At 46.4% G+C, this 66,566-nt stretch overlaps 11 protein-coding genes and 2 non-coding genes across 15 annotated transcripts in view; 5 read left to right on the top strand and 8 right to left on the bottom strand.

Moving 5' to 3' along the window:
- The window catches only part of LOC101785005, a 5,542-nt gene extending 1,719 nt beyond the window's left edge, over positions 1-3,823 (bottom strand). Inside the window, exons 1-6 of one of the 2 annotated variants that reach the window (XM_012845872.2) lie at positions 3,688-3,823; positions 3,187-3,611; positions 2,851-3,036; positions 2,399-2,506; positions 1,652-1,852; positions 1-1,571 (exon numbers count right to left, since the gene is read on the bottom strand). The exon at positions 1-1,571 is cut by the window's left edge and continues 522 nt beyond it. In XM_012845872.2, the coding sequence (XP_012701326.1) occupies positions 1-1,571; positions 1,652-1,852; positions 2,399-2,506; positions 2,851-3,036; positions 3,187-3,611; positions 3,688-3,763 (2,567 nt within the window). In that variant the 5' untranslated portion in view covers positions 3,764-3,823. Of the gene's footprint in view, positions 1,572-1,651; positions 1,853-2,398; positions 2,507-2,850; positions 3,037-3,186; positions 3,612-3,687 lie in introns of those variants that run through there. The other variant, XM_022826401.1, reaches the window with a different exon arrangement.
- Positions 3,824-14,719: 10,896 nt separating this feature from the next.
- Positions 14,720-15,766, bottom strand: LOC101767874. 2 transcript variants are annotated; one of them, XM_004967864.3, is made up of 2 exons: positions 15,339-15,766; positions 14,720-15,284 (listed from the first exon to the last, which is right to left on the bottom strand). In XM_004967864.3, exons 1-2 carry the CDS (start codon positions 15,693-15,695, stop codon positions 14,931-14,933), a joined length of 711 nt encoding a protein of 236 aa, XP_004967921.1. In that variant the 5' UTR covers positions 15,696-15,766; the 3' UTR covers positions 14,720-14,930. The 2 variants fall into 2 exon arrangements, with proteins under 2 accessions (XP_004967921.1, XP_022682185.1); XM_022826450.1 differs by having other exon boundaries at positions 14,720-15,380; positions 15,435-15,766.
- A 1,171-nt stretch (positions 15,767-16,937) lies between these two features.
- On the top strand, positions 16,938-18,646 carry LOC101784609 (probable 3-beta-hydroxysteroid-Delta(8),Delta(7)-isomerase). The gene is made up of 4 exons (XM_004971530.2): positions 16,938-17,491; positions 17,625-17,774; positions 17,853-17,961; positions 18,200-18,646. The coding sequence occupies exons 1-4, from the start codon at positions 17,350-17,352 to the stop codon at positions 18,453-18,455; spliced, it is 657 nt and encodes a 218-aa protein (XP_004971587.1). The 5' UTR covers positions 16,938-17,349; the 3' UTR covers positions 18,456-18,646.
- Positions 18,647-19,473: 827 nt separating this feature from the next.
- On the top strand, positions 19,474-22,055 carry LOC101767473 (probable 3-beta-hydroxysteroid-Delta(8),Delta(7)-isomerase). The gene is made up of 4 exons (XM_004967863.4): positions 19,474-19,755; positions 20,013-20,159; positions 20,257-20,365; positions 21,457-22,055. The coding sequence occupies exons 1-4, from the start codon at positions 19,623-19,625 to the stop codon at positions 21,710-21,712; spliced, it is 645 nt and encodes a 214-aa protein (XP_004967920.1). The 5' UTR covers positions 19,474-19,622; the 3' UTR covers positions 21,713-22,055.
- A 371-nt stretch (positions 22,056-22,426) lies between these two features.
- Positions 22,427-24,916, bottom strand: LOC101767066. The gene is made up of 4 exons (XM_004967862.4): positions 24,566-24,916; positions 23,704-23,910; positions 23,105-23,165; positions 22,427-23,014 (listed from the first exon to the last, which is right to left on the bottom strand). Exons 2-4 carry the CDS (start codon positions 23,889-23,891, stop codon positions 22,748-22,750), a joined length of 516 nt encoding a protein of 171 aa, XP_004967919.1. The 5' UTR covers positions 23,892-23,910; positions 24,566-24,916; the 3' UTR covers positions 22,427-22,747.
- Positions 24,917-26,432: 1,516 nt separating this feature from the next.
- Positions 26,433-26,514, bottom strand: TRNAS-AGA. The gene has a single exon. It is a non-coding gene; the product is annotated as a tRNA-Ser (tRNA).
- An 88-nt stretch (positions 26,515-26,602) lies between these two features.
- On the bottom strand, positions 26,603-26,683 carry TRNAL-AAG. Its single transcript has one exon. It is a non-coding gene; the product is annotated as a tRNA-Leu (tRNA).
- Positions 26,684-35,213: 8,530 nt separating this feature from the next.
- LOC101766247 (LRR receptor-like serine/threonine-protein kinase RPK2) lies at positions 35,214-39,153 on the top strand. The gene is made up of 2 exons (XM_004967860.3): positions 35,214-38,287; positions 38,764-39,153. The coding sequence occupies exon 1, from the start codon at positions 35,278-35,280 to the stop codon at positions 38,170-38,172; it is 2,895 nt and encodes a 964-aa protein (XP_004967917.1). The 5' UTR covers positions 35,214-35,277; the 3' UTR covers positions 38,173-38,287; positions 38,764-39,153.
- On the bottom strand, positions 38,426-41,317 carry LOC101766652 (protein NRT1/ PTR FAMILY 6.1). The gene has a single exon (XM_004967861.3). The coding sequence runs from the start codon at positions 41,219-41,221 to the stop codon at positions 39,251-39,253; it is 1,971 nt and encodes a 656-aa protein (XP_004967918.1). The 5' UTR covers positions 41,222-41,317; the 3' UTR covers positions 38,426-39,250.
- Positions 41,318-49,624: 8,307 nt separating this feature from the next.
- Positions 49,625-53,338, top strand: LOC101765827 (vacuolar protein sorting-associated protein 60.1). The gene is made up of 11 exons (XM_022826611.1): positions 49,625-49,781; positions 49,891-50,042; positions 50,242-50,335; positions 50,426-50,497; positions 50,960-51,071; positions 51,323-51,462; positions 51,737-51,782; positions 52,161-52,219; positions 52,380-52,633; positions 52,730-52,888; positions 52,983-53,338. Exons 1-11 carry the CDS (start codon positions 49,713-49,715, stop codon positions 53,080-53,082), a joined length of 1,257 nt encoding a protein of 418 aa, XP_022682346.1. The 5' UTR covers positions 49,625-49,712; the 3' UTR covers positions 53,083-53,338.
- A 1,890-nt stretch (positions 53,339-55,228) lies between these two features.
- LOC101764751 (DNA excision repair protein CSB) lies at positions 55,229-60,563 on the bottom strand. Its single transcript, XM_004967856.2, has 7 exons — positions 60,174-60,563; positions 59,916-60,076; positions 59,222-59,791; positions 58,734-59,136; positions 57,105-58,567; positions 56,359-56,793; positions 55,229-56,268 (listed from the first exon to the last, which is right to left on the bottom strand). The coding sequence occupies exons 2-7, from the start codon at positions 60,006-60,008 to the stop codon at positions 55,594-55,596; spliced, it is 3,639 nt and encodes a 1,212-aa protein (XP_004967913.1). The 5' UTR covers positions 60,009-60,076; positions 60,174-60,563; the 3' UTR covers positions 55,229-55,593.
- A 776-nt stretch (positions 60,564-61,339) lies between these two features.
- LOC101764347 (probable 3-beta-hydroxysteroid-Delta(8),Delta(7)-isomerase) lies at positions 61,340-63,460 on the top strand. The gene is made up of 4 exons (XM_004967855.4): positions 61,340-61,617; positions 62,086-62,232; positions 62,332-62,440; positions 63,019-63,460. The coding sequence occupies exons 1-4, from the start codon at positions 61,485-61,487 to the stop codon at positions 63,272-63,274; spliced, it is 645 nt and encodes a 214-aa protein (XP_004967912.1). The 5' UTR covers positions 61,340-61,484; the 3' UTR covers positions 63,275-63,460.
- A 1,107-nt stretch (positions 63,461-64,567) lies between these two features.
- The window catches only part of LOC101763938, a 2,530-nt gene continuing 531 nt past the window's right edge, over positions 64,568-66,566 (bottom strand). Inside the window, exons 1-4 of the mRNA XM_004967854.4 lie at positions 66,367-66,566; positions 65,425-65,665; positions 65,165-65,282; positions 64,568-65,073 (exon numbers count right to left, since the gene is read on the bottom strand). The exon at positions 66,367-66,566 is cut by the window's right edge and continues 531 nt beyond it. Coding sequence (XP_004967911.1) covers positions 64,982-65,073; positions 65,165-65,282; positions 65,425-65,665; positions 66,367-66,566 — 651 coding nt within the window. The 3' untranslated portion in view covers positions 64,568-64,981. The remainder of the gene's footprint in view (positions 65,074-65,164; positions 65,283-65,424; positions 65,666-66,366) is intronic.

Raw genomic sequence — 66,566 nt, 5'->3', positions numbered from 1 at the left:
AAAGCAAGTATTTGGCCTTGGATAATCTCTCCAGATACATTTAAATGATCTTCTCTTCCTTCATATGCAGAAGAATTTGCACTAAGAATACCAAGAATGTCAGTTAACATCTCAAGAAATGATGATCTGAGGCTAATGAACCATCTCTGGAAAAAGAATTCATAATCTGAGGCGGCATTTGATTCTAGAGCATCATTAGCTAAGCCTGTTCTGCCACAAATACCAGTGATTGTTGCTTGGTGACCATGCAACTCTTGAGATTCACTGAGAATACTGTCAAGATCTGTTTCAGCACAGTAAAGCTCCTCGCTAAGATCATTGTCTGTTTTTAGCTCACCAACTAACTTTATAGTTGCTGAGGGAAAAAGTAATAGCTTCATCTCAATTTCCCCAGCAGAAAAAAGTAGCAATGATTTGAACCAACAACTGAAAGAGCCTGGATTAAATACATCTGCCAGTTTCCTGAAGACAAAGGAAGCAGTGAACCAGAGACCTTTACGACAACAGTACATGGAAGACCTATAAGCTTCCCAGTATTTCTGTTTTTTTATAAGCATTTTGGTCATTCGAAGTGCACATAATTCCTGAGCTATCCAAACAGAAGGAGTTAAGAAAAAACTTGGCCCCTCTTTTGAATCACCTGGTTCCTGATTCCCATCTCTGATTTTACAAGTATCCCGGGCAATACAAGCACACATTATCAGATGGAAGGCTTCATATGTGCTCCAGTATTGAGAGTCATTCTGATGAACGCACTCAATTAGACCCTTAATGCTATCATGGAGATTGTATCTAGCACCAGATGTCTTACAAAGAACATCGTGACAAGCATTTCCAAACCTGAGCGTGCAAAGAGTAAGATCATGCATAATGGACCTTTTATTCTTGCGGTCAAATTTGGAGGAATCCAATTTTCCCTTACCAATGTCTGTTTCAATGGGAGAAGCTTCAATCCTTGTAGCTAAAAGTTCAACATTGCCATTTGAGGTGTTCAATTCCTCAAGAGCAATAATTGTCTGGAATGGTTCAACAGAGGTAACGGCAACTTCAGAGTAATCACGGCCATTAATTTGAGATAGTTCTTTTACCACACTGATTAGTTTACCAAGAGCAACAGTAGCCGCAGAAGGGTAGCATGTGACAAGCTTCACCATAAGTCTGAAAGGAGCTATATATTTCTTATCCCATTCAGATGGCATGCAGATGCTTCCGCTAGTGACTTTTTTCTTTTCACAGCTGATTACTTGATTGACCAGAGATATAATATAATTCACAATCATTGTTATGATATTATACAGAGGTCTGTCCATACCATTTTCTTCAGAAGTTAGTGATATGTTGTTGGTTGCTCCTTGGCACTCAGCATATGCAAATGGTAAACCCTTAAGAATGGTCATGTTCAAATCTGGCCTCACTTGCTTGAGAATGCAAAAGACTTCCACAAGTATTTCTAGAGCAGTGCCTTGCATCTCCAAGGAAGAAGAATGTAAATAACTTTCAGCAGCCAGAAGAAGCTTAGATAATTCAGAACCATCGAAATGATGAATGCCTGACGCTTTACCACAGAAATTCTGAAAAATGTATTATCCAATCAGATAATAAGAGGAAAATGAGGTATAAATCAGAAAGCACAGAGGCAATTTATCATCACCTTCTGCAGAATCCTTAACACATAGCTCTTACAGTCAAGTGAAAGATCCTCATCATCAATTAGTGGCAACAATCTGCCAAAAACAGTCCTAATAACTGAAAAATGGTAGGTATTTCTGTGAAACATAAAACACATGCATTTTAACACCATAGACTTCATAGGAGTGGAATCATGATTCAGAAACAGTAACAGTAAATCCACCTGCAATAGCATGGTGACCAAAGGAATAAGTTAGTTCAAAATCAATAAACAAGATGAGAACATTCATGTTTACGGATCATTGCTAGCTACCAGAATCTCTTATCCAGATGTTTTGATAAAAATATATCGTTTATGTTAACATAGAAATTTGCAATAGTACAAATGTTAGTGCTAACGAACAAGAGGTTTGTGGTAACATCCAAGTGTTATGAATGTTATGTATATTGTTGGTACATAATTCAAACCTTATTGTTGGATTAACTTTTGGAAGCAGAACGCATCTTTCAGTAAAGTGACAAAGGGTAACATATAGGAAAACTAATATTGTCTGAAAAAGGAAATGAATTTGCCAATTTGAAGTTCGGAACCATATATCGCAGAAATTGATTCTTGCCATTATTAGTTGAAGGTTGCAATTTGAAAACATCACTTCAAGGAGAACTTCATGAATATTTCAATATACACAAATATATGCTTGTTGCAACATGGACACAATGACATAGCAGGAAACACAGTTGCAGGGACAGTGGACATTGCTTGCACTACCTGGTCGCAGAACAAAATGATCGACTTGGATACCAATCTTGAGAGCGAATAGAGCATTTCATATTTGAATACATCTTCCAGTGTGCCTAGAACCATCTGCTTTCCAACCTGTGAGGTTAACCAAAAAAATTACTTCATAATGTTCAGTGAGGATAACAGCATGCAACATATGAAGAATGGCTCCTTTAGGAATGTGGAAGCAAAATGCAAGTATGCAACATTATCTTGTTATTATCTAATCCCTCCATCTTAGAACATCCCCCATATCAGTTATGGCCAATTTTAATCATTGACATCTATATCAGCTTGGCCATGAGTGCAACTTTAGTTCAATATGTGTGGGTATGAACAGCCATATCCACGTAAGCTTTGCACGGGTGGCAGATATTGGCCAAAACTAAAGTAAATGAATAAATTTCATCTTTAAGCAACAAACGTATATCCATAAACACCTCATGAACTCTATGGATAACAGCCAACGTACAATCAAGCTTTGAGAAAGCCTTAATTGCTGCCATGATAACTTGTGGTTCTGATGTCTGAGAACAAATCAATCTTCGGAACACTTCAAGAATTATCCATGAGAAGTCCTCAGACAGACGACAAATGCAACCAGCCGCAAAGATTGCTGACTTGACCTGCCAATTGACACATGCAAACCTTTAAAATTGGATACCCTCCTACTTTTGGAAAATGCAAACACTTGATAGCACTCGCATGCTATCCAGTCAAATAGGAAGTTTGTCTGGGGCATATGGTTCATTGCAATGTTAAAGAAAGGTACTGACCTCGAGAGCACTTGAGGCGCCCAAGCTGGAGAGAATCAAAGAGCGGACGTGCACGCTGTCCTTGGAGACCTCGGCGAGGCAGCCGAACACGCGCAGCGCGAGTGCCCTGTCCCGCGCGCTCCCCGTGTCGTACACCGCCTTGACCCTCCTGAGCAATTGGTCGGGCTCCGCCACGCAAGCCCCGGCCAGCGCGCCGCGTCCCCCCGCAGCGGCAAGGAGGGTCCTGACGATGCGGGCCCGCATGGCGCCGTCGGCGGTCCTGAACTCGGTGGCGAGGCGGAGGAGCATGGTCTCCGCGAAGACGCGCGCCTCCCCGGGCAGGACGCCGTACGAGGATGCGACGGGCGCGGGGGCGGGGGAGGTGGCGCAAGCGCAGAGCTGGCGGAGGCGCGGGCTGGCGGCGTCGAGGGCGCGGATGCGCGTGGCTGCGGCCGAACGGGAGCGGAGGTGAATGAGGGGGAATAGAGGAACGAGAAGGGGAGGAGGTGCTGTTGAGCTTACCCTGGTGGCGGGAGCGGAGTCCCCTGTCGAGGTCGATACTCCAGTCCATGGCGGATGCCGCCGGGATCCTCTCCATCGCCGCCGCCGGTCGCCGGAGGGTTTTGGTTTTCTAATTTTTTCGACGGGATGCGTTTTGTTTGCCGCACCGCCGCACGGAGGGTACGCACGTAGGAAAGACGTTCGATCTTGATCCTACGGTTTTCATCTCCGTAAGCCCTTTCTACCTCTATTTTCCTCTCACATTCCTACCGGTTTTGGGTTTCAAAGGACTATGGTCTGCCCGGCGACAGCCAGGCCTGTTTGAGCGGCCGGTTTTGAGTTTCTCTGAATTGTTGTTGGCTTCTTCTTTTGAAAAGCTAATACTAACTTTATAAGCACATGTAAAATATTGGACTGGATCAAAAAATTTCAATCATATAATCAATCACTCATGACATAATAGACCAAGGTATATCTTAACATTTTTTAAGCGAAAAGGCATATCTTAATTAATCTCTCGTTTTTCGTATTGGACGTCACGTCAGCGTCGTGCGTCCAGATCAACCCCTAAGCAAAATCCGTGTGTGAGACGTATTTGGAGAAAAATAAAGATTAGTCATACTATCAGATCTTGAACTGCTTAGGTCCACCCTTAAAGCATCCTCCAGCAATCTTCAGTAATCCTTTCCCAATAATTAGGGCGTGTTTGGATCCTCAGGTTAAAGTTTAGCCCTTGTCATATCGAATGTCGGATGTTAATTAGAAGAATTAAATATGAGCTAATTATAAAACTAATTGTAGAAGCCCTAGACTAATTTGCTAGATGAATCTATTAAGCCTAATTAATCCATCATTAGCAAATGGTTACTGTAGCACCACATTGTCAAATCATGGACTAATTGGGCTTAATAGATTCGTCTCGCGAATCAGCCTCCATTTGTGCAATTAGTTTTGTAATTAGCTTATATTTAATACTCTTAATTAGTATCAAACATCCGATATAACATGAGCTAAAGTTTAGCCCCTAGTATCCAAACAGAGCCTTAGTATTGGGAGATGTCCCAATATTAGTTTTAAAATTATTAGGAGAGTTGTTTTTACAGTCCACAATAACCAATTCCCTTCATTTCTCTACGTTCACGTGGATGAAAACTATTTATACTTAATTTTGATATCCAAATAATTTAAAACATTATGTAACACCCCACGTAAGTCATAAATATTTCAAATTCTAATCTAAATTGAAATTTTCCAATTGCATCAAATATTCCAAATAAAATAAGGATAAAGTAAAACATAGAACATCACACACTCCCATTTCCACTCCCACTCCCAACCATCCTTGATAGAATTTGCGCACGCATTGATTCCAGATATGCTCTCTGTGTCTGATTAAGCCTACTAGTATCCATGAACATGATCTTGTATTCTTGCTCCATCTTCTTCGCATGTGCGGTTGTGCCTCTTCTCCAAGTACTCTCAATTTTTCCTCTTCAATTGCCAACTTGCGCTCCTCCATTACCTTAACCTCCATCCACCTTGATTCCTTAGACTTCTTGTTAGCCTCCATCTCCTTCCTTGTTGTGATCATTTCTTGAACTGCGGATTGGAACACAACACCATATCCTCCTTTCTTTACTCTTTCCTTCTCTTGCTTCCTCCCCGAAGGTCTCTTTTTGTTGTTCACCACCAATCTTGGAGTTCCACTCTCCTCCTCATCGTCCTCATTGTCATCAGTGAAATTATCCATAATTAAGATGGATACGAAAGTGTAACGGCCTAGGATAAAAATCCTTCACGTCAATCTTAATCCGAGTCCCTTATCACCTGTCTCAGTTTTCCAAGCCTAAGTGCTCAACCTCCAGATCTCCCAACCCCTTCGATCCGACCCCTTGCCGTGTTTTCCCCAGTTCCGACCCCGCCGACCCCCAACCCACCGTCGGATCTTCCTAAGTCATCCCACAACGTCACCCTTCATTTTGAGCCGTGGACCACCGAGACTGACCGGTGGGCCCATGAGATCTTTCTCCCAGATCTCCCGCGACAGGCGCACTCAAGTTGCATGCCCGCTTCAGAGTTCCCCAGCCGCGTGGCTCAACTCCTCCGACGCCCGCCACTCCGCCTCGTCGCCGGCCACGACCGGATGGATTCTCGCGCCCCCTTCCCCAATCGCGGCGGAAGCTCCTCTGCTACCTTTTCTGCAGCACCTCGCCGCCCGCGACCATCATCACATCGCCAGATCCCAGCTGCAGAGCCGATGCCGCCCGTCTTTTCCGTCACCTCTCCACAGTCGCGCCGCCCCGGTCCTCGCTACGCGACGATTCCTCCTCCGCCAACCCAGACCGCGGCAGCGACAGCTCCTTTTCCGCCTTGTCAAAAGCTCCGCCGCGACAATGTGTTGCTCCGCGCTCGCCCGCGCGACCGCAGCCGCCTGTCTTCTCACCTGTGCGCCCTCGTTTCTAGCGTCGTTTCCCGGGTCACTTCCATCAGATCCACCGCACGACGACGCCCACCTCCGCCAAATCTCAACCACCGGCAAACCCGCGTCTGCGCCGCCCTGACGTCAGTACCCAATGACCGTCGGTGTCATCCCCGAAGTCCTGCTCCACCGCCCTCGTCGCTCAATCGCCGCCCCGGCAGAGCACTCCATCGCTTCTTCCCCGGCCTTCGCGTCGCTCCCCTTCTCGCTTCCGCGCAGCTATAAAATGGGATGACGAAGCCCCGCCGGAGTTCCCCTTTGCCATCGCTGCCCTCTCGCTTACTCCCTGTTTGCGCTCACAGCGCCACCACCTAAGTCTGAGGAACTCTCCTCTCTACTCAAACACCACATTTCCCCAATCCACCAGCCACTGCTCCCCGTGCTGCACAAGAGTTTGCTTGTGAATCCACAAGAAGCACCGCCGCCGCCGACATACCACCGGACATCCTCGCCGCTATCCCAAGCCTGTTCTTTCCTGACCCCAAGCCTCACCTGTAAGACGAAGGTAAGCTACCGACCCTTGTTCGCCTCGTCCGACCCCTCCTATCCGCCCGACCCCGGTTCTGTCTCGCCTGACCCTGTCTGTTCCGCCGACCTTTCTCCGTCTCGCCCGAGGGCTCGGCTGTATCTTTTTCCTTGAACCGAGGGTGTATGTATAAAACTTGGGGATTTTTCAGCGTTACGTCTGAGGACCCCTAGCACATCTTTTCCTCTAGATTAACGGTCAGATCATAAGTTCCTCCCCGTCCGACCCTTATATCTTGATCTCCATCAACTCAATTGAACCTCCCCCACCCTCCTGTTGTTGGGATACGAGGTAGGCTACACTAGCGCAAATCAAAATTTCTACCGTGTAAAACCAGGAAGAGCTGCCGTATAAGGATCACGGGATTACCACTCGACGCACTACTGGTGCGGAAGATGTAGATATGCGCCGATGCAGTGAAGACGATCACGTTGTCGTACGTAGTCGATCAACATAGTCGTACGTAGTCGATCACGTCAACGTCCAGGAGCTCCTCAGCAGCTCGTCCACGTGCAGCAAGATCGCCCTCGTGCCGCGGCTTGTCGTCGGCTCGTCGTGGCTCGTCGGCGGCTCGTCCAAGTGCTGCAGGCGCAACACCTCCAAGGTATCCACACGTGCAGGGAGGAAGCGTCGCAAGCCGGACTGCTAGATCCGTGAGTTGCAACAGGCGAGGGCGTGGGAGGCGCAGCAGATGTGTTTCGCCAAAAGGTGTAAACCCTAGGGCGCCCCCACCCCTCTATTTATAGAGGTTCCTGACGGGCCTCTGGGTCCGAGGTCCATTAGTACTTCTAAACCTAATCCAACTCGGATAAGATCCGAATTGGGCTTCCAGCCCCTTAAGTGTGTGACTCTATGGGTTCGGATACGTATAGACATGGTCCGAGTACTCCTACTCGGCCCAATAGTCGGTAGCGGCCTCTAGCAAGACGTGCCAACTCATATACGCACACGAAGATCATATCAGACGAACCATCATAACATAATATACATGCTATTCCCTTTGCCTCACGATATTTGGTCTAGCTTCAAGCCGACTGCTCTTTCTCGATCCTGTGATTCGGAATCCCTTTGTAGGTTAACTCTTAACCGTACGTAGCATGGCCATGCATTTTCGGATCCGATCACTCGAGGGGCCCAGAGATATCTCTCTCAATCAGAGAGGGGCAAATCCCATTTTGATTGACCATGTCTTATAGCATGCTTCTTGACAAACCCGAAAGCTACCTTTATAACTACCCTGTTACGGCGTAGCGTTTGATAGCCCCTAAGTAGGTCGATCCACATCTAGAATACATGCGACAATCTCAGGTCTAAGGACAAAGCGTATATGTTGTTTAAAGAGAGAACTACTTCTCGTGTTGGGTCAGTCCTAGCACATGTCTCCACATGTGTCCACACTATTAGTTCAACATCTCCATGTCCATGACTTGTGAAACATAGTCATCAACTAATACATATGCTAGTCTAATATTCATGTGTGTCCTCGCATGAACTCCGACTAGGGACAACTTTAGAATAACCATACAAGTAAAGAGTTTCACATACAATTCACATAATTGCAAATCAATTCAAGTAGCCTTTAATGGATATTCAATGAACACAATATACAAATCATGGATACAAATGGAATATCATCATCTCTATGATTGCCTCTAGGGCATACCTCCAACACCTGTAACTTGCCGCAAGTTTCTGGGCTCAAACTTGCAAGTGTTGCTGTTGAAATAACCGTCTAAATGCTAACCAATGCATTGCATTCGTGTAGAGCTGCGTCTCGCCGACGGCTTCTACGAGCTGCACCCGGCGCCAGAAGACGAAGGTGTGGCCGAGCCCCTGCCTCCAGAAGCCGAAGCCGCCCAAGCAGACGAGAAGTTTCCCTCCTCCTTGCTCGAAGGCAAGCCCCGGATGCATGAATCCCCTATGTTTTACCAAACTTGTGCATGCCTTCTTTAACATGCTTGTGCATTTACGTATAGGAATTGTTTGGAACCATAGATGCATAACTTAGCTCCCTTGATCTGAACACTAGCTGTTGGACCGGGTAGATGCTTTGCTTAAATAGGAAACGGTAAAAGCCGAGTGATTTCCTGTCACTCGCGAGTTGTAGGAGTTGGTTGTTTTCTCTTCTGTTACAACTATAAGGACGATGGATGGGGCAGGGTTTTGGGTAACTCTTTGGTGGTCGGTTGATCACCGCGTCTGTCTATAAAACTTTCTAAGGCCCGACAGTGGTGGTGTTCGTGATCAAGTGTTTGAAAGTACTAATCTCATACCTAGTATGGGATAGGGAAGCCTAATACCTGATTGAACTAGGGCGTGGCTTATACCCCTGCTGTCCCTGGAACGAGGTTCCCATGGTGCATCATGTGGATGCAAGTGCGGTCACAGTACGGTAGAGACCGGGATTGTGGAGCATTGCATGCCAAGGGAAGTTTGGACCTGACACGCGCCTGGGAATTGATGGGGACGGCCAACACAGGAAGCAACCCTTGTGGTGCGCGGATGTCGTGAGATTAGGTTCGCCATGCATGGTTAAGAAACTCGAATCGATTCGTCTGCCTCTCACAGTTTGAGATTGCTTGATCGCTATGTCACCCTGAGTAAATAAGGAACATGATAATGGTATGGTCTGGATGATGATGTATCTACCTTTGGTTGATTCTATGTATGTTTAGAGTAGATTGCAAACCTAGACCAGATAATGAACTTAGAACAGGAGCTAAAACTTGAAAGTAGGGATACGCCTAGCGCTTTTGGCAAACAAACCCCTCAGCCAAAAAGCCTTGCATGTCTAGAAGTGGTGGAGTAGCGTACTCCTGTCGGTTAAGTCTTGTTGAGCTTAGTAGCTCAGCCTTGTTGTGGCTCTTCTTTTTCAGGTGAAGTTGCTGCCTCTGAGCCTCCCTCTGCTGGCACTTGGCCGCCCCAACTCCCTCCGGGTTGGACGGTTGGGTGGGATCCCTCCTCGGACGGCGAGGAGAGGGATCACTGATGTCCCGGTTGGCCTCACCAGGGATGTCCGACTCCGGCGAGTTAGCTTCCGCTAGTTGTGTTACCTATGTTGTTTTTTTCTCCTGAATTTGTAAACTCTGATGTTGGTTTATGGTCAAACTAAATGGTTAATTTGTTAACTCGGTGGACTTGTTGTATTCTCTGGAACCGCTCACCTTCGTGTGGGTTTGCTATTCGGTCCTGTTCAAGTGGTTAAATCGGTTGAAATCCGACGGCACTTCGTGTTTACTTGGTTTAGGCGTGAGTGTCGCGTATCATGCGGCTTAATCATGTTTAACCAAGCAAATCCGAAGTGGATCCGCCACAGCTGGTACCAGAGCCGGTTTAGCAAGATAGAGAACACAACAGGCCCTAACACACTTCTTTTAAAGATAAAAGTTGCAAGAAACTCTTTGAAAAATCTCGTACGATCGTTAAGGATGACTTTAGTACGAGAGGCCCTAGGGGATTTTGGGGTTGTTTTTAGGTGGCTAATATCTAATTGGTTATTGTTGACACCGGATTTTGACCAATCCTATAAATTCGGAGTACAAGATAATTGGAGTCACGTACAACAATAAGAAGCTAGCATGCGTGTATATGGGCACGGAGTCCAAATCGGCTTCATTGGATTGATCGGCAAGGAGAGGCAAGGATGATATAAAGGAAAGGCCAGCACGTATGGATAAAAATGATTAGAATATACAACATGGATTCTGGTGCACTTTGCATGCCATGCGTGGGAGGCTTCCAGAATAATTATGCATGCAGCCGATCGGTGCATGTACGGGAGGTTGTTTCATAGAATAAAATATTTTAGAGATAGAGTTGGGTTAGTTAGAGATAGAGTTTTTTATTAGAAAAGATTGTGTACGTGACTTGCCTTGTGCGTGGTTAGATGTCAATTATGTAACGTCCGTCCTATAAATATAAAGGGACGTGGCCATTGTAAATTATCATCACACGATCAATATACAACACATTTATCCTTTATTTACCTTTTCAGCTTCACGCCATTGAATTAGGAGTAGGAGTAATGTAGCTTCTCGACGAGTTCCTTCTAGCAAGCTGGGCTGCATCGACCTCGATCTCCGGCGAGCTGCAAAGTTCCGTCACCAGGTGTTCTAGGCTTTAACCACCAGGCGCATCGCTGTGGTTTCGTCTAGTTTCATCTACCAGTTATCGGGTATCTTGGATCTTTGACTTACGGCGCATCGCTTCTGTCTCGATCTACGGTATTCACTAGTTATCCCGCCTTGATTAAGCTTGCATCGGCTGATATTTATCTGTTATTTCATCTTGCCGTTCAGTTTGCTTCAATTAGCTTTAGATCGGTTCATCATAGACGATAGATCATTTAATAGCCTGTTGCATCTTAATCTTGGTTACCCCTTCGAGTGCTGTTGGGAGTAAGTTCCATTGTGATTGGATTCATCAACTGACGGGGTTCAGATTAACGTCCTGCTAAATATTTCTAGACTGCAACTACCGGAGCGCATCGCTGTGGTTTCACCTAAAAATATTAGTGGTGATGTTAGTTTAGATCTCATCGGCTTGTGGCTCTAGCTATGGTGGAGCAACAACTCAACAACATCGTGTTTCCTATCGGCCGTATGGCTGATGGTTATTGTAAATTATATTAAATCGGCCCGATCGGCTGACTCCATCGAACTTCGAGAGAATTATCTCCACCTTATCAGTTGAATGGTCAAACTGACTGGCACGCCCGCGCACACCATGCACGCCGATTTGGATTCTGCACTGGAGTTAAGCAGATCTCCCAGGTCCTCATGTGCTGATGCAGGGTCAACCACCGCCAGGATTTTGCGTCGACACATTTTGGCACGCCGAGTGGGACACGGTTATAAGGCTCACATTTTTATTCAATAAAAAAGCATCTTCAGCAGCTGTATCAAGTTCATCGGCATCGGCGTGTTGGAGTTAATTCAAATCAATATAATATTCCAACCAGAAGAGCCGATGATACAGAAAGATGATCTTAATTTCAATCGGCTGCACATTGTATAGATAAATTTGATGCTAGATTAATTACGGAGGAAACCGATACAACATCGACACCATCATTCCTTACTGATGTTATATATCGGCCAGTTCAGAGGAAACAAGTATCGGCTGGGCACATAGTAGCTGATGGAGTTTTGGTTTTTTTTATCAGCCAAAGGAAACAAAGCATCGGCCGATGGAATATAATCGGCAAGCATAGTGGCCGATGGAATTATTTTTTAGCCAATGGAACTTCTTTTTTCAGCCGACAGAAGTATTTTTCAGCTGATGCAACATTTTTTTTAGCCGATTGGAAAAGCTCCAGCGGGTGGGCAAGAGAGAAATAAAAAAAAATGCATCGGCAGTTGTATCGGCTGATTGGAAGAATTAAAAGGGATCGGCCGATTGGAAATTGCATCGGCTGATGGAAAATGGGATCGGCCGATTGGAGTTGTATCAGCTGATTAAGAAAAAAAACAACGGCCGATCGTAGAGAAAAACATCGGCCGATTAGCATCAGTCAGTTGGAATTAGAAAAAAAAAAGCAGAGAGAGGCATCGGCCGATTAGCGTCAGCCTGTTGGAATTAAAAGAAAAAAAACAGAGAGAGGCATCGGCCGATTAGCGTCAGCCAGTTGGAATTGAAAGAAAAAAAAAGCGTGGCATCGGCCGATGGAAAATTGGTTCAGCCGATTGGGAAAAGAAAGAAAAAAAAAGTGGCATCGGCCGATGGAAAATTGGTATTGCCGATTGAAAAAAAATAGAAGAAGAAAAAAGTTGGCATCGGCCGATAAAAAATTGGTTTAGCGGATTGAAAATTGGATAGGCCGATTGAAAGTTGTATCGGCTAATTAAAAAAAATACATCGGCCGATTAACTGCTTGGCAAAAAGCATTGGCTGACAGTAACCATGACTAACCGAAACAAATCATGCACACCACTTGGCCAGATCATGGAAGTAAAGAGGGGGAGTGGCAACAAGTACCGGATTGTTGTCGGCGTCCGGTGCTTGAGCCGCGCCGCGACGCCGGAACCGCGGACCCTGGCTGTAGGTCGCCGCTGACGACGCAAGGGAGTTGCGGCCTGACCACCGCTGCCGGAAGGCTCTCGGCCGGGAGGGCCGCCCCGGCTGCTGCCGCCTCCTCCCGCTTGGTCGGCGGAGCGAAAGGATCCCTTCGTAGTCGTTGATGTGCGGCCAACCGGAGTTGCATTGAGGTTGAGGCCGGACATACCCAGCTGGCTTGGGGTGGACAGTGGACGACGAGTTCTAATGCGGCTGAGTGTAGGGTTGTACGCACCGGTTCCTGAGACGGCGCGCAGGGAGACAGGTCCTCGTGCGGTGGCTGGCGTCGTAGTCGGGGACGTTGCCGAAGTCCAACCCGGAAGAATCGTCGTATCCGCCGGCGTTGAAGCCCGAGGGGTTGCCGGATCCGCCGGCGAGGAAGCCCGCGGGGTTGCCGGATCGTCAGCGTTGAACTCCGCGCCGTTCCCTTCGCCGTTGAGGTCGTCCATCGCTGCTGACGGGGTCAACAACGGTGGATCCGGTACCGGACACGGTGGATCCGATCGAGTAGGTCCTGGATCTGGTGGTGGAAAGCTCGATTCGAGCGGAGGCGGCAAGAGGAGCGGCGGGGGAGAGGGACAGCGGCCCAGGGGGGACAGAGAGCGGTGGGGGAGAGGGCGAGCAGCACGGGGGAGGGGGAGAGCGGCGGGAGAGGGGGAGAGCAGCGGGGGAGACGAGAGCGACGCAGGGGGAGAGGGAGAGCGACTGCGGGCGGTGCTAGGGTTGGGAGTGCGGCAGGTGCTGTGCTGCTGGACTGGAAAAGGTGGCGTCGGCGGGGCCGAATTCGGGACATCCAAAAGGCCGAATTTGGACCAAAGTTTGCCAGCCCGTTTAGTTACAAAGTACAAAAAGGTGGTCCAAATACTGTACAAAGCCAAATTTGGTCCTCAACTAAACAAAGCCCTAAACTAATAGGGGCGATAGATTCTGCCGCCGACGGCTCGCCCGCAAGTTGGCCCAAAATAAACTAGATGGGCTGTGTTGCTGGGGCGCGCCAAATATTGGCATTGATCCAAACGTGGATGAGTACACAGTCAAGACTACAAAGAAGGATCAGATGAGCAGTCAGAAGTTACACGAGTTCCTCTAATTAGGTATGGAACGCAGTAATTTCATAGAATTTCAATGGAAATCTATTCCTGTATTTTGCTTATGTCACTTGTCGTTCGGAATGGAGGAATGCTTCTGCTGATTCCTTCGAAAAGGATAGTTCCCCTTGAAATGGAGGAAAAACATAGGAAAAATGTAGGATTCCCATTCCTTGAATTCAGTTGCTCTAGCGCCTTTGGTACGCAGGAATTGCTCGCAGGAAAAATGGAGGAAACTTTCCTTTACATTCGATTCCAGAGGAAATTCACAGGAAAAAAAAACATCGACTCAGACCTCATTGTTTCTTGACCTGTGCGGAGGATCGAAGCAAATGGCTTGCCAGGTCGTCATTAGGAACAAAGACCAGTAACAAATATGAGCAATATTCTTTGTCATTCCATCTATTAGCAACTCGTTATCTCCTTTTATGCTTTCTCTCTATCATGGATTTGCTTGTTCCTTAAGTCTAATTCAAGATAATCCTCATCATGCTATTTTATACAGAATAACTAGCTGTTTGCAGAGATTTATGGGAGCAAGCAAGCTGTAATTGAGATTCTATCATTAAGACTGATTATCAACTCTAGTTTCAGTGTACTTCCACTTGTCAGGAAGATAGCAATTGTCAGCTACCATCCAATGGATCAGCTACATCAAGATAATAATACCAGATTTGCACATAGAAATCATACCAAATTCTAACAAAGCCCTAGACAGAATTCAAAGCATGCCTAACTTCTAAAGAATCGCCAAAGCATGTACAAACATATCCAAACGTGTGCTTATTTTGCGAGATAATAATAAATCCGTATCTCCATCAGTAAATCTGCGCACAACAAAACCGACCAATCGACAGGAGGGAGATGGGGAACGGGGCGCAGGAAAACGAAATGAAAGCTTCTACGAAAACAAATGGAGCAACACTACTAACTTACGAACCACTTAAGCAGATCCACATTTAGCACCATAATATAATATAGTAACATCTCTAATAACTTACGAACCCCTTAAGCAGATCCACATTTACCACCATAATATAATATAGTAACATCACATAGATAGATCAGACGACAAAGCAGACAGCAGGATAAACATCCTCAGCGAAACCCTGAAGGCCTAGGCAGTTTCTGCCTCGGGGAGACGAAACCACCTCTTCAAACCATTGTCGAGGCGCTCGACCCGCACCAAGGCGTACCCCTTCGTCTCGTACTGCCTCAAGATGTCCTCCTGCAGGTCGACGGTCTTGTTGACGATGGCAGCAGCTTTTGGGAAACACGCTGCAATCCTGGGGAAGAATTCGCGGATCAGATCGTCGGGGGGGGTGAGCCTCCGCATGCGATGCGTCCGCACGTACTCGATTTCATCTTCCCCCAGCCTCTCGGTCCCGACGGAGATCACCGCTGGCTCCGGCTTGGCGTCCAACTCCCACGCCCGCCTGAGTAGGAGCTTGGCCTTCGGCTTGCCCTCCGCCTTCGCCACCGGCTCGATGCTGCTCGCCGCCGCCTGCTTGGCCTTGCCCTCCGCCTTCGCCACCGGCTCGATGCTGCTCGCCGCCGCCTGCTTGGCCTTGCCCTCCGCCTTCGCCACCGGCTCGATGCTGCTCGCCGCCGCCTGCTTGGCCTTGCCCTCCACCTTCGCCGCCGGCTCGATGCTGCTCGCCGAAGCCGCCTTGTTCCCCGCCGGCTTGGTGACGAAGTCGCTCCAGGACGCCGCCTTCACCATGCCACTCCCCGCCGCCGCCTTGTTCGCCGCGGCCTCGACCGCCGAATCATCCTTGATCTTGGGGATGGTGATGATCCTCGCAGAGCGGAAATCCGGCGAAGGGGCCATCAGACCCTCCAGCCCCAGCCCCCTCATCTCCAGAGCCTCCGGCTCCGCCATGGCCTTCTCTCCGTCCTTTTCTCTCTCGCTCTCGAAACCTAGATCTGGATTGCGATGTCGCGGCGGAAGCTGTTTTGCTGATCAGGGGAGGCGCAGGGCCCTGGATATATATAGCCCCGAAATCCTAGGCGATACCGGGTCCCTTCGCGGCTCGGACTCTCCAACCGACTCCGACGCGTCCGCTCCTTCTAGAGGCTCCCACGAGAGCCGTTGATCGATGCGGATGCGGGTGCGGATCCACCGTCCAGGAACCGCACCGGCAACCGACATACCTAGTTGGGCCAATTGGGCCCGACCAGCCTGTTAGCCCAACTCGGCGCGGACTCGGGCTTTTGCTTCTGGCGTGTGGGTCTAAATGAAACTGTGACGCTGCAGGTGGGTTCTCTTCTCCCTCCCCCTCTTCTCTGCCGCCGCCGGCCCCGGCAGCCGGAACCCGATGCGAGGGGCCATTCCGGCCGCCGGAGATGCGTCCGCGGGCGAGGGTCATCACTTGTTCGTGTGGAGGTGGAGGCGCTCTACGACCTGCCCCGTGCGCTACCTGCCACCGACCCGCGCCCGGCGCGGGAGATCGTGTCTCCGCAGGTGGGCGGCGGCGGCTTCGATGAAGGCACCCGGCGCGGGAGTTCTCGTGACGGGCTCGGAACCCACCCACCTGCCGAGCCAGAGGTGACGTCCCCCGCACCCCAGCCCACCCTAAAGTAAATGACCTGCTTCTGCAGGGGAAATCCTTAGGTGGTCGAATGCTAATTGTGCTTATTATCATCTAGGCCGGGATATTACCATCATCTCGTAGTTCCTAAGGGGGTGTTTGACATCCCGTATGAACTTTGGGGAGCCATGGCCTCGACTCCAGTGCGGAATTTGTTCAGAAGGGTCCTGTTCCCCTGGCCACGCTTGGCTGTTTGTATAATGCAGTGACTTTTACACCAACAAGTTCAGACGATTTTACTTGAATCCAATTGAACGGTGTGGCGAATTGCCAATGTGGAGAAGTGAATGAACTGTGCAGTGATGCACCATTCATGGAAGCTTATTGTTGTTTACGTACACTAGTGTTTGGTAAAATAGTGAAAGGAAATTGTGTTTGACTGTATCGTATCGTACTTTGTTAAAATAGCAGCTTGAACGTGCAATAAGATGCACGTGTGTTGGCTTAGATGAATAAATAGTTTTGCTTCAGTCTTACAAACATCACATTGTATACTCGAACCTCAATGAAGCCACCCTTAAACTTTGGGCAAAACGTTGCAATCCGTGTGGCATATATTATTTTCTCAGACAAATCCTCCGATTAAAGAAAAAACTCACTAGCTCAAGTTCAGAGTCAGACGCCCAAGTGAGAAGTGACCATCGTGCTCCTCCACGCTTCAGTGTCCGCTCCGCTCCGCTCCTGACTCATCCCCGAGATCGGCATTAGAAAAACTCCCGGCAACTCCACAGCTCACACAACACCACGAGGTCCACGACCCAATCACCCCATCCGATCTTCATCTGATCCGCGGCAATGTTATTTTTAATAACGAAGCTTCTGCTGCATCAGGCGACGATTTTCGTCTGCCATCACGTCGCCGTCGTCTTCCCCACAGAGTAGCAGAGCGAGCCTAGGCTAGGCGAGAAGCCGAGAAGCTAGAACACGAGGCAGGCAGCGGCGGCTATGGCCGGACACGGCCACCCTTACTCGCCGGCGGAGCTGGAGCTGCCGGGGTTCGTGCCGCAGCGTCTCTCGCAGGTCGAGATCCTCGCGCCTTTCCTAGGCGCGTCCCTCCTCGTCGCCCTAGCCGTCTGGCTCGTCTCAGGTAACTCTACCGCCGTTTCAAAAGAAAAAAAAAAGGGTAACTCTACCGCCACCAGGCCTTTCGGATTCAGATCCCCGCGTCATGGAATTCCTCTGAACAAACCTCCGATCGGCGGTTGCATTGCGCTCCGCAGGAAGATGCGGCGGCAGATTATCGAGGACCGACCGCTTGCTCATGTGCTGGTGGGCGTTCACGGGGCTGACTCACGTCGTCCTCGAGGGGCCCTTCCTCTTCACCCCGGATTTCTTCAGCAAGGAGGACCCCAATTACTTCGACGACCTCTGTAAGTACCATCGGCGATCGCTGTATCGGTTTATCATTTCAGATTCAGCCGGTGTCTGACGAGGAAGATGGTGTCCAGTTAAAGAGTACAGCAAAGGTGACTCCAGATACGCCGCCAGGAACACCGGGATCCTCGCGCTCGAAATGATAACGATCGGGTTGAAAGGCCCTGCGTCTCTGCTCGCAGTGTAAGAACTAAGAACTACTGCTTCTCATCTATATCCCTGAACACACGATATGCATTTCCGGATGGATATTCTACCTCTTGTAGTTTTGTTGAATCCGAACGCAAAGTATTCACTTTTCTATCTCCTTTTCATGTGCTCACGATTTTCCGCCATCTTGAACACTTCTGTGATATTCAGAACCGTAGTAATGTAGCTAATATTCTATCTGACCACAAATTCCTCTACTTGGTGCTTGCAGCTATGCAGTTGCATCCAGGAAATCCTACAGCCACATCCTCCAGCTCGCCATTTGCTTGGGCCAGCTCTACGGATGCTTGTTTTACTTCATCACCGCATACTTGGCTGGCTTCAACTTCTGGGTCAGTCCATTCTACTTCTGGGCATATTTCGTCGGCGCAAACAGTTCGTGGGTCGTCATACCGACGCTCATCGCTGTAAGGAGCTGGAAGAAGATTTGCGCGGCATTTGAAGCTGGAAAGCTCAAGACTAGATAGATGATCCCTGTTCTCGCGACAATTCGGTAGTTTGGTTGGAGATTATGCTTATTGTAAAACAATAGTGGGCGAATCTCTTGTTCCTGAAACTGGGATCCTTGTGTTCCTACTGAAAATCAACCTGTACCTTTTGCAAACAACATTGTCCTGTCACCTTTTGTGCAGTTATGCGATGAGGTAATACTATTTTATGTAGAGATGACTGAGCATGGAAAGGGGGGTAGAATGTGTTGTAATTCAGATTGTACGGCCGATGGAAAATCGACAAATACTATGACGACGAATGAGGGCATAAGAGACAAGCAACAGAATAGCCTGAAGCAGACAATGAACTGACCAGTCCGTGAACAATGCTATTTGGCCCCAAAAATGGAGCCCGAGTAATTCACAAGTCACGAGCTCTATCCACTCTGCTTCCTTTTCGTTTGAACTATGAATCACCCGACCTTCACCCTATTTGATTTCATAGATTTTTTTTATATCTCATTTTCTTTTAGGTTATGCACCTACTGCCATATTTATACATCCATATTTATACATCCATCTTTATAAACTACACTTTCTTTGCAACAAAATTTCAGAAAACTTTCCCAGAAAAAAAGAACAGAAAGTTATACTTCGAAGATATTGTGCTCGAATATCGTTTGAACCTAACAAAAGTGTCGTTCTGCAAATTGAAAAAATGTATTTCTAATTTTGTGATTGAGCATGGGGTATTCTGATAGTTTGTTCAACTTTAAGGCACCCGACGTCACTTCCTTTTTATCAATGAAATAGGCACACTCCGCTTTCGTTAATAAAAATAAATAATTTCGTATCGTCACGACTCACGACCAAAATCCATTCAGCTCTCCTCACGACCAAAATCCATTCAGCTGTCCTCACCCCGAGCTCGGGCCCACGTGTCATGGACTCCTACGCCCTTCATCATTGGCATCTGGCAACTTGCCTCGCGGGTCCCAGCGTTGCGAGTCGCGACCCATCACCGATCCAGCTCCGGCCGCCATCTCATCCGATCTCGATCTGTGATTCGCGCCGGCGAGTTTTTAATTACAAGTAAGCCACCACGCGCGTTACGGTGGCGTAGCAGGCGACCTCTCCCGGTCTCCCCTCTCTCGCGCCGTCTCAGTAGTCGTCGCCTCGCGGACTAGGAGGGAGGCGGCGGCAATGGGGCACCCTTACACGCCGGCGGAGCTGCAGCTGCCGGGCTACGTGCCGTTGCAGCTGTCGCAGGGCCAGATCGTCGCGCCCTACCTGGGCACCTCGCTCTTCGTCACCCTCGTCGTCTGGCTCATCTCCGGTAACTCTTCGTCCCGCTGAACTCCGTCACCGCCCGCCGCCCCCTGTCCCCTTCCCCTTCCCCTTGCAATTTCTCTGCGTGTAATTGCCTTATTTGCCTAGATTCCAAGCTAGTACCCTTACTGTTTCGGTTCAGTTGCCTTGTTGGGTCTATCAAGTCAGCAGATTTGGATCCAATTTTCAAATTCAGTTCCTTTTTCACTTTTTTTTTCTGTGTCTGCAATTCTCAGCTCATGTCACTGATGAACGCCCTTGCAGGAAGATGCCGTGCACTGTCCAAGACCGATCGTCTGCTCATGTGCTGGTGGGCGTTCACCGGCCTCACTCACATCATCATCGAGGGGACCTTCGTCTTCGCCCCCAATTTTTTCAAGAAGGAGAACCCCAACTACTTCGATGAAGTTTGTAAGTGCTCCGGGACTCCTGCACGTTGCTACATATATATAGTATCGTTCCGAAGCAAAATTGTGACTGACGGAGTAAATGCTGGTTCCCTGTCCAGGGAAAGAGTACAGCAAAGGCGATTCCAGATACGTCGCTAGGGATACCGCAACCGTCACAGTTGAAGGGATAACGGCGGTGTTGGAAGGCCCTGCATCACTGCTTGCAGTGTATGACTCGCTTCTCATCTTTTGCCAGGCATACAAAATGCATTTCCAGATGTGCATTCTACCTTTTTCATTGCTTTCTGATTATCCTTTCTGTTAGCCAAGTTATAGTGCAAACATGGTGCTGCAGTGGTTTTATGCCTCATTCAGATCATACTACCCTGGGCATTGGCCCTTTGTTGTTATTATACAATGCTACAAATAATGCAAAGGGGAGCTTGATGCTTAACTTCCTACTGTGTTGGTAGTGTATCAGGAATTGATCTTTATGTCAGAGCACCATCCTCTGAAGTAACATGCATTTAGTTCATAGTTTTCTTCGGCATGCACTAAGATAGCATTTAAGCTGCATAGAATATTTAAGGGAGAAAAGCAAGGCACAAAATCAGAGAAATAATGAATGGGGTGTAAGATGCCTGGGCTTCACTGTAGTTCTTGATAGTTTGACTAAATATTTGTGACTGATTAAATGAAATCCAATCTCCAGTACAAATTTTAACAGGAACTTTGGTCTGCCAACTGCTGACTGCTTAATTGTGCTTGCAAAAGTATCATATGTGAACTACTGGCACCCTCAACTTAATCGATATTGTCATTAGTTTTTACAAAACATAATCATTGATTGGTTTAACAGATTGATTTCTTGAGGGTTATTATCAAATGAAGTAATTTGGCATTGTCTTTGTGTTTGGTAATCAAATGCATCCACAAAGTTTCACTTTTTTACTTTCATGTTTGCACAAATTAAATTGACCGAACCCCAAAGCACACCAACATATATAGACACTAGCATGGTTATGTTGTATACTTCGTGATAATTTCTAATGAATTTGTTCCAGATATGAAATGTTAGGTGAGTTTGTTTTGACTCTCTGTGCTTTGTTACTGCATCTTAGATGTACAAATGGCAATGACCTATGGTTCTTGTCTAGCGAATACTGTATCTGAAGTCAAATTATGTAATTTCATATAACTTTTATATGAGACTATAGTCTTTTTGAGTTGCACTACACATTTTTGCAGATGCTGATATGTTATTTAGAATCATATAGGGTTGCTTTTATTCTATCTGACCACAAGTTTGCTGCTTGCAGCTATGCCATTGCATCCCGCAAGTCCTACAGCCATATTCTCCAGATTACCGTCTGCTTGGGTCAGCTCTACGGATGCTTGGTTTACTTCATCACCGCATACTTGGATGGCTTCAACTTCTGGGTCAGTCCATTCTACTTTTGGGCATATTTCATTTTCGCAAACAGTATCTGGGTTTGGATACCAACACTCATCGTCATGAGGAGTTGGAAGAAGATTTGCGCAGCATTTCGAGCTGAAAAGGTGAAGACTAAGTAAGGCTGCAATAACCACGGTTTGGCAGGAACTAAGACACACTGTAATGTAGGCAAATCATTTGTTCCTGGTACCAAGACTATCTTGTTCTGGTTGAACATCACCGTGTAAACTTCATTGTTTTGGCAATCAGTGAATCGAGTCATATAATTTAATAAACATTGTGGTCTTTTTTTTTCTGCATTCAAGAACCGAGAACCATTAACCACGGTTTGGCAGGAACTAAGACGCACTGTAATGTGGGCAAATCATTTGTTTCTGGTACCAAGACTATTTTGTTCTTGTTGAACATCACCGTGTAAACCTCATTGTTTTGGCAATCAGTTCATCGAGTCATATAATTTAATAAACACTGTGGTCTTCTTTTTCTGCATTCAAAAACCGAGAACCTATCTCTTTCAGAAAGCATACGAGAAACCAATACCAGGAATGAAGCTGCCTTTATGCAGATGATTCTGCGTATGACTGAAAAGCAAGTATTTTTCACATCAACTGATTTTACAATCTATATGCTGTGATTTCACCATATATGCTGTGATTCCACCCTATTCTTGTAGCAGGACGTTGACACGCACACTCTGAGCTGATAGAGAATGGAAAGAACAACCAAATGTACTGTAATCCAGGCTCTATATCAAACACCAAAACAAAATTGTTGGGACAGTTTGTAATGCATCAGCAAAAGCTTTTCGTGTGAACATGTGACACAAAACAAGATAAATTCATAATAACTGAAAACTTCATGTTGGATCTTCTGCTTTCAAATGCAAAAAACCGATCTATTCACAGACTCATCATCCATCAAACACTGGAACTCCAGCTACGCTTACTAGACACATACATCATATGGTTACATATGCGGGCACCTCGTTTATATACATCTTACAGCTCACTGCGATTGTGCAGCTTCAAATGCCACAATCTGAAGGGCAAAGGCAACTCTAATCAGGCTAGCTTAAAGGTACTACTTATATCCTGCACCGCCATAGTGATTACCCAGGAGCAAAGGGCGGAAACAGAAACAGAACAACAAAATGCTCAGACAAAGGTAACTGCATAGTGGGTCTCCGAGTTCCCACAAGCAAAACCTTCTATTCTTACTTTTGGGCTGCTGCTAACGCCGCAAGATGGAGAACCTACTTCAACTCTTCCTGCTAGCGTTTTGCCAAAGGAGCTTCCTAAAGGAGAAAAGGATGGTACTCTTTCACCAAACAGTGGATCATGGATGACAGGGTTGTTAGTGCGTACTGGAGGCGAGCCACATAAAAAGCCCACCTGGCTGCTCGAATATCCATCTGGGTCATTCTGAAAAACAGAAAGTTGGATATCAATTTAATCATGCTTGGGAGTTTGCCTTATTTCATTCAATCAATGAATGATCTTTTCAATAATTACCTTACTGAGGATAAGATCAAGTACATCAGAAGTGGAGTCTGATCTGTACAATGGGAATGCACTGCAGTCATGGAGTAAAGGTTAAGCAAAGGACGTCATGATCAGTACTAGACTAATCGTCATCGAAAACATCCAACAGGATAGATTACAACAGTTAGACAGGCAGTTACCCTTGTAACGGATTCCTTTCGTAATTCAGGCAAAGCAAACCAGAAATACTGTCGTATTCGTACCAGTGCCCTTTATTTGTACGACAAGCTCGTGAATGATATGCTGTGTAGTGAATCATTTTCTATACCACTACCACATATAGCTCTATTGTGCCTAGAATAGGAAAGGCCTGCCTCTGTACGTCAATTGTGCAATTCAATTAACACTACGCAATGTAGTAGCATATATATCTCACGATCTGCACAACCAACCCATACAACATTCAAATTCATATACTTCTGTCATGGTGCCACCCAAAATCACTACTATAATCTTGGATCCAGATACACCAGGACATTCACGGCAAGTGTTTGCATTTTTGCCACCAGACAGCTAACTGGACCTCTTACAGTAAACAAAGGAAGGCAGAAGATAATCAAAGAACTAACCCGTTCGCCTTGGGGCTGGCTCTGTTCACGGTTTCCACAGCGTACGGAATGCGGGTGGCGCGGCGAGGCTGGGGGCAGATGACCTCTGCACGGGGCGTCGGCGGCGAATCCATCGGCCAGAACCTGGACCTCCTCTCGGGCATAGCTTCAGCCCTTGAGAGGGGCTGCCTCAAATAGCAGTGCTCCATCCCTCACGCTCACGGCGTCCTGAAACCAAGGTCACGAGGATTTAGTACACTGAATTGGAAGGAAGTGGCCGCATGGAGAAAGTAGGCGAAAACCAATGCGTGTACAAAATCAATACGGCGAGAAAAACCAAACGAAACTGGTAGAGGAAGGCTTTGCTTTTCTTATCAACACCGCAATTGCACCGAAAAAGGATGGGGAAAAAAGGCGCATTCTTTCTTCCTTGTACGACATTGTATTCCGACTGGAAAAGAAGGAATGCTCGCTCGGCATCAAAAGGTGTTGCTTTTTTACACGAAAACGAAATGCATTATTGTGTTCCTTTCTATTTTCCCCCCTTTCGTGACGGATTCGTTTTAAAGCTGTATATGCCAGATAACCTAATTCAAACAGATCTTGAAAGAGCGGTGCGGGAGGCGATGAAATTGTTTGTGGTCGGAATGCTTGTGCCGGGAGAAAGAATGGATTTTTAGGGGAAATCCTACGAAATTAACACGAGTTCACAAATTCCAACAACGACGATAATGTTTCTCTGAAGGAAAAAAAAAATCAGTCGCGGGATCTCTGCAAAAACAACATCAAAGGAACCACCGTGCAAACGAGGTCTCTGATGGCCCTCCAAATCAAACAAAAATTGACAGAAAATCTTTAGGGAAAGAAACAAGAACGGAATTACCTGCTGTTTACAGTAGGCTTCACCTAAACCAACCGAAACGCAAGCCAATCTGGTGGGGGACAGACTAAAATCCCCAAGAAGAAGAAACCGGGTAAACTGCCAAAACGGCCAAGAACTCGCCGCACGAAACGAAAAGAAATCCCTCCTCAGGGAGCCGAAAACGAGAGGCGCCGCCACGCGGACGGGAAGGCCCCCCTTCGATCCCTCAGGCTGAGGTGGGCGCCGCGTCCACGCGCTCCCTCTCTGCCCCGCTCGCTCGGGTGTGGCTGGCGTCGTTGGTTCGCCGGGAGAATCGCCGACGCAGCGCAGCCACACGCCCCAACCCGACCCGCTCCGATCCGCAGCAGGCCCTTGCCGAGGTTGCCCTACGCACCGGCCCGGGGCAGTCCTAACAAACAGCCGGGCCCACGAGGAAGTGCTCCGCTGACGCAAGAAGGACCCGCGGCGCGTTGTGCGAGCCCACATGTCAGTCACTCTCCGTCGCCTCTGGGGTTGACAGACAGGTGGGGCCGGGTTTCTATTAAGATTAGTTTCCTTTTTTGCTTTTAATTTGTTTATTAGTTTTGACCGAAAGCTCCATAAAACTGGGCCAGTAGGCTTACAAATGTCATTTTTTTTGTTATATATAAGAGCTTACAAATGTCTTTAGTTCAAGTTGAAGGTGAAACCTACTACTCGGTACTAAAATGAGGGTAATGCGAAGAACGAAGGAAACAATAAGTGTTTTGCATTTGTTGCGAAGTATGTTTAAAGGACTACATAGAGTTGCATAAAAGCTTTAACCTGACAAGGTTTAGGGCCTATTTGGTTCACACCTACGCTTGTCATGTCTAAAATTAGCAAAGTGTGACACACCATAAAAAATTTGCTCAACAACAAAGTTTGGCTAGAAACTGAGCCCATGACACATAGGACACGGCACTAAGAAACTGTGGCAAGTGGAATTTTGCGGCGTGAAGTAAACACTTGCCTAAGATATTGTAGCATGCTGGAGGTGTGGCGTGATCATGTTAGTCTATGAATCGAATAAACCCTATATGCAGAAAATCATGTTTCAATCCTAAGTCATCCATAACAACTCAACTTTTTTTAAAAAAAATAGTAGTACAAACGCAGACTCGGGTAATTGCACGCACATACACCCTTATCAAGGTTAATAGGGACTTGAATGACAGATCTTGAAATTGAGTTATCATTATACCAAACATCATGCTTACTGCCACTAAAAGATACTAAATCACGTTAATAAAATACACGGCGTGTCAAAATTAAATGTAGAGCTTGAATCTTGGTGAGCTCGGGGTGCGACACTTTCTGCTAACCACCCAGCTATTAACTAGTTCTCTGGCTTACTCCACTCAACTTGTGCTCTTTCTTTGCATGTTTTTCAGTGCAGCACTCGTCCTTTCCTCCATGGCAATGCCCTTATGGCCATATGCCAATGGACCCATGAATGTTTTCGTGACAACGCTCTCGTGCCGAACTGCCGATGGACACATGAACGATATGTGACGTTACAGCCCTTTCATCATTCTTCTTCTTCTTCTTCTTAGGACAGGACCTTTGTTTTTTGGCTTGGCAGGTGACGGCACGCCGTACATTCAGTCAATATCTTGGTTGATCGCTCTCGTATTGCCACTGTACATAGATACGTACATGATATAGAGTTCTAGAGTGCAAGAACATTGTTGAAAATAATGGGACTACTGCCTACTGGGCTGATTTATTAGGTCAGTGGAATGATATTAAGACCTCAAAAGCTGTCGAGGAAGCACATGCTTAACAGGCTCAAGAGCCAAGCCCTCAAAGCTCTCAAAGTGGGGTAAACCGGGGAAAAAAAGAGACGCAAAAATTGGAAGTGAAAAATCGTGGTCGGCAGGATTCGAACCTGCGCGGGCAAAGCCCACATGATTTCTAGTCATGCCCGATAACCACTCCGGCACGACCACTGTGATGCTATTTCGAGGGAACTTTACTTACTTATCTTATAAGTGTCTTAAAAATAAGTAGGAAAATTGGGAAAAAAACATACGGGGATGTTGAGAGTGGGATTTGAACCCACGCCCTTTCGGACCAGAACCTTAATCTGGCGCCTTAGACCAACTCGGCCATCTCAACTCCGATGCAAGCAAAGCCTCTTGATCCTATTAAAATCATATCATAATAACCAAAACCATTAGTTTAGCTTCGATTCAAACGGTAGATGCCTCTGGTCGAGATCACGGTGAGAGAGGAGGCACGTGAGTCGATCTCGATCCGTTCTCCTTTACGTCATCACGTGCGTTGGTTTGCTACATAGGCATAGGCTGCTGCTATACTCTGCTAGTAGAAGTGGGCGAGACCGATCGTTCGGGTGACGGACGGTGTCTGTCGCCTCTTTTGTTTTTGCCTGCCGACCATCCAAAGCTCCTTTTTATCATTGCCGCGCGCTGCCTGCACATGGTGTCAAGACGAGACGAGACCAACAGTGCGCCCCCGTCGCTTCAGCCTGGGAGAGAGAAAAAACACGGACACGGCGACACGGCGTCCTTGTCGATTTTTCGCGAAAGAAGTATGGCTCGACGTGCACGCTGTCGAAACGAAGAGGAGGAGCCGTCGCGGGCTCATGCATAAATTAGAATATATTTAATACTTTTAATTAATATAGATAGAATTAAATTTTAATCCTCCTAGAGCAAAACACCTCCTAAATTGGAAAGATAATTGTACAAATTATTTCTCCACTGAACAGCATTTTTACTACAAGGTCAGTAGGATTTTGCATGGCTCTGCACTCCGCTCGCCATCGTCGGTGCCGGTGCCAGATCAAATAACTTCATGAGTCGACCACTTTTTATGAGATATGAATAGATGAGTTACATGGGGTCCCCGGAAAACAGCTTAACTACCGGGGATGACTCCATGAGTCGACCACTTTTTATGAGATATGAATAGATAAGTTACATGGGGTCTCCGGAAAACAGCTTAACTACCGGGGAAAACTAATAAACTTGTAATGCATGCGAGTGGTAAAAAAAATATATACTATACGTTACCAGATTGGTATCTGAAATTCTGAATTAGTCAAAGAGTGCGATGGCCCTCCGCCCCTCCCTTGTATTTTTTTCTCTTAAAACACATTACGAACGTAGACTTCTATACGTGAGATGTGACCACTATAAACATAAGTACATATGCAACACACTTCTATAAACGTTTAATTGTTCTTGATATTAACAGAGTCGCCACTAAATCTCTTTGCTAATGAACATGATACCTGCTATGAAAAGAATATTTTTAGTTATAAAAGATCACGAAAAAAACTAGTTTAGTAAAGTGTGTTTGGATCTTTAGTCCGGACTACAATTCATGTCACATCGAATATTCGGAGGCAAATTAGGAGGACTAAACATGAGCTAATTATAAAACTAATTACATAGATGGAGGCTAATTCACGAAACGAATTTGTTAAGTCTAATTAATCCATCATTAGTACATGTTTACTATAGCATCACATTGTCAAATCATGAACTAATTAGGCTTAATAGATTCGTCTTACAAATAAGTCTCCATCTGCACAATTAGTTTTGTAATTACTCTATATTTAATACTCCTAATTAGTATCTAAACATTCGACGTGACAGGAATTTTAGTAGGAGTAAAGAAACAAATACCCCTAAATCCACACTCTTTCTTCTGGTTTTCCGTTGCCCCCACTGTGTCAAAGCATCATGGCAAACCCCCCCCCCCCCCCCCCCCCCCCCCCCCCCCCGGCAGGAAAAATAGTGGCACAGATGCACTCACCGAGTCAACAAAGGGGTAAAACGCTGCAAAGGCTACAGTTGAAAAATAGAGAGATTCCTTTTGCAACGATCGGTGTGTCGTTTGAGTGCTTGACCAACAGGATTCCTGGTCTAAATTGTTAACTCCAGATGATCATTGTTTATGTCCCGGGGGTAAGAAAAAAATGATGAGCATTGTTTTACCATGGCGCAGGCAGCGAATGGAAATGAACGAGGAGACGAGGGGGTTGCCGAGGCCCGAGAGTGCGGTGCAGCCGTGTTGACTGACCCTCCATCCCATGGAAGCGACGACGGTCGGGTCAGGTCACGTGCTCGTGGGCTCGTGGCCGCAGATTCCAAAGCCTACCGGCTCCTACCCGATCTCTGTTGCGCTGTCCCGTCCTTTTTTTCACATGTTGAGAAGGCACATGCAGTCAATTCGATTTTTTTTCCCTGGTAAGAATCAATTGGATCGGTGCTGAAATTAGCAGCACGTATTTTTGAATCCCCAAGCGCAAGACAAAATTGCATAGGAAAATAAAGTAGTGCCGTTTTGAAAATGACAGACCAATCCAATCCAGTACCATTTTATTTACATTTTGCTTCCTGTTCACCTCTCGACACTGATCCAACGAAAATGAGTCTTCATCGGCGCTACCATTCTATTTACATTTTGAGTGTGCATTGACATTCATAAAACCTAGAAAATGAGTCCGCTTTCTAACTTCATCGACACTCCTCTTGAAACAATAAATCCGTGTTTTCGGAAGTGGAAAGAAAATGAGTCTATGTTTAGTAAAGTTTCAACGTCATGTTATGAAGTCGTCTCAACTCCGAAAGCTGTTCTTGAAAAATCGAGTCCATGTTCTCGAAAATGAAAAGAAAATGACTCCACTTCCACCCCTCGGCTACGCCTTTTAGTAAATTTCAGCCTCATGTTCTGAAGCCATATCAACTATGAAACACAACATTCAACTCGTTTTTTTTTGAACGGGCCATTCAACTCTTTTTTATATGCTGGTGAAAAGGAAATTATGGTTTGGGTGGCGTATGCTAACATGGCTCAGCATTTGGTAGCATGGCCGGAGAATTTGACTCATCGTCGCTTGCGGCTCGTTTGGTTGGAGGTAATCGGTAGGAGGGAAAGGGAGTTTAGATGTGAGAGACTAAAATTCTATTGTTTGTTTGGTGGGTATAGAAGTTCTAATGGGATGATGAATGGGAATTTAGAGGAGAAACTCCCACCAATCACTTCCCAGGGGAGGGTGGGAGTTTGTTTTAAGTGGAAGATGGATGCATCTACACCGTTAATCATGACTTAAATATAATTTCCCACTTCTAAACCCTCACACCAAACAAAGGATATGAAATCTTACATAAACTCCCACTCTTAATTCCCTTCGAAAGACAAACAAGGAAATGGGACTAAAAATCATATTCCTAAGTAAATTCCCTCCGCCAACTCTCACCACTAATTCCCATGCCCCTTTCCATTAGTTGCCAAACACACCCTTACTCCAGTCATCTGCCACAGATAATTTGGTCAACTTGTAAGCAACCTCACACGGTAAGAGCAAGCTTTCACCTAGTCATCTTGATTTCACAATGATTAATCACCCATATTGCTGACTCATTAGTGCATGCTTATGTGTGTCAAAATAATGCTATGTCTATGCTAAAAAAAACATTGTCCGTCTTGGGTAAGGTTGTGTATTTCTGGATGTTGAGGGTTGTACTATCCAGACAAGTTTTATAACTTGAAAATTGACAAACAAACTGAGAGTACAATTCCTAAAATTTATGCGGATTTCTTTAAGAGACAAGACAATTTCCCTATTTGACACCAGAAAAACTACTAGTTCTTTTCTTGGTGCTTAAAAAATTTTAGTTCCTTATTTGACACCGAGTTCAACTTTCGTTCCTTATACCACACTATTAGATTTTCTGTCTGGCCGCACGGCTCGTCGGCACCTCCTCCGATCGTCGCCACTGTCCACCTAGCCGCGCGGCACCCGAAGTCGCTCAGCTTCAAGCTCTGCCACCCCTCGTTGAATGCCGACGACCGAAACACCGAGGAATTTTCAGATCCCGTGGCCGCCCATGGCCCCTGCGCTGCCGCCAGTATCTCACCGCCGACGAGCGACTTCCGACCGTCCCCGATACCGAGCAACCCATCAAATCAAGTGAATCCCTCGTGCCCCTACGCTCGCTACCTCCCTCTCTCCGCCATCGTGCTCACCGGAATCGGCGCGTTGTCGGTCTGCCTGCGCCGCCGCTCGTCGTCGGCCTACTCCGACCATCTTTCGGTAAGGTCACGTAGGAGGACGGATGCACCCCGTCGCGTTGATCGTGTAGGTGAACTCCTCCTCGCCGCTCGCGATTACCTACTGCTTTGACCCAGAAACTGTAGCAGGCCCCGGTCAATGGAAATCCAGAGAGAGGAGGCACGCGACTTTGGGTGCCGTGCGGCCGACCGGAGAAGTTTTTTTTTTCTCTTTTTTGAAAGATTCTCACAAATAGGCCCCTAGCAGAAACATTTCAAAATCTGGACCCTTAGCTTGGCGCCTTGGCGCCATCCTCGCTGGCGCCAAGCTTACACGTCTCGGCACCAGAGGTTCTGGCGCCTAAGTCGTTGCGCAGCTGGTGACGTGGACGCTGACATGGTGGGGGCTTGGCGCCACTGCCTACCTCCTTCCTGCCCGAGCCTTCCTCCGCTTCTTTCTCCTCCCTCTCGGGTTTTTTCTCTCCCCACTTCACCTTACATCACGAATCGGCCTATTGGACCTTGGAAACTTTGATTTGATCCGTGGATCTTCGAGAGCAAGGTATCCTTCCTCCTTCATAGTTTTTTTCATGTTGATTCGGTATATATTAGTCGGATTTTTTAACTTAGGGTTTCATGCAACCGTAGGATGTCAAGGCGTGGAAAAGCTAGGAAACTAAGGTAACCTCAGCGCACGTTGTTATGTTATGTTATGGGTTCATTGTTGTGGATCGAATGGGAAACCCTAGGTGTAGGTTTAATGTTAATTGCTTTCGGTTCTTACAATGAAGATGACTAAATTGTAGTTATGGCCGGATGATTGGAAATGCCTTCAACTCATTGCCTCTGCCTAGTGGTGTTCCAGTACCCATGTGCTTTTGCAGCGATTCTTGCAAGGTAGCCAAGTCCGATGCAGAGGACACGTATAGGCAGAGGTATTGGATGTGTTCCAATTTTGCGTTTGAGCCTACACTTCGTCAGCGCCGCATTAATAAGATGGTGAGAAATTGATGTTGTCTAATAATTATTTTGTGTCGTATGACATCTTGCATGATTTTTTTATTTTCTAACAATTGCATTTGTTGTATACCCCTCCACCGCTCTGTGATTTTGAGCAGTGGATCGACACTAAGATCAAGCGTGAGGATAAGGAGGAGATGCAGGAAATATTGCGGTAGGAGGCAGAGAAGAAGGAGACTATGGAGAAGAGACGCAGAGAGGAGGCTGTAGAAAAGGAGCACAAGGAAGAGGAGGAAAGGAGGCGTGTTGCTGCGAACAGGGAGGAGAGGGAAAAGAAGCTTGAGCGTGCACGTCTAGCGAAAGCAGCGATTGAGGAGAATCCCGATGCCCTGAAGAAGAGAAAGTGGCCTCGTTGAACACAGTAGTCTCCATGACTTGCTAGTTCTATGGTTTATTCATGAACAATATTATCTACTATTGGAATTTTCATTGTGTTGTCATGTGATGCACTTTAAGTATGGGCGATGACAAAAAGAAGTACCGACTAGAGGGGGATGAATAGACGGTTTCAACTAAAATCACAGCACTTCAAAAAAATTGATTAGAAACACAAGGGGACAAACTATTTCTAGCTACTCTACAACTAGGTGAAGGCTTTCAACCTAGGACCGTTACAGGGGTGACGTACCATCTCCAATAACACTTGGTTGAAGACCGTTACAGGGGTGGCGTACCGTCCGCCCCATGCGGACTGTCCGCAGAAAACAATTGTGGACCGTCCGCCTTTGAGAAAAAAATCTCGGGCTGAAAACATATTTCTGTCTAGGTTTAGCTGACCGTCCGCCACCTAGGGTCAGACCATCCGCCCCATGCGGACTATCCGCAGAAAGCAATTGCAGACTGTCCGCCTTTGAGAAAGAATTTCTCAGACCGAAAACATATTTTGTCTAGGTCTAGCTGACCGTTCGCTAGGCCGGACCGTCTACCCCATGCGGACTGTCCGCAGAAAACATCTGCGGACCATCCGCCTTTGAGAAAAAATTTCTCGACCTGAAAATATGTTTCTGTCTAGGTTTAGCTGACCGTCCGCCACTTAGGGCCGGACCGTCCGCCCTTATACAGTTAGACCTCTTTTAGAACAAGTTTTTCTTCTCATTTCTTTCACTTTCTGAAACTAAGTTAGTTCCCATGCATGTAATTCAATTGTTTGAGCAAAGTGGCACTATAGAACCGTCAAGTAAATGAAATTGACACCTCTTGATAGTACGGCTAGAACAAGAAACAAAATAGGAAATAAAGCGCATAAACATAGTTCAACACGAATTACACCCGAGTTTTAGTGCTAAGCGAATTATTACAAACCAAAGTCCATGCAAACATAAATGCAAACACAAATGCAAATGTCCATCACATGAGCTCCCCCTGCAACTGATCCATCACTCCAAGTCACCAAATCTTCTCCCCCTTTGGCATCAAGTACCAAAAGAGGCTAGCCATCCTGTGGCGCCGGTGGAGGAGGATAATAAGGCTGATGAGGATAGAACTAAGGAGGAGGTGCCGGAGCTGGAAATATGCTGTAGAAATGATCATTGAAACTCGAGAAGCTGGATGAAAAAGTATTGAAGTCATTCTCTAATTTCTGTTGCCACTCCTCAACCTGCTGACACTGCTCAATTATGTCAAAGTCACAGAATCTAGCATCCAAGATCTCAATATCACTATGAAGACCCTCCTGAACGTGCTGTAGCCTAGTCATGATGGGCTCATATATAGTAGAGTGGCTATGCTGCCCAAAAGCCACAAAACAGTTATCAATCTGCTGCTGCATATTCTGAAAGTTTGTCACCATTTCCTGCCCAAATGCCTCAATGTGTGAACTGAGCCCCTGCTACATATGCTGGAAATTCTCATTCATTATCTGCTGCATGGTGGCAAAGTAAGGGTCAAAATAACTAGCTGGAGGTACCCACTGTGACTGCATAGGGGGAGGAGGAGGAGGCATAGCCTGAGCATCATCATCCTGAGCTGGAGCCTCTCCCATATCTCTCATGTCTCCCTCATCTGGAACTCCTCCAACATCCAGGAAAGGAGTCAACTCCCTTTCAAGAAAAACTTTATCATTCTTATAAGGCTTGAAGGGAGTGTGAACCACCTCACAAGGACCTCGGAACCTTGTTTTACTTTGATAAGTGACATGATATATGGAGCAAAGTATACATTTATCTCGAGGTTGACCTTTTTTGTAGCAATTTGATCCATGATCAATGTAACCACATCAAACTTTTAACTAACCATCACATGTGAACATAGTTCCTATGATAGCCCACAAAACCATCCTTATATCCACTCTTAGGCAGTATTGTTACTTTAGCAATCTTATTTATGACAGCCAAATGATGCCTAAAATCATTGATCTTGTCATAGATTCTAGAGATACCCGTCCTAGCTAGCTCATAAAACTGAGTAATGGCATCAAGCTCTAGTGGATTCTCATCAACCATATTATAGCTTTGATCATCAGTGAGAAAATCATAATTTAATTGATCGACAGCAGCAAACTCAGCAAAGGTGGCCTCATATTTTCTTTTACCCGTCATCCACTCCAATCTATCTTCCTCAAAAATAACCTCTACTATACCATAGAACTGACGAATAATGGTGTCATTCCAATCACATCTATGCTTAAGAAATGCCCTTAAGCTAATAGCTTCAAATTTAGCTACTACTTCACTCATCACGGGTTGCTGAGCCATATAATGAAAATCTATGGTTTGGTGCTTAAATATTGTCTTACTCAGCAAATGACCAAAGAAGGCATCCTCTTGTACCTGAGTGTAGAAGAAGAGATTTGAAGTGGTACGGGGAAGAATGTATTGATAAGGGGTTCTTTCTCTTGAATATGTATCCATGGTCCACTTCCTCTTAGGAGTGTGACAGCACATCAATGATCTCATCCATATCACCCTCTTGATTCATCTCATCATCCTCATCATTAACTGAAGGAGCTACTGAAGATTCGACCTCAGTATCACTGGGCTCATAGTCATTATCCCTTGAGTTATCATTCCTTGAATCACCCAAGATCTACGGCGCTAAGCTTGACGCCATCCACCCTAGCGTCAAGCCTCGCTATGTCAGCATCCACGTCACCAGCTGCGCAACGACCTAGGCGCCAGAACCTCTGGCGCCGAGACGTGTACGCTTGGCGCCTGGTGGCGCCAAGCTAAGGGTCCAGATTTTGAAATATTTCCACCAGGCTTTAAAAAAAGGCTAAAAAATAAAAAAGTCAGGCCAAGAGGAGGGCGGCGACGGTCGGGGAGATGCCGACGAGCCCGCGCGGTGTGGAGCAGAGGAGGGAGAAGGGTGGTAAGGCCATAGGAGCAAAAACTGTCTTTTTGCAGGGCATTTAACGATTCCTGAACAGAAAATTTAACAGAGTATCGTACTAGGAATGAAAGTTAAATTTTTTGAGAAACGAACTAATAACTTTTTCTAATAATTTTTTCTGAGGTCAAATAGGAAATTATAAGATCCAAGTGGGCCGGTACCAAACCGTGGTCCGTGCCTCCATGGTTCAGTCAACAAAGACGAACCGGAACACACAAAAGAAGGGGAAAAAATAATAAAATGGAGAAATTTTAAAATCCACGGCACGGCACGGGCACGCTTGCCTTCGTCGTCTTCTCTCCATCCACTCCACTCCTCGCCCCGTTGCTCCCGCCGCCGCCATGGCGGCCCCACCACCACCCGTCCTCCTCCTCCTCCTGTTGCTCCTACCAATCCCGCTCGCATCCTCTTCGGCCGCCGACCTCGCCGCCCTCCTCGCGCTCAAGGCCGCGGTCACCCACGACCCCGGCGGCGCCCTCTCCGCTTGGTCCGCCGCCTCCGCCACCAGCTACTGCCGCTGGCGCGGCGTCACATGCCATCCTTCCTCCCTTGCGGTCGCCGCCATCGACCTCCCCGCTGCCTCCCTCTCGGGCACGCTACCCGCCGCCCTTCCCCTGCCCCCGCGCCTCCGCCGCCTCGACCTCGCCGCCAACAACTTCTCGGGCCCCGTCCCCGACGCCTTCCTCTCGTCCACCACCCTCGGCTACCTCGACCTAAGCTTCAACAGCCTCTCGGGTCCCCTCAAAATCCCGCCTCCTCTCGCGAACTCCTCGTCGCCCCCCTGCGCCGCGCTCACCCACCTCCGCCTCGCCGGCAACTTCCTCGTCGACCAAATCCCGGCGGAGATCGCGCAATGCCGCTCCCTCCGCGTCCTCGACCTCTCCCACAACGTCCTGGAGGGCGCCATCCCGCGGGGGCTTGGCCGGCTAGCCGCCCTCCGCGTCCTCGACGTCTCCCGCAACAGCCTCACCGACAGGATCCCCGTGGAGCTTGTCAACTGCCGGGAGCTCGCAGTCCTCGTGCTCACCAATCTCACTGCGTCGGCTGGGGAGCAGCCGGAGTTCAATGCCTTCGTTGGGGTGCTGCCGACGGAAGTGCTGACCATTCCGGCGATGGAGGTTCTCTGGGCGCCTAGGGCCAACCTTGATGGCCGGTTGCCATTGTCCAGGAATGGTACCTGCGGTCTTCGTGCCATGAACCTGGGGCAGAATTACATTGCTGGTACCTTGCCCGCTTGGTTCGGAGAGTGTCATGGCTTGACATTTCTTGATCTGAGCTCCAACAGATTGGAGGGCTCAATGGCCGCAGAATTGGCAGTTGGATGTCTGACGTACTTCAATATCAGTGGAAATTCTCTGTCAGGTCCGCTTCTTTTGTCCACCGAGAGCCAATGCTCAAGCCGTTTGATTGGTGATGATATTGTAATGCAGTACTATGATGAATTGGTTGGTAATGTGCTGATTGGAAACCCTTTTGGTTCTGAGTTAGGGGGCATTGCTAATGTTGCTCTCCATGACTTCAGCAACAATGGCTTTGGCGGGACGTTGCCGTCTCTTACTGTCAGTCTAGATAGAAACTACTCTTATGGTTTGTGGCTTAATGGCAATATGTTCAGCAGCACTCTTTCTGCCAGATTTTTTGGATTCTGCAAGTTCGCAACAGGCGTTGCAGTCAATTTGAGTAGTAATCAGTTGTCAGGAAGCCTTGACATGCTTTCAACCTGTGCCTCTATGCAAAATTTTGATGCTGGTTATAATAACTTCAGAGGGTCAATACCCGATGGTGTCGGTGGTCTGCATTTTCTGAGGAGCTTGGTCTTGAGTGGTAACAATCTGACAGGTCAGATTCCAGGGCAGTTTGGTGACTTGGCTGCTCTTGAGGTTCTAGATTTATCAAGGAATTCTCTAACAGGCAGCATACCATTACATTTAACTGACGCTTCACGCCTTGAAGTATTGAGGCTTGACCATAATAGGCTCTCAGGAAGCATCCCTCCCAGTTTCAGTGAACTAGCTCAGCTTACAGTTCTTGATGTCTCATTCAACAACCTATCAGGTGACATTCCCAATCTTAGGCACCCTTCTGATTGTGGTTTCTTCATTGGCAATTCCCTATTGCACCAATGTTTGAGTACAAATGCATCTCTACCACCAACTGAAGCAATCAGTTCCTCAAAAGGAGCGAAAAAATGGGGGTCTAAATTTAAGTCTCTTATGGTGATTTTAGTTGCAGCTTCAACTGCTGCAATATCTTTTCTTCTTGTGATCCTTCTCTTCTTTGTGTGTGAAAGAAGGAAACGGGTGAAGATTTCAAATCTAAGGACAAAAGTGGTCGTGACTTTTACTGATGCCCCTCCGGAGCTTACTTACGAAAACCTTATCCGAGCAACAAGCAATTTCAGCATCCAGAACTTGATTGGTACAGGTGGCTTTGGTGCGACCTACAAGGCTGAACTGGCTCCTGGTTTTCTTGTAGCAGTGAAGAGGCTAGCCATGGGGCGCTTCCAAGGTCTCCAGCAGTTTGATGCGGAAATCAGAACTCTTGGAAGAATCCGGCATAGAAATCTTGTTACACTTATTGGGTACCATCTCGGAGAATCAGACACTTTCCTTATCTACAACTATCTCTCTGGTGGGAACCTCGAGACGTTCATACATGAAATGGGGAGCAGAAATGTGTCCTGGATTGAGGTTCACAAGATAGCGGTGGATGTTGCACAAGCATTGGCTTTCCTTCACTGCTCCTGCACACCCCGGATAATTCATCGAGACATCAAACCGAGCAACATCCTCCTTGACGAGGATCTTAACGCATACTTGTCAGATTTTGGCTTGGCGAGACTGATAGAAGTTACACAAACGCATGCCACAACGGATGTTGCTGGTACCTTTGGGTATGTCGCACCAGAGTATGCAACCACCTGCAGAGTCTCTGACAAGGCTGATGTTTACAGCTTTGGGGTTGTTCTCCTGGAGTTGATGTCAGGCAAGAGGTCTTTGGATCCGTCGTTCTCACAGTTTGGCAATGGCTTTACAATTGTATCGTGGGGACGGATGCTGATGCAGGAAGACAATACCAGCGAATTCTTCTCTCGAGGACTACTGGATGCAGCACCAAAGGATAGATTAACTGAAATGCTAAAGATAGCTTTATCATGCACCTTAGAATCTGTAGCTGTTCGGCCATCAATGAGGCAGGTTGCAGCAAAGCTGAAGCAATTGGGGAATGACCGATGAGCAGTAAGCTGAAGCAATCAGGAAATGGCTGATGAACAGTCAGCAGTGCAATGATGGTTCCTTGTACTATCATCCAGTTATCTCTGTATCACCAAATTTTTGCACTGTTGATGAGGTGAGATTGTGAACTCTCTCCTGCACATTTTTTTTTGCGCTGAACCATTATTATATTGCTCCCAGACACATATTTCTCGAGATATATTTAAGATAAAATGATTACGAACTGATATCACTCCACATGCATATTATGTACTTAACACTGAACATTCTTTTGAATATATAATTGTCTATGAACTACTGATATCATCATTGAAAATACTAATAGCGTCCAAAGAGTTTGAATACGCAGTACTCTTTGAGTGAGATACAATAGTCGCAACATACAGATACAGTCACCATTTATCAGCTGATTCCTTGACTGTTACTATGCATTCATACATTTTTTTTGTTTAAACAGCAGCAGCAGATAACAGAACTGCTGACTGTCAATCTGAACCATCTGTTCCCACACACACTGGTCCGTTGTCAATACAAAGTCATTTGAATTGTTGAATCCTGACATTTTTGTTTTGATCACTTCCAAACATGCAGATTCCATGAAGGTTGTGTGCTAATATCAGCATGAAAACTAATCGTCCCTGGGCTGAGCCGCCAGTCACAGGCTACATGATGATCACCAGAATGCCGTGAATGATTGCATCTCCAGTTGTAGGCCCAAGCTCCCAGTTGGTCTGTTTCAGTTGCCGCGGCCGTGACATAGAATTGGAGATCTGAAGTTGCTTCAGGGATTAAGCTTAAGCAGGACATCCTTAGTGGCGATGTTTGGTTGGTAGCCACATATTGCAGAAAAGATTACGGCAAATTGTGGCGCATCTAACATACACAGTGGGCATTTTTTCAGGGAATTGGAGTTTAGCACATATTCTTTTTTTTTGGTTGAATACTGGTATTTGCAAAACGGCGAATGTTATGGTAGTTGTACTCCTGGGAATGCTTCGGTACAGTAAATCCTTCGGGGGTAAAAAGAGGCAAAATCCACATCCAAATTCAAATCCTTCTCGCGTCCATGGCTACTGGCCTACTGCTTATTCACAACCGCGGCCTGAGCATCGATCCTGACCCTGTACTTGTAGCGCTTGGCGACGTAGACGAAGACGAGCAGGTTGACCGTGCTGAGCACGGCGAGCAGCCAGTAGAGGTAGTCGAACCTGCCGACGTTGATGTTCTGCGCCAGCCACGACGGCCGCCCCGCGGCGTCGTCCCGCGTCGCGGCATCCACGGCGGTGTTGAGCGCCGACGCCAGGAAGCACCCGAGTCCGCCGGCGACGGCGGCGTACGCGGAGCCGACGCTTCGCATGGCGTCGGGCGCCTCCTGGTACAGGAACTCGAGGAGCGCGACGAGGCAGAACACCTCGGCGACGCCGATAAGGCAATACTGGATGAGCAGCCAGTAGGCGCTGAGGTCCGGCATCGGCGTGAGGAAGAGGGCGAGGTAGCCGTGCCGGATGGCGTAGCCCCGGCGGTAGCGTTCGAAGAGCCCCGCCCAGGCCACGGAGAGGATGGAGAAGAAGAGGCCCAGGCCGACGCGCTGCAGCTGCGAGGCGCCGTGCGGGTGGCCCGTGAGGCGGCGGGCCAGCGGGGCGAAGGTCTGGTAGTAGAGCGCGAGGATGAGGAAGATGGCGAGGCAGGGGAACACCGGCATGCACGCCACCGGGAGGTGCAGCGCAGCCACGCGGGTGTTGAGCGTGTAGGCCTGCTGCACCGACAGGGTGAGGAACTCGGTGAGCACGACGCTGAGCATCACCGTGCACGCCGGCACCGGCAGCAGCCGCAGCAGGATCTTCACCTCCTCCACCTGCGTCACAGTGCACAGCCGCCACGGGTCCTCGCCGCCGCCGGCGAGGTCGCCCTCCAGCTGCAGCGCCGCCTTGTCGAGCCACCTGAAGTCGTCGGTGTGTTCGATCTTGGCGCTGCCCCGGACGGCGGACTTGGCGCCGGCGACCTCGTAGAGGCCGACGAAGCCGCCGCTGTCGAAGGCGGCGTTGCGCTTCCTGAAGGCGGCGACGAGCACCTGCGCCACCCGCGTGAGCGGGCTTCCCCCCGGCAGGCGGTGGCGGTACAGCGGCGTGCCCACGAAGAAGAGCGCGTTGGAGGCGCCCATGGCGAGCGCGAGCGTGCCGAACGCGGCGGCCCAGCCGCGGTGCATCTGGATGTAGACGACCGCCGTGAAGGCCGCGATGGCACCGAGCGTGACGGCGAGGTAGAAGAGGTTGAAGAAGCGGTCGAGGCGGCGCTTGTACCCGGGGCTCCGCTCGTCGAACTGGTCGGCGCCGAAGGAGGAGACGCAGGGCCGGATCCCGGCGGCGCCGAGCGCCGTGACGTAGAGCGCGGTCTGGAGGTACGCCATCTGCCAGGACTTGGCCGGCGCGCAGGCGCCCAGCAGCATGGCGAGCGTGTCGCAGCCCTCCTGGGATGGCACGAGCGCCGGCACGCTGGCGCTGACGGTGAGCGCGATGAGGCCCAGCAGGTACATGGTGGTGAAGATGGCGATGGTCCAGTAGCGGCCGAGGTAGGCGTCGGCTAGGAAGCCCCCCAACACGGAGGAGGCCTGGGAGATGCCGAGGAAGTTGTTGACGGCGTTGGCGGAGCTGGTGAAGGGGCGGTGCATGACCTTGAACATGAAGATGACCATGTTGACGGAGAGGCCGAAGTAGGCCATGCGCTCCGCCATCTCGTTGCCGAAGATGAAGAAGGCGGCCACCCAGCCGCCGGTCCGGGACAGGTCCGCGATGGGGTGTCCCCGGATGTCGACCGGCGTCGTGCCGCCGGCCGCCGAGGAGGAGGAGGGCGGCGGCGGCTCGTACCCGCCGCCGAGGGGCGTCCTGGCGCCGCCGCCGCCGGAGGAGAAGCGGCGCTCGTCGCTCTCCATGAAGTGCGCGCCCAGCTTCTTGCGCTGCAGCGACGAGAGCACCTCCGGCGACCTGATCTCCTTGGCCGACGCCGTTACCGGTGGCGGCGCCTCCAGCTCCATCGCGGACGCCGGGGCCATCCCGATCGATCAGCGGCAGCAGCCTCGCAGTGCAGGACCAGTTGCGCGGCGGCGTCACCGGGAGCGGAAGCAAAGCATGGGCACTTGTTGGGGCAGTCCTGGCAGCAGAGATGCACGCGGATACGCGCGCATTTATTAGCGGAGCTCGGCGCCGCGGCTGAGCTAGGATGGTAACGGTGCGGGTCTGGATCGGGTGGAGCCTCCACGGACCCGCCTCCGAAACCTGGGAATAAAACCCGTTCCGAAACCCGCGGGTGCTCGAAACCCAAGCAGGACAATGACTATTAGCGGAGCTCGGCGCCGCAGCTGAGCTTAGAGATGGCAACGGGGTGGATTGGGGTTGGGTGGAGCTTCCGCACACTCATCCTCGAAATCTGAGAATAAAACCTGCTTCGAACCCGAACCACATTTCGGGTGACAATGAACTCCTGCCTCGGAAACCCGCGGGTGCCCGAAACCCGACGAACCCCTCAAAACCTGAGCAAGACAGTGACAGGGGGCGGCGCTCACAGGCAAGGCGCGGGTGAGGGGGCGATGGGGATTTGGCGCCCGGGGTGCGGGCATGCGGTGTATTTGTCGGGAGGCGGGGAGAGTGGGAGATGACAGCATGAACGGAGATTATATAGTTGTTAGGTTGAGCTAGTTTTTGAGCCGAAATGTATAATTCGGGATGCCGTGGGTCACCTGCGGGGAAGAATAACTCATCCTGCACCCGCTATGTGTCGGGTTCCGAACCCGAGATATGTGGGGAAATTCGGGATCCATCCCTGCCCCCATCGGATCTGAAATCCACAGGTCTCGGGTACACAGACCCGCCGGATTGCCATCACTAGCTGAGCTGCCTCATCTGCAGCGGCCAGCAGTGAGTTAATGGCGGCATTAAGCGCGACAAGGACGAAGCGGGGGCGGCGACGACGACGGGACCCCTCAGTCTTCAACTACTCTGCGCTGCACACTGCAGTAACTAAAATATCTCCGCCCTCATGCTGGCTCCATGAACGAACAGCGGAGACTGCTCAGACTAGACTTGGGACACTGGGTGGGTAGAGCGGCCGTACAGCTGAACAGGCGGATGAATTCTCCAGAGCAGCAGGGTAGGCTGGCTGCCCGGCCGGCGGATCTCTTGAACTTCTTTCCGAACCGGATAAGACAAGCCCGCACCACCTGAATGAGCGGCACGATCCGGAGGTGGTTGAGCGCGCCGGATGGGCAGCGTGGCACGGCTTGCCGCGGCCATGCATGATGCATTTCAGACAGAACTGTGATGTCCCTGGTCATCAAGGGTGATTGTTTTGGCTGCAGATTTTTCAGATTCGCACTGTTGGGAGGGTTTGTTAGGTAGAGTTTCGTCTAATTCTGATTCTTTATATGAGCTAATTCTCTAAGAAAAGTGATTCTGTGGTTGAAAGTGGTTCTCTAGCATAAATTTTTAAAATCAGGATGGAGAATCATTTTACAAAATCATAATCATAAGAAGCTGCTTTTTTCAACTCCCAACCTCTTAATTCATTTTAGAGGATCATTTCACACGATCAACAAAAAATCACTTCTTTTTTAAAAAACTGTTTGATATAACTTCTGCTGGAATTAGTAGAGAATCGGCTCTGAAGCTCTGCCAAACGTGGCCACACTCGTTGGTAAAATATTTTTATGGACAATATCATTATGGGTAACTGTGTGACTATTTGTTTTTTGCGCCATGATACGATGTGTGCTTCTACTAGCATTGTTGCGTGAATGTCTAGCAAACGGACATTTCTATCGTCGTGTGATTACAGCAGCCGGTCTCGATTTCGTCATGGAATTGGAATGGCTCGCTCTTGTCTTGGCCTCGCCTTCTTCTTGTTCGATCCCTTTCCTGTTTCCCTCCATCCCAGGACTCTGTTTGACAATGCCACTGCCCGGGCTGTGCGCGGGCTTGCATGCCAGACAGAATTGACCCTAATATCGCTGGTCATCTAGGATGATTGTTTTGGCTGCAATTGCAGATTTTTCGTATGTGCAGTAGTGGGATTTACGAGTATCTAAGGCCCCTCTTTGATCAATTGTTTTGGCTGCAATTGCAGATTTTATCTAAGGCCCCTTTTTGGTCAAAGGATTTTCATGAACAACATCATTATGGGCAACTGTGTAGCTACTGTTTTTCTACGTGTCAAACACGATGCGTGCATATGGGTGGTAGACCTGGGCATTTTTCGAGCCGGGCCTGGTCGAAAAAAGCCTAGTTCATTTTCGATTGAAAATCCGTGCCCATGACCATCCCATGGGTGTAGTCGGGCTGATTTTTTAGTTAGGCTTGGGCTTCCCATTCTTTTTTATTGAAAAATAAATTAAATAAATTGTCTGGACGGGCTTGGATCAGCTCGAATTTTTTTGATTGATTTTCGCTGACCACGTCCAATCCCATAGCAAGCATGGGCGGGCTAAATCCCAATGTGCTCGGGTTGGGCCGAGCAAAAAATGCTCATGTATAATGGGTGGCTATGCCTAAGGGATCGGGTATATGGATTATTGCTACGAATAATATTATTCTTGCCCGTATGAAGTCCAATTATGATTTTGCTCTTTTTTTAACTTCATGATTTTCTTCCATTGTTTTTTTAAATGGAGGTATAGTTTGCCCCTCCTTTTTAACTTAGTTAGATGGAGCTAGAATAAATAAATTTAAAATATAAAACATCATTATTTGAACATGTCATAATGCTGTTAAAATTTTTCAAAATGTAGCCCAAATATTTGATGTTAAATTCGATGTAGAATTATAGAATACTCATAAAAAGTATAGGCAAATCCAAATGGGGCAAACTTGAGCTCAAATCAAATTATTGACGCTGTTAGGAGCTCCTAACGTTATAGGGGCAAACTCAATTTTCATTTTGGAAAAACGGGGCAAAATCACAAAGTTAAAAAATTCAAAAAATTGCACCCATAATTGCTACCATAATAAAGTAGATTTGTCATCCATTAGCATCCTAGTGTGAATATCTCGCAACTGGACATTTCTATCATCTTATGATTATAGTATCCGCAAACCATCACAGTCATGATATCTAAGAAAAAATAAATATGTAACATTCCACTTGTTGCATGGGACACCTCCAGAAGTGTTAAAAAATTCAAAAATTGCACCCATAATTGCTACCATAATAAAGTAGATTTGTCATCCATTAGCATCCTAGTGTGAATATCTCGCAACTAGACATTTCTATCATCTTATGATTATAGTATCCGCAAACCATCACAGTCATGATATCTAAGAAAAAATAAATCAAATGTAACATTCCACTTGTTGCATGGGACATCTTCAGAAGTGAAGCCTTTTGGTCGCTCAAGCTCAAGAAATCAAAATTACAGAGAGAGCATTGTTGACGCTCATTATTGACACACTTTTACTCCTGTTTATCTTCATTAATGACATGAATTTAATACCTAAACTATTGATTACACCTAATAAACCGGTCATTTTCACATGTGCAACATATTTTGAAGGATGTTCTGTTTTTGCAGGGAATTGTACCTAAAAGTATATTTTGGATAAAGCACTGAACGAGCATCGAACCAGACGAAGACGGAGGCCAACGGGCTCAGGAAGGGCCTAGGCCAATCGGCCTAGAGGAGCCCAATCCGATCGGCCTAGGGTCTTCTGGAGCCTTCTGACGCCCATCTTTGGCAAGCAATCCTTCAAGATGACTTAAGGGCTAAGTTTGTGAAGATATGGCAATGATCACTTCGAAATTAAAGAGGAATAAAAAAAAGATCAAGTGAAGATTTGGAAAGTCATTGAAGATCAATCTCATCCCGAAGCAACTGAAGTGCCAAGCCCACATGCAAGTGAAAATAGGACTTCAAAGCATCAGAGGAGACTTGGAGATGAAGCAGGACGCGAGGGGCCAAAAGGAAGGCCCAGGTTGATCGGCCTGACCCGATTGGCCTGGGGGTTCCTTCGCCCCCTTGCCTTCCAAATTTTTCCACGCGCTCTCTGGACTATAAATACCCCAAAAAATTCATCGAGCCTCGTATCAAAGATGATGTACTTGACGTGATGTAGCAGAGAAGCAAAAGGATCTTGATGGACATCTCTCCAGAGAGCCGAGGGTTGTGCAGTTGTCGGGGGTTAGCGTAGGCGAACCTCTGCCGGTGTGATCACCCCGCGAGGAAGATCACACTGGAGTTCTGGAGCTAGAAGTCATCAAGATCAAGGTAGGATCCCGGTGGTGATCTTGTGATGTACAATCATTCATGGTGAAGTAATAGATGTGTTCATGTTCTTAGTGATCTAAGTATCTCCTTTGATGGTTTCATTTTTTTTATCAGGTTTGCTTGCTTTTCAATCTATGAATCGATGATAGATTGCCTAGGGTGTTCTTATGGTCGTGGTGACCAGATTTGTATGTCTGATCTATCGATGAGTATGACATGTTCTTATGATCATGCCCTTAACCTGCTTGAGCTGATAGAGGTGATCGTGACAGGACCTTTCTTGTGTAAGGTGGGGGGTTTCGGGATCCGGACTGGAAGTGTAGATTTAAAGATGTTTTTTACTAATATCATATCTGTGTTTCTTTGCTATCCATGCTCAGAATTACAACATATGCGTAGTCTAGGTTGCTCTAAATTGATTACATTTGCTCATTTATTATCTTTATGTACATGCTTAGTAGATTGGACCTGAATCTCCTATAAACACCAAGTTAATACTAACAATGCTAGTTGAAATAGATCTTGTGCTATAAGTTCCACGGATTGATAAACCTTAGGGGAATACTCTAAGGGAAGAGCTACAACTCATCCGCATGCTTGCGGTTTACAACTTGGCGTGATAACAGCCATCAACAGACATCCATGGGAATCATGATTCCAACTAATCTAACACACATAAGAAAAGAAATCACCAAACATGTCTAAGGTCTAAAAAATTGAGTTCTCTAAATCTCCATTTAAATGCACATTTTTTTTCATGTAATAGCATTTTAACATATGAAAGCACATTGTCTAGCCATCAAATCATTTCATAAAGAAAAAAGAATGCAGCAACAAAACCAAATCTAGATGAACATATCTTCTTAGAATGTAGAAGGTTACTTTAATGCAGCACCAACGAATAAGGGGACATGTCCCCTTACAAAGTTATTGGAGTAAAGCTACTTCATGTTATTCTTTGGAATGAACTCTATCAATCAATATTTTTTTCTAAAATCATCAACTCTTGCAGGACACTTGGTACCTCTTTATCATATTAGGGCGGTGATCAAATAAAAAATGAAGAACCTTTCTACCTTGTTTACAATACTCGGGTGGAGATCACATGAAAATCAATACATCACCATCATACTTTTTGCTACAAAGATGGTTGAGAAACTTGCTTTGTAATTTGAATTTGTGGGATGTAGGGCCATATTCAAATGATCTCTTTTTTAAAATGATAAGAGTTGGCTTGTACTCAACACTGGTTCCGTAAGAATCCTCATTAAAATTGGAGGAGTGGATCAGATAGAAGTGAAAGGAGTTACATAATGAATATTAGAAATCTAATAATTTTTTTTACATCAGGGGAATAAGAGTCAAATGATAATGTTACGCTCCACCTGCCGAGGATGCTTGCGAGTTAATGCAAAATTCATTACCTCCATGTGTTATAACAAGATAAATGTATTTTGGAGTGGATAAACTCCATGTTGATGTATTCCTTAAAATTGATTCGAGTGTAGGAGCACATTCAACTTTGATTATAACATGGCTAGATAGGGGCACATGCCCCATACATCTATAACACTACAATTGTGTTTGTGGCTTTGGAACAACTCTGCATGATAGTTTTGGGTATATCGTTTGCTGACATTAGAAGGTTTCATGCGTGTTTTCATACGCAACTTCTTTATCCTTATGTAACTATGAATACTTTTACAATCGATTCATCATCCATGGCAGATTGCATTCCTAGAAATAACGACACTATTCTTTTCAGTGTCATGTGGCGTGCCTATTGATAATGAGGCATCCGTGGTGGTTTTGTCAATCTCAAAATCTCCTGATCTCAATGGGGTGAGTGTGTATGCATGTATATGAGCACTTGTGTGCGTGCTAAACTCCAAAACTGACATAATATATGCATGATAACACTGAAGTTGTTTAGAATAGTACAAAAGAAAGTACTTGAAAACATTTGTATTTGGTGATACATAGTTATACATACGTACATTCTTGTAAGACGTAAAATCGACCTTACGCCTTCATCCAAACCTCATGTGCGCTGAATAGATAGCACACAAGCAAATTCTATAGCTCTGTGGTAGCATTGATTTAGTACATGGAAAAATAGTGAATTTACTCTACCTAAATATCTTTCAACACAATACTTGCTGGGGCAATGCTAATTAGTGTGCGCGCTGGAAAGGCTTCGGGCATGCAATTCCTGACAACTCCTCCCCTCCCCTACCCCCGAACTTTCCATTTTTCGGAGAGGTTTGATTTTTGCAACATTCTATTTTTTAAATATCATAACTTATACACATAACTTCTACATATAACTTCTTAATTATAATAACTTCTTACTTATAAGTTATTAAGGGATAAATTTTAGCATAACTTTGATGGCATGCGCAATTTATGCGCATAACTTCTACGTACAATTTTTGAATCACAACTTTAAATTTATATTTTAGAAAGTTATAAATATGCATAACTTCTTATAGAATAAATTTTTATATTTATATTTTAGAAAGTTATAACTATGCCTAATTTCTTATAGAATAAATTTTTATAGCACAACTTTCATGACATACATGAATTATACGAATAACTTTGGGCACAATTTTCATTAGAATATTGTTAGAGAACTTACGCACATAACTTGCACGCATAATCGATAGTCACACAAATAAAAAATAATTGAATTAAAAAAATGAAAAAAAGAAAAAGAAACGAAACACGTGGGTGCACGCACGCACAGCGCCGCGCTCATCTGGTCGATTGCTCAGATGTCGGAAGTGATAATACGACAACCGGGTGATTTTTCTGAGTTATCATCTAGATTCCTAGCCATCCATAAAGTGACATGTCACATGATTAATTGTCTGGTTTACATATAAGATTATGGTGAAAACAGCTTGTAATTTCACTCAGAAAAATATCAGGGATGCAATCCGTGGGGAACAAACAACCAGATTCTGTAACCAAGGCACCAAGCCACACCAGCCACTGTGTGCAATTCGAGTTTTCTGGCACCTGTTTACCGCTTATTATAAAGAATAAAAATAAGCATGGACTTGGCGGTCAAAGCATAAAAAAAAACACTTCCCGGTTCCGGTGAAATTGAAACCTGACTAACAGGTTCAGTTGAAACATAAACAAACACTTGCAGCTTGCGGCAAAAAAAGAAGAAAGAAAAGAAAAAAATTAAAGGAAAGAAAAGAAAAAAGAAAAAAAAATTGAACCATGATCTTCAGTTTTTTTAATTAGAGCCGGTTACAGCTTTAGATCAGAGCATACAAAATTAACCATTGCAGCTTCAATCAACACATACACTTGGGAAAAAACTACTTCAACACATACATACGCTTAAAAAAATGATACATTCATAAACCATCAGTATTGCCCCAAGGGGATCATTATGAAAACATCGTAAACAACATAAAAATGATAATGAGAATTATTACTGTTGAAAAGAACAGAAAGGGCACATAACATAAAAGCATATAACCAGCATTCTCTTGTACAATGTAGAAATCTTGCGCAATATATAAGGAGAAAAATAGCGTAGTTATTTTACCGGCATGTTAGCTGCCATTATCCATTTGTATCAATTCGACATTTCCAATTCTGGGCGTTTTGTTCAAACCACGCTAAGTTGCAACAATATGTAAAAATGGATCCTATTACAGAAATTGTGGGCCGTTTTGTTCACTGCGGCGGGGAGAAGAAGAGGGGAGGGGTGCTGGGCCAAAGAAAACAACACAAAACGGCCCACAATATCCTAGTTATTCCACCACCACCACCACTCCTGCACGGATTTTAAATAGTAGACCACAGCCATCCAAAAACAGAGTGAGAAGAGCACACATAGGGATGTTTAGGAATTCCATAAAAATGATGGTCGCCAGTGAGAGAGATTTTTATTTGAGAGACCGGGTTGGATTTTATTTATACAAACGGAATATTACATCCAGGTCCATCCAAAGGAGCCCCTTAAAAGAAAAATTACATGGAATTTCTCGTGGGCTCGCTCCGGTCCGGCTTGGCCCAATTTCAATTGGTGGACCGAGAGTGGTGGGCCCACGGCCAACGGGAAGTTGGCCGGGTGCCTCCAAAGCCCAGACGTCTGAAATCTTGTTTTTGACTGGTAGCCCCCTGTCAACATCACGATTTCGAAAACCGACCCCGCTCTCCTCCCGCACGACTGCACGAGTGCTCGACCCTTGCTTGAACCCTCCTCTCTGACGCTCCTCGTCTCCTGCGGCGGCGCCGGCAACCACCGGAGCGGAGCGGAGCGGAGATGAAGAAGATCTTCGGCGCTAAAAAGGACAAGGGGCCGCCGCCCTCCATCCAAGACGCCACCGAGCGAGTCAGTCACTTAACCTGCTGCCATTACTCCCTGCTCCAATTACATCGATCCATGGCCACTGGGCAACCTAACCCCATTTTGATCTGGTCTCCAATGCGGGATTCGGCAGATAAACAAGCGGGGCGAGACGGTGGACGAGAAGATCAAGAAGCTGGACGAGGAGCTGGCAAGGTACAAGGAGCAGATCCGCAAGACCCGCCCCGGCCCGTCCCAGGAGGCCATCAAGGCGCGCGCCATCCGACTCCTCAAGCACAAGCGCATGTTTGTACTCTACTCCCTTCCTCACTCTCGTGATGGATTCTCTCCCCATGTTCCCTCCCTCCGTTCCCTGTTCCTTATCTGCTTCCTTACTGTTCTTACTACGCTTCAGGGATTAAGCAGTTGTAATGACATTGGGATAGTAGTAGCAGGCAGCCATTATCCATTTGTATCAATTTGACATTACCAATTTGCCTCTTAGGTATGAGGAGCAACGCAACATGCTGTACAACCAAACCTACAATCTAGACCAAGTTGCCTTTGCTGCTGATGGCCTCAAGGACGCTCAGCAGACTGTAATGTCCCTCAAAGCTCTGCTCTAGCAAGTACATTCCTCTTTGCAATGCCAATGTTCATATGGAGTGGTTTTTGTTTCCTTTTCTCAGATGAATGCTATGAAGGCAGCGAACAAGGAGCTCAAGGGAATGATGAAAACCGTCAAGATTGAGGACATTGATGTATGCATTGCTACTCTTGTCTTGCTTCCAGCACTTTCAGATTTTAGTGATATATATTTCTTTGCTTCGCATGTAGACTTCTGATGCATTGTTAAAAGTTTCCAGACATGCTATATGAGCACTGCTGATGATTTTGCGGTTATTTTAGTAATCAGAAATAACTGAATAAGTTGTCATAAGCTACATGATCCTTCTATCTTTGGATTTATTTTCTCTTCTATTAATCAAAGGCAGAGCATGATTTTCTTTGATTGTTTGTCACCCTTATGTAACCGATATCCTCAAACAATCATCCTTTGCTTTTGGAGGTTTCTAGGTGATCTAGTGTATATACAACATCATTCATATGGTGGAGAATGCTTGATGGGATGCCTTTAGTATTTGCTGATTTATTTGTTGCTTACCATCCCTCCATTTTTTGGGTAATTTGGGTTGTACTTACTCCTTCCTGCAATTTGTCAGAATATGCAAGATGAAATGACGGATCTGATGGATGTGAGCAATGAGATACAAGAAACTCTTGGTAGAAGCTATAACATACCTGATGATGTTGATGAGGAAGAACTGATGGGGGGTATGGATACTATAGTTTCATCTTGGCAATATGATAATTCTATCTGTCTTTAAGGCTTCCTTGGTCTTTGGCCCATCACCTGGCAGTACGCTTAGTTGCTAATGGTCTAAAACTCTAAATGATTCACTGTTTCATACCCTAAATGGCCTAAATTTTCTTCTTTACCATCTAGCCAGTGATGTTTATTGCCTACTTTGTGGAGGGAATTATCAGTTTGATTTACTTATCAATTTTCTCCTTTGACATTGCAGAGCTGGATGCTTTGGAGTCTGATATGGAGTTTGAGTCAGCTGCAGTCCCATCATATCTTCAGCCAGAAACTGATTTTGATGCTGATCTCAATTTACCTGCCGCACCAACACGTCCTGCAGCAGTCCCAGCAGGGGGGCAGGTGATTTATTTGCACAACATTCTCAACTTAGCATACTACTGTTCTGATGTTTTTTTCCTAGGGAACAATCCCACACGCAATTCACCAAATTACATTTTGAACGTTCCATGCATTTGCCATCTAGAATTTGATGCCTTCTAGAACAATGTTTTACAGTTTGCTTTATGATTGTTTGCCAAAACAAAAAAAACTGTTTTACACGAACCACTTTTTCAGCGAAAGCTTGGTTGAGATGGTGCTAAGGGTTGCTTGCTTCTTATCTGATGTGGTGCAGGAGGATGAACTAGGATTGCCAGCGGTGCCTCGCGCATCACTTCGCAGTTAGAAATGCTGTTGTACCTTTCTTAATTTGATGTGAAAACTCTGTGGCTTGGGTCTGAGTCGGAACAATCTGATGTATGCCTTTTTTTATCCTGATAGTATGCTTTAGTTATTACACTTGCTGTCGCTGCTGCACTTTCCTGTTCCTGGTTAATCACCCCCTATCCCTGGTTCTTTTTCTTTCATTCTGGAATTTTCATCTATTAACGGTCACTTGAAGTTTGCTTGTTTGGAAGTACACGTCAGGTTACATCGAAAGCTATCTAAACAAAATGAACAAAGGCAGTGAAAATATCTTGAACAGGTTGTCTTCCTGCAATATCCTTTTCTTGTTCCAGTTTTCCTTTTCGCAACAATTGAGATTAGATAACTATCAGGATCAAAGGTAGAAATATCTTTACAAAGGTACACAAGGTTCAAAAGATCAGGCATGGGGGTGGGTCCCTCTTTGGTCCAAGAAGGCAAGAACAATTCTGATCACCATTCACCAATAAAGGGATACCACATACCAGAATCTTATCCAAAATGGGGGCCCCCAGTGGCCCTGCAGTATATAAGGGAGTCTCACACAGGCTTGGAAGCTCCACACAAGATAGATAAGTCTTCCAGATCATACTGAACCAAGCTGCCACTTCACTGCAACACTTGATCAACACAAGGAAAGTTCAGATCAGAAGATGCAGGCCGCCGCTACAGCCGTCAGGTTCTCAGCCGTGGCGCCCGTGAAGGGCAGGCCGGCGGTGAGGAGCGTGGCGGCGGTTCGCGTTGTCCTCCGGAGGAGCTTCCGTGCCGCCGCAGTCGCCGTCTCCGCGGCCGAACCTGCCGAGGTCGACTACAGCTCGAGCTCCTCGTAAGTGTGCAAGCCCCCGAGGTCCCTCGATGTTTTGAGCTCTTGCTTGATTTGGTTGCTAGATGAGTATATGACACGGATCATGTGGTGTTGCAGGGTGTTCCCCATGGAAGCCTGCGAGCTGTTCGGCGGCGACGCCTGCAGCGGGCAGATGTACCCGGAGGCTAGGCTCGCCGCCTCTGCGGCGGCGGACGCCGCGACCAGGAGGCAGGAGGAGGTGGAGAGGGACTACGTGTCCTACGACGAGCCCAAAACGTGAGCAAGCACACCGTTCATTCTTGCATTAATTGATCTTTTAAATTCCACTGGGTGGCGACTAATTGTGTGTGGCGAATGGACTGAACTGCAGGGTGTTCCCCGGCGAGGCGTGCGACGACCTCGGCGGCGAGTTCTGCGAGGAGCCGTACCAGGCCGGCGTCTCCAGGGATTTGGCGCACCCTGAAGCCTGATCCATCCATCTATCCACAAAATGAATTGGTCGATCCGTGCTGTGTACGTATGTGTAGCGGATGATGCTTACGGTGTAGAGGGGGAGCTAGCGTACGTACTAGAATAACAGCAGTCAAGCAAGACCAAAGGATGTGTCATGTGTGCATGTCTTGGGGGTCGTGTCAGCTGTGCCTGTTTGTAGAAACTAAGGATGAAGAAAAATATATGGTATACTGGTGGTGGTGATACTCCTACCACCGTATCTGTTAACTTTTAGTCGCACGTTTCATCTGTGCAAAGATTTGTTGTCCTCTAGTGGAAATGAATCGAATCATTCTCTGCTAGCTTGGTGCCTTGGTCTATGCACCGCTTTCAAAAAGCCACCGGAGAAGTCGGGTGCATGGATCCCCGGACTACTTTAACTGGTGCATGGATCCCCGGACTACTTTAACTCATGTCACATCGAATGCTTGACACTAAGGGGGTGTTTGGGAAACACCTGTTAAAGTTTAACACCTGTCACATCGGATGTTTGGATGCTAATTAGGAGTACTAAACATAAGCTAATTACAAAACTAATTGCACAGATGGAGTATAATTCGCGAGACGAATCTATTAAGCCTAATTAGTCCATGATTTGACAATGTGGTGCTACAGTAACCATTTGCTAATGATGGATTAATTAGACTTAATAGATTCGTCTCGCGAATTAGCACAAGGTTCTGCAATTAGTTTTATAATTAGCTCATGTTTAGTCCTCCTAATTAGCATCCGAACATCCGATGTGACACTGTTAAAGTTTAGCACCTCGTATCCAAACAGCCCCTAATTAAGCCTATTAAACATAGGCTAATTACAAAACCAATTTCATAACCTCTAGGCTAAATGCCGAGACGAATCTATTAAGCCTAATTAGTCCATGATTTGACAATATAGTGCTACAGTAAATATTTGCTAATGATGGATTAATTAGGCTTAATAGATTCGTCTCGCGATTTAGCCTAGAGGTTCTGCAATTAGTTTTGTAATTAGCTCATGTTTAGTCCTCCTAATTAGCATTCGAATATCTGATATGACACGGACTAAACTTTAGCTCTGGGATCCAAACATCCCCTTAGAGCGCTTGCTGGTAGCCTCCTGACACAAATATCCAGCTCAACCGGTTTGGGCGCTTTCAGGCTGAGTGTACCCTGCAGATGGTGATGCAGTTGCTTGGGATTAGTCGCACACCACTTAGTACTTCCTCTGTTCCAAATTATAAGTTATTTTAATTTTCTCGGAGAGTTAAAGTATCTTAAGTTTGATATTTGATCAAATTTATACAATAAAGTAACATTCATGATATTGTGCTATAAATCTTTGTGATCCTCTCTGTAATTTTGATCAAACATAAAATGATTTGACTATTCAACAAAGTTAGAATGACTTATAATTTGGAACGGAGGGAGTACTACCTGAAATTCAGTTATGAAAAGTTGTTGACCACAAAAAATAGAACGCTTTTTCAAAAAAAAAAATAGAACGCTTATCCAACTATTCTGATGAAAAAAATAGGAATCCAGTGTTGCCGGCGTTCGATCGTGTCAGAACCCTAGCTTGTAATGCCATTGTTTAATCTCTAGTAAAGTGCTATCAGGTCGGATCAGAATCTGCTCTTCATCTCCGCTCACACGGATCAAATCAAACCAGGACCTGGTTCCGCCGTCCTTGTCCGCAAGAATCAGAGGAGCCGAGGCATCATTGCATCAATAATGCCTCGCCATGTTCATCACGCGGCCATGGAAGAAGCTGCAACGTCGAATCCACCAGCGTCACGCAGACAGAGAGCACAGGAAATAACGTGCTGCTTAAATGGTAAACTTTTTATAGAAACACCGGCCGTGTCTTCCATCTCGAGCTGAAGTTAATGGTTGTACACCGTTGGGTCCATGGTGCAAGCTTTGGTTCGAGAGAAACTGGAAGGCAAGGCTGTGGCTGTCTGTGGCCTAGTCCCATCTCTCAGGAGAGGAGGATTACAGACCGTTAACTTTGTCATCAATCATTTTCCTCTTTTTCCCCAGATGGCGTTTGCATGTAACTTTCTTCTGTAGATTCCTAATCTATCACTGGCACTGCAGAGAAATTTAACTTGTAAAAAAAATAGCACGGTTTCGGTGGACATGTATGTGCTGGCGAACGTTCATATCTTGATCTTTTTCAAGGGAACGAAAACAAATACACACGACCATTTCAGATGCTCGAAACTGTTGCAAAAACTAGCACCAGGAAAAAGAAGAGCACAGCATGCCACCCAATGACCAACGTTCGAGACCGCTGCATCAGGGTACAACACCCGCAAACACACTGTACTCCACTATACAGACTAGCCGTGAAGATTCCTATTCTTGTATTTCATCTCCTAATATTTCTTCCTGTTAAGATATTCCTTACAAAAATAATCCGTCAGCCACCAATAACGATTGAAAAAAAAAGATCCTCTATCGAAAATGACTCCTAGGCCAAAATTTTGCTCCTGTGAACTACGTCTACCATCACTCGTAATCAGGTTTCAGCACCCACATGGCACCGTTCGCGCCTCTTTGCAAAGTCGCTATCTCTTTCAGCAGGTTCTTGAAGAGAAGCATATCCTTTGACTGTATGCGGCTCTTGAAGTGTTCCGTTATGCTCGTGGAGCTGGCAGACCCACCATTCTGCTGTATGAATGTGCACAACTGACGGATCAGGACTTCAGGTTGCACGATCATGCTTGGGTTAGAAGAGTTAGATGAACGGCCGCTGTTCCCAGATGGACCCAATACGTGATTCGAACCTGATCCTCCATTGAGTTGATGCTCCAATGCATCTGAAGCAGCCCCCTCTCGGGTTCCACGAATCTTGGCCAAAAGTTCCGCAGACGACATCGCCTTGCCATTTAGAGCACCCACCGGAAGACTTTGGCTCCTGCTGCTTGAAGTTTCTGGTGGCTGTGACGAACTGATCAACTGGCTGTTGACTGTGGACCCAAACTTCCTGCGAACAGAGGAGGGTGCCCCAGCAGCACCAGATCTTCCAGTCCATGTGGGAACAGCAAAGCTGTCACGGCTTCTGAGCATCCGAGATTGACGTAAAGCTTCAGCTGCCCTTTGTGCCACCTGTGAGGCCTCTGCTTCTAGGCGCACCTTCTGGTCATCATTAGCATTCATTATGGCATCATGATTGATTGCGCTCTGAGCGAGTTCAAAAAACAGGATGTTAGTTCAGAAAACTGAAATATTGTGGATTCGAATTTTCAGTAGGGATGCGACAGTATTGCTTACATGAATGCCCTGGGCATCAAAGAGAGACTTCAAAATGTTTGATTCTTCATCTGCTTGGTCAGAGTTCTCGTCCACCTTCCCTTTCACTCCACTAGGTGGTTCTGCCTCACTGGTGCTTGGCATTGTCAAAGCAATATGTACCTGATCTTGTTGACCTTCACTTGGAACCCCAATATTCACATCTTCAGACAACTGACTGAAAATATTTGATGTTTCAGTTGAACCATTCCCTTCATCGTCTTGTAGTGTGAATAAATCCTTCATGTCTCTGGCTTTAAAGAATCTTCTCTGCTGAGGGTTTTTCAGTACTTTGTTAGTAAGGAAATGCTTGTATATCTGTCGATGATAGACTTTCTCCTCTATCGTCCCACGCGTGATCAGCCTGTAAACCGTCACATCTCTAGTTTGCCCAATTCTCCATGCACGTTCCCTGGCCTACACATCACACAAGGTAAGTGCTGGTCAGATAATGCTGCACATTTGCAGAGAACGTTATGACAGGAAAATGAAATTGTAAACACAGCTTAGTAAATGATAAACAGGAGATTATGCTTGTAAGTTCATCAGAAGATCCTGATTCAAAATTATTCATCTATCAGGTCATTTCTCACTAGCATCCATTTTTTCATGTCAGTGATTTTTCTAGGTCTGATACATACACAAAAAAAAGAATGTTAAAAGCTAACAGGTGCACACATAAAAAATATACATACAAGCTAGACATGAAATACTCAAACAAACGGTACCTGCATGTCTGTTGAAGGATTCCAGTCAGGATCATAAATAATAATCCTGTTTGCACCAGTCAAATTCGTACCCAGTCCACCAACTTTTGTTGTCAGAATGAAAACAAAAATTTCATCAGTGTTATTGAACTCATCAATTAGTGCCATCCTTTGTTTTGCAGGCGTTAGTCCATCCATTCTTCGGTATTGGTAGTCACAGGCCGTCAAGAAGTTCTCCAAAATGTCAAGCATTTGTTGAGTCTGAGTGAAAAGAAGAACACGGTGGCCTTGGTCCTTCCAGACTCTAAGAACTTGCTCAACCACTTTCATCTTTCCACTTCTCTCAGGATTCCCATAGTCAGGATTCTGAGCAGCATGCTCTCGCTCAAGTAGATCAGGATGATTGCATATCTTCCTTAGGACATCTATCCCATACAGTGAATTTCTATTGCCATCAAATATTTGTTCCACCTCTGAACTAGCAAGGAAAGCACGATAAGTAGCACGCTGCTCAGGAGTTAGACTACAGAAAAGAACATGCTCTGTTTTCTTGGGGAGCTGTGCATTGACATCAGCTTTCATGCGCCTAAGAAGGTATGGCATGATAATATCACGTAGGACAACAGCGCATCTGTATGCTGTGGACACTTGCAATGGCGTTGCATTAGCATAACCACCAACAGTAATTGGCACAGAAAATTCAGTCTCAAATACAGGCAGCACACCCAGTTTTCCAGGGAACACGAAATCGAAAAGGGACCAGAGTTCAGAAAGTTTATTTTGAATAGGTGCACCTGTCATGATTATCCTGTGCACAGTCTGCAGTTGCTTGCACACCAGTGTTATCTCAGCATTTGGATTCCTTATACGGTGACCCTCATCCAACACAGCATATCCCCATTCTATATCAAGCAACTTCTCCCCTAAGATTCTTAGCTGCTCATATGTAGTCAAAAGCAAACCTGATCCTGAATTAATGACACTTGAAATCAAATCATCCCACTTCTTTGCAGGCTTTGCACGTCTAATCTCTTCCTGATCACCATCCCAAGAGGCTTCACTGTCAGAATCACTATATGCCTTGCTCTTTTTATTTGAACCATTTGCAGAATCGTGTAAGATTTTCACTTTAAACTTCGGATACCATCGACTGGCCTCCCTTTTCCACTGTTGCAGAAGGGTTACAGGACAGATGACAATGCTGGGCTTGTACATGCCACTGTTATGCAAAGAACCAAGAAACGTTAAGACTTGCACAGTCTTCCCTAGGCCCATTTCATCTCCAATAATTCCACCAGCCCTTTGACAATGTAACTCCCATAGCCACTGCACTCCCACTTTTTGGTAGTCAAATAGCTGATCATAAACTGTGCCAGGAATTCTCAAACCACCTTCAAGGATAACAGGAGGTAACCCATCAAAACCCTCTGCTGCTTGATCTTCATCCTCAGAAACCGATGCCGCAATGTCCCCATCATCCTCATCTAAGTAGAAAGAAGAGAGACTCAGTTCACAGTAGCAACTTACAAAAACAAAACTAGCAAAAAGAAATTCTTATGCGCCTGGCACCAGTTATGTGTACAGAAACAGAACAGCAGCAAAAACAAAGCACCTATGCACTGTAAACCACACTCATACTGCCATACATACCGTCGGTTTCCAATAGTGATTCCTTGTTTGAGTTGGCTTTCCTCCATTTCTTGTCAGGCAAGGGCCTCTTGGTCTTATTCCTTCGTCTCTTCTTTTCCTGCTCTTCAGAACTAGGAGAAACAGGACGTTTTAGAGGTCTTCCTAGCCTTTGAAATGGAGTAGTTGGTGCATCAAGTTTAGGTAAAGATTCTGGATCAAGCAATTTGGTTGTTGGGCGGCTTTGTGCAATCTGCTGCATCGACTGGGCAAATTTAGCAATCCTGGAAGCTTCCATGGTTTCTTCGACTTGATCAGTGGGATCATTTTGCATATGAGAAGGCCCAGGTAGCTCAACACGCTTCTCAAAGCCCTTCAACTTGTGAAACGGTGTCAGCAAGCCCTTTCTGATCAATTCTTCCCTTTCCTACAGCAAAGTGTGTACCATCATAAGGCAGGGAAACACAACAGGTGAGATAGGAAATAAGAACCATGTGTGGCTAGTAACTCACAGTTTCCATAAATCCTGCAGATGCCCCATCAAGCACTGCGTCGAAGTCGTCGTCATCGTTGTAACTCATGGTTTTCAGTCTAGGTGCCGACATCTTCTTAGGCCCTCGAGACGGCAATAGTGTCTTCTTCTTACGCTTCGGCTCCTCTTCAACCAGCATGGCCAGCATCTTATCTTTCCGCTTGTCCGAGCCCGACAGGCAGGGATCCGACTGCGATATCTCTTTCTGAATCTGAGCTTTAGCTTTCTTGAGGCTCTTAAGGCGCTCGGTGGCAAGTGCCTGCTGGAGGGCTCCTCCATGAGGATCGTCCTGAGCTGTATGATCGGCATGCTTCTGCTTCTGCTTCTTCTTATCTTTTGCGTCACCACTGTCCGAGCTGTCCACCTGCTTCCCGGCTGCATGCTTAGCTCTTTTGATGGTGGAAGCTACGGCGTCGATCTCGAGCTGCACGGAGCGCAGCTTCTGATGCAGCTTGGCCTGTGTGTCAGCCTCAGGCACGCCGGCATCACTCTCCTCATTGTCATTGGCAGTTGTTCCTTGTTCTGTATCATTCTTCAGGTCAGCTTGAGCCTGCACAGCACATAAAGGTCACAATTTGAGATCATACACATTGCGGGGAATTACTACGGTTCTTGTTGGTGGACTGCAGGACGAGTACGGATGGCGTGAGAGGGGTAAGAGACGAGACTCTTGCCTGTGAGAGGATTTTCTTCTCGATGTCCTCGATGTTGGCGGAGGTGACGCCGAGGCTGTGCAGCAGGCGCTGGTCGTCGTCCTCCTCGTCCATGGCGTGGCGCGGGGAAGAGGGAGACACGGCGGCGGACTAGGAGACCCCCCAGCCCAGGTATTCGGGATCTGATTGCGATCGAAACAGCAACCCCAATTCGTCAGAAGAAATGCATCCAAGCAAGCTGCAGGTCAGGATGGATGAGCGAATTGATGGATTACTCACCGACAACAAAGGGAAGACGAGACCAGACCAAACCAATCGAAACCAATGCAATCCAGGGATGGGCGTCTCCACTCCACTCCAGTCCACCAGACCGATCAAGAAGGGAGGCGGCGCTTCAGCGGAGGGAGGGAGGAACAGGCCGGCGGCGTCGTGCGCTGCAGAGTAGTAGTGCACAGGAGGAGCCCGGCGGAGGCGGGGGTTTGGGAACTCGTGACGCCTGCGGCCTACCTCCCTCGCCCCCCCATTCGACCCCAATCCGCCTCCACTCTCCCGGCCTTCCCCCCTCTCCGCCGCTGCGGGATAGGGTTTGGTTCCTCCTCCGTCTCTAGGGGACGAAGACGAGTTGCCCGCCGGAACCCGGAAGGGGAAAGGGAGGCCTCCGAGTTGGGGGTGTCGTGTTGAACCGACGCGACGCGGCGCGGCCACCGCCTCGGCCAGGTCTCGGTCTCGTGCGGTCGTGCAGGCGCGCCAGCCAGACCGTGGGTTGCGGTGCGGTCAAGGCTCAAACAGTTTCTGCGCTAATCTGATCCGCAGTGGGTTTAACGGGAAAGGTTTAATTAGAGCTTCCTCAGGAGGCAGTATGCACGTACAGATAGATTAGCTAACATTATTTTTGGTAGAAAAAATATTAATTAACATGAGTTTGGGCAAAAAAAAATTTAGCTCAGATATAGACTTGTTTGTTTAATACTCCCTCTGTTTCAAATTATAGGTCGTTTTAGCTTTTCTAGATACATAGATATTATTATGCATCTAGACATAGGGTATATCTAAGTGCATAACAAAGTTTATGAATCTAATAAAGTCAAAACGACCTATAATTTGGGACGGAGGGAGTATTATAATCCACCTAATTATATAATCTAAACCATCGTGGGTTCATAAATAATTTCAAATAAGCTTATCTATCTTAGATTATGTGTGTCTTAAAGTGATCCCAGAATACTCTTTTACCTTATTATCTATTAATCATAATCTAACTTATATAATTTAGGAGAAACACGAAATATTATATAATTTGGAGGGAAACATGGCGGGCAAGCAATTGCCACCATTTCGGCCCCACATGTCATCGACTGATTGTCCAATCCCCCGTATCCTCCGTCCATGCCTGGCCTCCTCTGATCCTCTCCTCTACAGCAGTCAGCATTTCTTCTTTTTTTAAGAGTTCCAGCAGTCAGCATCTCTCTCATCTGTCCGCCTCACAAGTCAAGTTGTCGCTGCTGTTGTTGCGGCGGCGGCTCTTCCCAGATCGGCAGCGGCAAGTCCTTGTTGTAGCCGGTCGAGCAGGCGGGCGGGCGGGCGGCGGCAATGGGTCACCCTTACGCGCCGGCGGACCTGGAGGTGCCGGGCTTCGTGCCGCTACGGCTGTCGCAGGGCGAAATCCTCGTGACCTACATCGGTGCCTCCCTCTTCGTCCTCCTCGCCGTCTGGCTAGGCTCCGGTACCCATACCCTATCCTCCTCAGATGCCGATCTCCTACTGCTTGTTCCTCCGCTCCTTCACCGGGGATTCGCTTCCCACCTCTTGGAATTTGGAACTCCAGTGTCCAAAAGTTGCAGTCTTGCTCGGTGCTCTCGTTGTTTCCACCGGAAATTGGCAACGGGAACTTTGGAGATGTGAAGGGGCTCGATGCGATTTGTAATTTTTAAAATCGATTATCTTGGGTGCAGCATGATGCTGCCTTGCTCTTGACAATCTGAGCGTGTCTCATCTAAGAAAATTACTTAGAATTTGCAATCCCGTATGTCACCGCACTGGACATTTGATTCTAGGAGTCCAACAAATAAGAGCTGCAAACAGTGACTTGCTCGTAACCCAAGACGAACAAATCTCTAGCAATCTAGTAATATAATTCTGAGTTTTTTGGAGGAACTATAATTCTGAGCTCGAGTCACGTATTTGCTTGTAGGAAGATGTGGCAGGTTATCCAAGACCGAGCGGCTGCTCATGTGCTGGTGGGCATTCACAGGGCTGACCCATATAATAATCGAGGGGCCCTTCGTCTTCACCCCTAACTTCTTCAAGAAGGAGAACCCCAATTTCTTCGATGAAGTTTGTGAGTTCTTGCTGGCATCGTCGGCTGGCATCATTGTCCCGAATCAAAATATATTGTGGATAAGCTGAGATGACAGTGGCTGGTTTCTACCTTGTTCAGGGAAAGAGTACAGCAAGGGGGACTCTAGGTATGTTGCTAGGGACACCGCGACTGTTACGGTTGAAGGGATTACCGCGGTATTGGAAGGCCCTGCATCGCTGCTAGCTGTGTATGTCTTCTCATCTCCTGATCGACTTACTTATCTACATAGCCTGCTTCATTTCTTGTCCATACAAGTACTCTCTAGTTTTCTATTGCTAATGAAGTTCAGTCAAACCTGGCTCTGTGATGGGGTTAAGCCCCATTCAGATTTCAGGTTGTATTGGGATACCTTTTCTTTCATCATGTCAGACACTAGTTAGGTTGGTTAGATAGATTTACAATAGATAGACACTAGTTAGACGCATCAGCAAAGGCTTCAGTTATTTTGTGTTTTTGGTTTTTCGTTGCTCAAATCGATCCAACTGCAAAGCATGAGATAGTAGCACTATCTTGAATACCGGTGTGCTATTTCCAGTGAATTTCTTGCAGAGATCTGAAAAAACTCATCTTGACACCTTTTTTGTTAGAACATAGCTGTACAATTGAAAAACTCCCTTTCTACTTGTCTAGTAAAAACTGTATCCAAGCAAAACTACGAAAATTTAACTTGTACTAGTAGATTTTAGTCTACAGACATTCTGATTGTGTGATTTTGTATTTTAATGTAGCTTTTACTTCATCTCACCAAAAATTTGCTCCTTGCAGCTACGCTATTGCATCCCGGAAGTCCTACAGCCATATTCTTCAGTTCTCTGTCTGCTTGGGTCAGCTCTATGGATGCTTGGTTTACTTCATTACCGCCTACTTGGATGGCTTCAATTTCTGGGCCAGTCCCTTCTACTTCTGGGCATACTTCATAGGTGCAAACAGTTCATGGGTTGTGATACCAACGCTCATTGCCATGAGATCCTGGAAGAAGATCTGTGGAGCATTTCAAGCTGAAAAGGTGAAGAACAAATAAAAACCTTGGCCACCGTTTGGTCAGAACTCAGACTTGACACCGAAATTCTTATGTTTGTACTGAAAACTGCTTGTACCCTTTGCTCAAACAACATTGTAATGCAAGAAAATGTGATTTGTTCCCCCATCAAATAGGGTTGCTGGTTATTCCTTCGAAATAATAAAAGTTGTCAGTTGTCACCATGAAGTGCCTTGCATGTTCTTGTACTCTTAACTGAAAAACCCTTTCGTTTAGCAAACAAAGGACCAAGTCTATTCTGTTTCTTAGATGATTGAAGATTAAGGGTCCATTTGGTTTGGATGGACGGGATGGAATTGGAGATGCAGGTTCAGTTCTTTTGAGGTGTTTGGTTTGAAATACATGGATGGGTGCTCTCCAACCAACCAGACCCTAATTTCAGTGCGACGATAGCTGAGCCTGTGATTCTGATTGTTGCCTTGACGATTCTGTAGTTTCTCGTGCATGTATTCAGTCATAAGCTGAATTTTTCACCTTGCACAGTTGCAGCCATATGACTCAGTAGAACTTCCTGCTGTGATCTAAAAAAAATTTCAGGTAGCAAGACCGTACCATTTTGTTATGGAGCTATCTGTTTTTGGCTCAGCAACTAAACTGAACGTGCAAACATTAAAATCTGTCTCGATTATTTGCTAGATGGACATCATTTTAACTAGTCAAGTGCAGCAACTTAAAAACAATAACAGTTCATTTTAACTTGATGGCTCACCAAGGTGGCCAAATTCAAGTCCGCAAATACTCTGATAACAGTTCACAAAGCCAAATCTGGTATTGAATAAGAGCAGCGAACAGGAAAAGCAAAGTTATCAGTAGAGTTGAGCAACACAGGACATGACCAAACTCGCATCTTTCACTGCAAATTCACTAAGAAACATTTGCATTTACAGACTCATGAGTCATCAATCATTTTGCATCTGAACTCCTGCAAGGTTTAGTAGACACCCAAGATGTAATTATAAATGGAGATCTGGTTATTTTACACGAGTGCGCAAACGTTTGCATTTACAGACTCATCAATCATCACCCATTTTGCATCTAGACTCATAAAAGTGTTCATTTGACAACAGGACGTGATTACATATGGAGACCTCATCTGTGTACATCCAATAGCTTTCTCACCTTTGCATATGAACATCCAATGCATTTCGTTGAACCCAGACCAAACTATCTCTAACCCACATCATGGCTTGCAGCAAGAAAGTTTCAGTAGTTTCTTACTCTATAATAGCCAGTACAACAGAAGGTGGAGCAATAACAGAGATTGACAGGCAAGAGTTAACACCAAAATTCCAAAAAGGAATTGATTCCATTCCAAATGTCCAATAATGATGTCCCTAGAAACAGGCAACCAAAAAATATCCTCACAAGAGGCAATACAAAAATGCCGGCCGACAATGGCAAACAACATCAGACCCCAAAAATCTAGATCCGGTATTCTACCACTCTCTGAATATCCTCACTAGTCAGAACCTATTCATAAACATACAACAACAAAATCACCATACAAATCAAATCATAGTACACAGATTCAGAAGCAGGCAAGACCCTGCAACAGTCAGATACTCAGATATCTCTCTTCTCTTGGGCAAGATGTTGCTCCTCCATTCAGCACCTCTAGCTCCAATAACAAAATTGTCTCAACTCCATCGCTGACTAAAAACTAAGGAAAAAAAGCCGCAGTCATCCTCCTCAAAGTACAACAGCTGCCTTGTCTGAAGTAACATGCTGGAGGACAGTAGCAATCAAAGGCTCATAATGGTCCGCACCAGCGCCACACCAGGCTGCAAGTAAAAATTTGTAGTCTACTTAAGTATGGATGCATCACTAAATTTGCAGGAGAAGGCACAGCGAGGTTTGCAATCTGCAACAGACCTGTTCCTTTCATGAATAGAAAAATTGGTGGTTCACAAATTTCTCCTCTAGGACGGTGTGGGAGGAAGAAAACACAATTATCCTCATCAACCATTGCATCTGCTCCATGAGCTTGCACCTATACCAATGCACAAACAAAATGGCCCAATCAGATTACAAAGTGCTGTATTTCAGCTACCAAATGCAGATATAAAATAACGGCTAGTTCTATGGTGAACCATAATTGGGCAACATATCATATTCACACGTTCAGACTTTACCACATAAACTTCTCTCTTGAACTCGGTTGCCAGGCACTCAATGGCAATATCATCACCAAATGCAGCTGCACGGCCATCCCTGTTCTCATCAATTGTTAGTAAGCCCTCCTCCGTATACTGCAGGGTGATAATGTCATGCTCATCCTCTGCGGAACCAGAAATGGACATGTACTTGGCCCAACTGTCTCCATTGTTTACAGCGATACATCTCTCCTTGTAGATAGTTTCAGCCGCAATTTCCCTGCAAAGCAATCAACAACATAAAGATGCAATATAAGCACATAAGTTGGATTCTGAAAAACTAGATGGTTAGGTTGTCCACAAATGAACAAAGTACAGGAAACCCAAACTTAGTACAAAACTACTAGAGATTCTGTGATTAAGATGTACAATTGTACCAGGGTCAAGCATGTTGGTACTAAATGGAGTACTGGGATTTAATCCACACGCAAGTTGGATACTTTGCCCAAGTTGCTCCCATTACATCGGCACTCATGTCACAGCACTTAAAGAATGATTCGATCCTTTCTTGGCCATTTTATCAAGGGTGCCATACTAGGACACCTCGTTAAGTCGCGAGGCGATTTCCTGCATCTCCATGATGCCACAAGTTTGCATCAATCAGTGCTTGTACTTATGGTAACGTCCGAAAGAGCTAAAGGAACCACGAATTGCTAGATGTAAGTTAGCTGAAATGACTAAACTTCTATCTCAAGAACAAGCATATTTGGCGGGGAAAACAGGACTTATTTTTCTTTCAAGAAGGCAAGAGAGGGACATTACATGTGCTCTGATGAGATTAAGAGCAAATCGGTAAAAGAATAGAAAAGGGCGAGGCCTTGAGATCGTCGTGACACGACGAGGCAAAAAAAAAAGAAAAAGAAAAGGAAAAAGAAAACTATAGCAGAGAGACAAGATCCGGGAGTTGCTTGTGCGGGGTACCTCTGGATGCCAAGATCGACGAGCTCCTGGATGGCGGCGTCGAGCGCGTCGCGCTGGGCCTTGGGCGCGAGCACCTTGATCTCCTGCACGACGTGGACGCCCCACCCGGCCTTGAGATCCGGCGCGTAGAGGTGCCTCACGGCCGCGTCAACGGCGCCCCTGTCGTCCTCCCCCGCGGCGTCGTAGACCTCTGCAAACCG

Source organism: Setaria italica, chromosome V (assembly GCF_000263155.2).
Source record: "Setaria italica strain Yugu1 chromosome V, Setaria_italica_v2.0, whole genome shotgun sequence".
In the NCBI taxonomy this organism is placed as follows: domain Eukaryota; kingdom Viridiplantae; phylum Streptophyta; class Magnoliopsida; order Poales; family Poaceae; genus Setaria; species Setaria italica.
The sequence above is the reverse complement of the archived record's forward strand: the minus strand, read 5'-3'. Positions and strand labels throughout refer to the sequence as shown.

Excerpts from the sequence above, each read along its gene's own strand:
- LOC101767874 (XM_004967864.3), bottom strand. The coding sequence starts at position 15,695 with ATGGCGGAGCCGGAGGCTCTGGAGATGAGGGGGCTGGGGCTGGAGGGT. Across the intron at positions 15,285-15,338 it reads GCATCGAGCCGGTGGCGAAG|GCGGAGGGCAAGCCGAAGGC; the intron begins GCGGAGGGCAAG and ends CCGGTGGCGAAG.
- LOC101784609 (XM_004971530.2), top strand. The coding sequence starts at position 17,350 with ATGGCCGGACACGGCCACCCTTACTCGCCGGCGGAGCTGGAGCTGCCG. Across the intron at positions 17,492-17,624 it reads AGCCGTCTGGCTCGTCTCAG|GAAGATGCGGCGGCAGATTA; the intron begins GTAACTCTACCG and ends TGCGCTCCGCAG. Across the intron at positions 17,962-18,199 it reads CCTGCGTCTCTGCTCGCAGT|CTATGCAGTTGCATCCAGGA; the intron begins GTAAGAACTAAG and ends TGGTGCTTGCAG.
- LOC101767473 (XM_004967863.4), top strand. The coding sequence starts at position 19,623 with ATGGGGCACCCTTACACGCCGGCGGAGCTGCAGCTGCCGGGCTACGTG. Across the intron at positions 19,756-20,012 it reads CGTCGTCTGGCTCATCTCCG|GAAGATGCCGTGCACTGTCC; the intron begins GTAACTCTTCGT and ends ACGCCCTTGCAG. Across the intron at positions 20,366-21,456 it reads CCTGCATCACTGCTTGCAGT|CTATGCCATTGCATCCCGCA; the intron begins GTATGACTCGCT and ends TGCTGCTTGCAG.
- LOC101767066 (XM_004967862.4), bottom strand. The coding sequence starts at position 23,891 with ATGGAGCACTGCTATTTGAGGCAGCCCCTCTCAAGGGCTGAAGCTATG. Across the intron at positions 23,166-23,703 it reads GCCAGCCCCAAGGCGAACGG|TGCATTCCCATTGTACAGAT; the intron begins GTTAGTTCTTTG and ends CCATGACTGCAG. Across the intron at positions 23,015-23,104 it reads TTGATCTTATCCTCAGTAAG|AATGACCCAGATGGATATTC; the intron begins GTAATTATTGAA and ends TCTGTTTTTCAG.
- LOC101766247 (XM_004967860.3), top strand. The coding sequence starts at position 35,278 with ATGGCGGCCCCACCACCACCCGTCCTCCTCCTCCTCCTGTTGCTCCTA.
- LOC101766652 (XM_004967861.3), bottom strand. The coding sequence starts at position 41,221 with ATGGCCCCGGCGTCCGCGATGGAGCTGGAGGCGCCGCCACCGGTAACG.
- LOC101765827 (XM_022826611.1), top strand. The coding sequence starts at position 49,713 with ATGAAGAAGATCTTCGGCGCTAAAAAGGACAAGGGGCCGCCGCCCTCC. Across the intron at positions 50,043-50,241 it reads CTCCTCAAGCACAAGCGCAT|GTATGAGGAGCAACGCAACA; the intron begins GTTTGTACTCTA and ends TTTGCCTCTTAG. Across the intron at positions 52,634-52,729 it reads GACTACAGCTCGAGCTCCTC|GGTGTTCCCCATGGAAGCCT; the intron begins GTAAGTGTGCAA and ends GTGGTGTTGCAG.
- LOC101764751 (XM_004967856.2), bottom strand. The coding sequence starts at position 60,008 with ATGGACGAGGAGGACGACGACCAGCGCCTGCTGCACAGCCTCGGCGTC. Across the intron at positions 59,792-59,915 it reads AGAAGAAAATCCTCTCACAG|GCTCAAGCTGACCTGAAGAA; the intron begins GCAAGAGTCTCG and ends TGTGCTGTGCAG. Across the intron at positions 59,137-59,221 it reads CTGCAGGATTTATGGAAACT|GAAAGGGAAGAATTGATCAG; the intron begins GTGAGTTACTAG and ends ACTTTGCTGTAG.
- LOC101764347 (XM_004967855.4), top strand. The coding sequence starts at position 61,485 with ATGGGTCACCCTTACGCGCCGGCGGACCTGGAGGTGCCGGGCTTCGTG. Across the intron at positions 62,233-62,331 it reads CAATTTCTTCGATGAAGTTT|GGAAAGAGTACAGCAAGGGG; the intron begins GTGAGTTCTTGC and ends TACCTTGTTCAG. Across the intron at positions 62,441-63,018 it reads CCTGCATCGCTGCTAGCTGT|CTACGCTATTGCATCCCGGA; the intron begins GTATGTCTTCTC and ends TGCTCCTTGCAG.